This window comes from Hippichthys cyanospilos, chromosome 15, assembly GCF_059441005.1.
Source record: "Hippichthys cyanospilos isolate Australia breed blue-spotted pipefish chromosome 15, RoL_Hcya_1.0, whole genome shotgun sequence".
Lineage (NCBI taxonomy): Eukaryota > Metazoa > Chordata > Actinopteri > Syngnathiformes > Syngnathidae > Hippichthys > Hippichthys cyanospilos.
The window spans coordinates 12,815,001-12,875,152 of record NC_142383.1 but is presented as its reverse complement, the minus strand read 5'-3'; the positions used below and the strand labels follow the sequence as shown (position 1 = coordinate 12,875,152).

Below are 60,152 nucleotides of genomic sequence, written 5' to 3'. Positions count from 1 at the left end.
TTGGCCTTTATCTGCCCGTAGAGCTGCACCGGCTTTGATAAGGAGAGCTTTGCAGCTTCTTTTCAACTTGGCTAATTGTGTGCCACCTCGGAGGAATCCCTTAGTATGACACAACCGGAGTTTAATCAGAGATTTAGACATGGAGTTGAGAACTCTTTTTTTTTTTTTTTTTTTTAAGCGGCACAAATACAGCAGCTTCTTTTCAAATAAAAAGCATTAATTGTGTGCCATGATGGATAAATCCCTAAGTACCACAGCTGTTTACTAGAAAACCACATACACCCTTTAAGTATACAGTGTTTGTGGGATATTCGGCTTTTTTTTTTTCAGAAGTGGGCTTTCCGTTGGTACTGATGGGACGGGCCCAATAACAAACATTAACCTGTTACTTCTCACCTGTAATAATGGTTTGTGATGTCACCGAATTAGACTAACAGCAGAAGTGATGACGGAAATGGCGGAAGTGATAAAGGAAAGGCGTAGAATGCCATAAGTTATTAGGCAGATATTGTTCAATGAACAAACCGGGATGCGAGCGTCCTTCACTGTGAACGAAATGTTTATCTCCCCTGTAACTACTTTGGAGAGTCGCTTCCCTCCGCAAGGCCAATTCAGCCACTCTGCCTCCAGTGACTCACATGCACGCAATCTCCCTCCACGCCCGTGTAAGTTAATGAAGTTGCAAATGTCAGGCGCAATTGTATCCTGAGTTGCTTTGTGCAGATGCGATGGGATTGCTTTCATTACAAATAAAACAGTGAGTTAATATTTGGCCCAAGGTTTTACTGTCAAAGGGAGTTATGAACAGGTAAAGTATGAAGTGATTATTCGCATGACTCGTTATTGTGAGATTAGGATGCGTTAAAATACTAGCACACTACTGTTCTCGTGAAAGGTTTTCAAATGAAATCGATGTATTTTCATGTTTATATTTCGGGAAAATCTACATTTTGGAAGTCTCAGAGTTTTGAAAGATGAACTGCCCATGTAAGGTGATTTGTAGCTTGTCGTCCAGGTCATGAAGAAGCAAAGCAGGTCAAGAAGATCATTATGCCAACAACATTGGACATATTTTCATGTTTATTATCAGACAGGTTAGATTGTAATCATGTTATTTCCCAGTTGTTCTTGAATTTCTTTGGATCTTTACATCACATTTTTTTTTAACATATTATAGTCTTCTATCTACAAAGTGATTTTAAACGTGAGCAAATCGTGATTTCTAAAAACTGCGATTAATCAGTTGCCTCATGTTTATCAAGCGAGACAATTACTTTTCTCATCCAGTTAGTTTTCCTTGCTGACACTTAATAAATAGCACCGCCGTTTCGAAAGTTTGTTTATTTGCATATTTAACGAGGTTGTCTTTGTGAGAGTTTGTCATTATGATTCAAACCATTTCGGTGTGATAAATCAGTAAGGAAACAAATACATTTTCATGCCACTGGATGCAATTTTTCACAAGTATCAGATAGCGTTCAAGGATGGAGACCTTAAAAAAAAAGGTGGTCATAAGTTAAAGTTTGACGCTGCCATATATCTCATTTGAACGTGTGCGGTTTAAATAGTACTGCCCTCACAAAAGAAAGCAAAAAATATACAATGGCTTTACCTTTTATTTCCAAGTCCTTGGATATCTTTTTTTCTTTACCTTTTACCTCTTGTGAATGAGAACGAGAATGCCCAATGTCAGATTTTCTGAAGCGTGTTCACATTAAGCATGAAAAATGGCGATTTAATTGCTTACCTGAGCCAGTGAATACGCCGTGACAAAATGGAGTTAAGATGCTAAAGAACAACAGGGGATGTTTTTAAATTGCCTTGATCTTTCACTTTGCCTTCAAAACACAACCGTGTAGGTTGCTGCATCTTAATCATCCTCAGCTCCATTATTAGTTTCCATTATGCTGAACATGCCACTTACGTAAACGCAGAAGGGGAGATTATTGACATACCGTATACCATATGTTTGAATTCTCAAATAGAAGTAATAATAGCCAGAAGTGGGCATATTACCATATTTTTCCGCACTATAAGGCGCACCGGATTATAAGGCGCACCCTCAATTAATGACATATTTTAAAACTTTTTCCATATATATAAGGCGCACCCTCAATTAATGACATATTTTAAAACGTTTTCAATCACAATTTAAAAATACTCAAAATAATAACACTACTAACTCAAATAATAACTCTAAATTCTCAATAGCATAATAACTCTTGTCAATATGAGCAAATTGTTCAACTGTAAACACGCAAAAGAAACAGGTCAAGCTTACTTTCTCACTTCACTCCCCATCTACGTCAACACACCGCGACAAAAATCAACAAACTAGCCTGATTGCTTGCATAAATGTAACTGTACGACCAAGACACCAAAGTATCGCTCCAAACCCAGCTGGGTCATCCATAACTTTGTCGCTTCAGACTGTTAATCCATGATCATCTCTCCAGAACGGGCTACCATTTATCTTTGTCTGAAGATCACTGCTTTGAATTGCAGTACTCCGTCATTGTCTGTGCTCTATCGTGCTTCTTCCCGTAATGAAGGTCGTACGTATTTCGTTAGCCAATAGTCGCTTTGTTCGACGAAGAGGAGACGCTCACATTTCACGGCAGACGTTGACCCGGGTAATGCAGAATTCTCGCATCTTTTATGCTCTTTACATCATCAAGTTATTTTCGGCAGTTCAGACTTTTGAAACGGATCTGAGTTACGTTTGGTGGTGCGCGTCTGTTGAGAAAACCCAGTGGAAAATCTACTCTAAAAACCCGACTTTTGATGCCATTTATATATTTTAATCGTCTCCCGCTGCATGACAGCCTCTTGGGTCCAACAGATCTTTTATTTGGATGGAAGACTGAAAATAGACAGCAAATTATAATGTGTGCCAAGTCTCCATTCTTATCTTTGAGTAGGGGATTTGGAGGGCTTTCATCACTGGATTGTAAAGCGTTTATTACCTTAAATTGACTTGTGTCCTAAATCCTTAGATCTAATCTTGGCTCCATTGGGGACGTACAGTTAGCAGCCATTGTCAAACTTGTCAACTCCTTTACAGCTCACTCGTCTGACTCATCGGTCGGCTTGAACTCTCCCCAGCTGGGATTCGCTGCCAATGTTTTTGCTGCTATTTTAAACTAATGATATTTGACAGTGAGTTGTTTAGGTTAATGTGGATTGTGTAGCATCGTTCACAAACGGAATGATGTAAAGTTCTCTTTTAAATGTAATACAGTGGACCCCCGTGTTACAGCGTCCCTGGCTTACGTCTTTTTCGTGTTGTGATGTGGAATACTGATTTTTTTTTTTATCCCTTTTTAATGGTATTTTCCCGGTTTTGCGACAAACAACTGTCATGACCCTAGGGGCTTCACTGTATTTGTGTTGTTTTGGCACCATCTGCAGGCGTTTTTAGGTAATTGCGCTAATTTTCTGTTGCCGTCAATGCATCCATGCAAAACTATTTATTCAAATTTATGATGTATTTTGCCTAAATTTAGTCCCGAAATAGGTACTGTTATAGCCTAACCATTGTGGTCCAGTTTTTGTCAATAAATAATTGTTGAAAACTGCTTTACCCGTTCAATGCGGCCCAAATTTAGTCCCAAAATAGTCGTTGAAAATCTGTTGCTATGCCCTTTCTTTTGTGGTCAAATTTGAGTCTAAAAATAGTTGTGGAAAATGACATATTTTATCCACCCAATGTGGTTCAAATTTTCTCCCAAAATGGTCATTAAAAAATCGGCTATTGTTATAACCTTTCCATAATTGTCAAAATTTAATCCAAAAATATTTTTAAAAGGGGTGTATTTCGCCTAATTTAGTCCAAAGTTAATCATTGACAATCGCGTTGTGTTTAGCCCGTCCAGTAAAGTCTAAATTTAGCCCCAAAATACTGGTTGAGAATCGACTACCTTTGTGTTTTTTCGGGCAGAAACAACCGATGTCTTTTCATTGTATTCTCAACTAATTTTTGCCGGCTGGTGGAACGTTCGGCAATTATACGGGTGTGCACACAGTATTTGCATCTTGTTTGTGTCAAACTTTATAGTCCTCAGCCGACTTCTTTTTAGCCAGCTCCTTGTCTTGTCGGGCTTCAGCAGCGGGTGATCTTTATTAAAACACTAGCCCCAACATACAAGTCATGTTTGACCTTTTCACAACAACCCGCGCAAGATTGCAGCTCAATAGTTTGACACTTGAAGATACCTCATCCTTGAAATTGTTGGGTTTCAGGATCCAAGATGAATGTTCGATCTGTCTAGGGGGGAAAGTGCCCTGTTTCTACAACACTTGTTAGCAAAATCAATTGTATTCCAAGGTGGATGTGTATTGAGAGCACAAGGTTATTTAAAAAAGTTTTTAACCATATTGAGCCAAAGGAAAAATCCTTTTTTTTGTTGGATGCCGGCATGAAACTTGCTGCTTTATTTGTTGTGAGTGGGTTGGTTTGTATTTCTCTTCGTTTATCTTTTAATTGTAGTTTGGTGTGGTTTTTTTTTTTGGGTCAGTCTAATGTCGTGGAGATTATTTTCTCCCAAGCTCCTAAGGCAATGTTCATGCGGTCAAAATCAAATTGCAGCCGACTATATTAATTTGTGCCTCATTATTTAAAGCACTTAACGGGTGAACTCAAGGACTGCAATTGTTTCCTTAATACGCACAAATTTTAACTGTAATACGATATTTTTAAAAAATGTTGAAATAACAGGAAAGAATAATCAAACCTAAAGAACATATTAGCGCTGTAAAAATGTATTGTTCAATTGAGTCTGAAAAATCAAATGAATCAAACTATCGTAATAATTGAGTAATCGTTAAGAAATTTTAGCCTCTCAGCAGTAATTGATCTCTGATTTACATAGCCTGCCACAAAAGCAGACTGATTATTTATTGTTTAAAAAGTGTAAGACATTTGGGTAAGGAGCAATTGGACACGACCACTTGGTGAAAACGCAAATTTTACAGAGAATTGAGAAAAGGTCATTGCCACGGAGACACACGAAAAAGCGATATTGATTAATTGACTACGCTATTTTCTACAAAGTTAAGTTTTTTGCATGAGATACAGAATAAAACTGAATATTTTGCTGCAAAAGTTTTGCATTTTTCTCAAAATGGGAGTTCCATAAGAACAGTCGTAAAAAAAACAACCAAACGAGATTTCAACCTTTGTTTTTCGGCTCATAGTTTCTCTCTGCAAGAAATAAAAAATGCATAAAATTCACATTTCACAAGCCTTTTGCAAGCAATTTTGCAAGCCTCTGTTTTCCCGTTGAAAAACGATGACCAAACCTGGAAATGATTCTTGTACAAAAAGTTTGGTGAGTCAATCTATCCTTCTCACGTGGCATTTTTTTTTTCCTCACTAAGCAATACTAAATAAAAGATAACTAGTCAATAAACATCTTCTGGGGAAACGGGTTTGCAATAAACTTTGCTACGAAATGAAATTTTGATGATTCGACTAAATAATCGAGAGAAGAATCGACGACAGTGACAGTCCCAGAACATAATACAGTCCAATTCAACAGGATCTATCATGTAAAACTGATTCAGCAAAAATTCATTTAGTAGCATTCTTTTAACTCATTCACTGCCATTGACGGCTAGAGATGTTTAAAAAAAAAATGATATTTTTTGGCAACGAATAAGCTAACATTCAGTGTGGTGGACATTTGTCTTCAGTCTAGATCTTTTTACGCATCCAAGCTACCATACTAAGTCCTGGTGTCCTCAGTAGAGGACACCACGGCCTGTCCAAAGTTGGCTCATGTGTTTTGGTGGGATGCAATTACCATACTAAGTCCTGGTGTCCTCAGTAGAGGACACACCGGCCTGTCCAAAGTTGGCTCATGTGTTTTGGTGGTATGCAATTAACATTGCTGTTTTGCTGAGACCAAATGGACACAAAAGTGGACAGAAACGAGTAGGCTCGGTCCCAGAGGATATAAGACAAAAATCCATTTTAACTGAGCTGGCTGTAAATGAGTTTGAGTTTTATCGTGACCGAAGGACAAGGATGACTCATAACTGTATATTATGTTGTCAGCATCCATCCGAAATGTGAAGCAATTATGTAGGTTGAAAGTTGTTTAAGTGACATAACAGACTGGCGGAGCAGCAGCCCATCCTGATAAAAAGCAATATTCTTGTGGGTATGCTCTGGATAAATAAGGTGAAGATTATTGGTTCTTTTATTTAACCTACTTCCTCTGACCAAAGAGAACTGTGACTCCAATCAAACATCCTCATATTACACCGCTGGCCTTGGCCGTAATAATGACACTTATGGTCCCCAGATGATGTGGTTGTCCTCCGGTCCCTCTGCTGAGCTGCTCAATATCCTGGCTGGTATTAGTCTTATAAAACTGCTTGCACTCTAGGCATTGTGCGGGGTAATGGAGAAGACAGAATGAGACTTTTCAAGGGCCGAATTGAAAAGGACCAAGTAGGGAAACAGCTTTTATTTTGGCCAAATATCCATTTAAATGGGTTTGACAGATGCCTTTTAGTACCCACCCAGAGGCATCCAAGGCTGTCATTGCAGTCCACTATCGGGAAGCGCTTCGAACCTGTTTCCTGCTGTGGCGGGTGCGGGTTATATATATTACTGCGCGGATGTTTAAAATGCAGAAAAAATATTTTGCTTTTGAAAGCAAAGAAAGAAGAACCGTCAATGCGATTAAGATTTAGCGTGCTTGCATTTTTATCTTCATTTTGAAGTGTTTGCAAATCTTTTATTATTAATTGTTTGATTTTCCTTTTTTTTAAAACCAAAACAATTATTTTAGATCAAAATTATGCACATAGTTGAATCGCTATTCAGTGTTACCTCGCAGCTTTGCGCTTCATCATTTGAGGCTTCAGTCCTTCACTTTTATTTCCCCCCCCAAAAAGACCACACAGAAACACCCACACAATGTACTGAAATTACACTCCAACCCTCACGCAATCTTAATGATGAGTCTGAAACAGTCAAACAGCCTGTTAATACTTGGTCGAGTTAGCCGTGAATGAAGGCACTTTTGCTTGAAACTAAACCTCTGCTCGTCATTCTACATGGACGGAGTCATTGGATTACATAAGCGTGTTGCGCCTGTGGCTGTGAGTGAGAGAGCTGTGCAAAGATGATTATGTTGGGGGGTGTGAGCCGACGTATAAGGGATTAAAAAAGAAAATGAGTGACAGCACCGACTAAGTGAGTCTGGCCCATTAAGAAAACTTGCATTGTGAGTAATGGGAGGGAGTGACAGTACAGACAGCCTGGCTCTTTTAGAAAAGGTGCATTGTGGGTAATAGGACGAAGGGGGGGGTGCTTTGAGCTGCGGGCAGAGTTAGTGGCTGCTCACCGCACACTGTGTGCCATGTGTTGTAAAAGTAGAGTTTTATATATATATATATATATATATATATATATATATATATATATATATATATATATATATATATATATATATATATATATCCGTCTCCTGCAGGGTGACGTCACTCAGCGAGAATTTCAGAACTCCAACCACACACACACGGGGGGGAATGATTGCCATCCTTCCCTCCCACAGAGCTTTTCATTTCCCCAAAGCCACTGGCGGATAAGCTGGGAGCCGGCGGCTTTGCTTACCTGAAGCATGAAGCAATCCCCTGCGCTGCTGATGCCTTTAGTGGCCACCAAAGTGGGCTCCTTCCTTCCTGCTGCGAAGGCACAGTCGTTACTTCCTGAAGTGCCGATTGGCCGAGCAGGCGGCGTGCATCTGGTATCGGTGTCACTTGCTTTTTTAGAGACGTGCAGGATCATTTGGGTTGAGCTCGCCTGCTGATTTTATAGCGCTTGCCTATTTGCCAAAAGGCACCTGAATTTGAACTGGACTTATAATGAGCTCACTTGTGGAATTGCACCCTGGCTTTCTGGGATTGCTCTTGCATGAGTGTTATTCGTTTTCCACTTCACATTCTGAAATAACTCAATTTTGAGTCAAAAAAGGACCAGCTCCAATTTTTTGGTCAATTTCATCAAATTTTCTGAGGTGTTTTGCACAAAACAACCCCAAGTAATGGCTTGATTTTTACGTTTTTTGAGTTGAAAATGTGCCGAAAATGCCCCGTCCACTTTTTAATATAAAAAACAAAAAATAGTATTTATTTATTTATTTATTTATTTATTTATTTATTTATTTATTCATGTAAGAATTTAGTCAAGTCAAAGTTTATTTATAAAGTACGTTTTCAAAAGTGTGTGCTTTACTTACAGTTACTAAAATGCAAACAAATTATCAAGGGAAAATATAATTTAAAAAAAATAGTCATAAAATCAATATAAAACATGGTTAGAATAGAATAAAAGAGGAGGTAAAACAGACAGAGAAGTTTTTATTTATTTATTAGCCATTGTGAGAAACAGACAAATTCAGGGACAAAACAAAACAAAAACATGTTTTTGTTTTAAGTTTTGGTTTGATTAATTAGTTTGTTAACAGTTAGGTGTAGAAATCTTTGTTGTGCCTTGCAGTAGAAAATGGAGGAATGAAAAGACGAAATCAGTAAAATAAAACAAAAAATAGGTATCTGAAAGCTTCAATTTTTAAATTTCAGTACAAAATTTTACATAATATTCTGACCGCAATTTTTACAGCAATTATGATCTACCCCTGTGCTACGTATCACCATAATGTAAAAATACGTCAGTATTTTTTTAATTCCCGAAATATATATTTTAATACCATTGTAAATTCAATGCAACATTTTGCACAGTTAAAATAAAAACACATCATGATTCCATTCAAATGTAATGCACAAATGTTAGAAAAAAAAATGTATTGTGCATACAGTCAAAGTTAAAAACAACTGAACTCTACTTGACAAGGGAACTTTGCTGGATTCAAAAATAGAAAACGTTAAAGTGATCATTTTATTAGAAGAGAGTAATTAGAATCAAATGCACATTTATTAGCATTGATATTTTAAATGTAAACGTGTAAAACTTACCGCGCTTTGGATGATTTATTCTGTCAAACTAGAAAACAGGAAGTTTTTTTTTTTTTTCCCCAGGGCGGGCGGGGGGGGGGGGGGAGTTTCCACCCTTTGACTTTATATTCAGCCTTTGTGGAGCTTTTTGAACGAAGCTCTCCGTCTTATCATGCGCAATAGCTCTTCTGACTTTTGTCTCCTTTTTCTATTTGTTGACTCCCCCGCCCCCTTTTGTGATTATTTGTTTCTGTGCGGAACTTTGACTTCCCCGTACCGTCGCATCATTCACCCCCTTAGTCTCGCTCCTTTTGTATTCCAACAGCAGATGCGTTCCGATCCATCTCGCTGTGATTTATTGCTGCGGCGCTTTCTTTATCTTAAAGTTTCTTGTTACAGTCCCGGCCCCGATACCAACCTGCTGTGAATTTTTTTATGTCGTCGTTCTCCTTATCGCCCCCCCCCCTTCCCGGAGATGGACAATATGGGCCAATACAGAAAGAACGCTTGGGTTTTCGCCAAGGTGCAAACCCGGCAGCGAGATAAACAGCCGCCGTGGCGGTTTGAAGCCCGTGTCCATCCTCCGCCGGCTCGCTTGGCGTCTTCTCACAGGCAGTCGTCCCGGTTTCCACCGTGCTCCCCGCTCCGGGAAGGACATCCATTGTTTGCCAAAAGCGTAAAATCCCTCATATCCGTCCCCGTAGGCTCTAAACTCTGGAACGCGGCTCTCGAAACAAAAGCCGCTGGAATAACTGTGACATTGGGAAAGAAACGGGCAGCTCAGCTGTAATTGGTAAAGCCTCTAATGAGCGAGACTGAATGGCTGACCGCGGGCCTCGGAACCGAAAGCGCGCGAGTCGGTATTGTCTTTCTCCTCTGGGGGCTTTGGATCGGACCGGACTGGCGGGGTCTAGCGCGTCTGCGCTAATGTGCGAGGATATGGTCATTCCCGAAATACATGTTCAATTTATTGCTCTTGTTTGGTTCGTATTCACGTTAAAGCGGGCCACTGCAACTTAGGGCTGCACAATTCAACGAATTTAATTTCGATATTGGATGCCGTGGTTAATTAGGCTGATCCTTGGCGATATTAACATTTAAAAAGCTACCGCATGTACAGTATGTCAAATCGTGCACCAGGGGGCAATGTTTTGCTCATGTTTGCATCACAAAAGCTTTTGCTGTCTCACCTTATTTACCAGTGTGAAATGGCATTGAGTTTCCCACCTGATTCCTAATATATATAGTCCTAGCTTTCAATTGAGACCCATTTTGAAAAATCAGATTTGCAAAAAATTGGAATAAATTTGGTTTGGAGACCGAAAATGACATTCTGACTGCTAATTGATTAAAATGTACTCAAAAGTAAATCATGTACTTGGTTCTAAGGAGGATTAATTTTTTTCATTGGTTAGCACTCAGCAAGTAAGTTAGCTGTGATGCCAAGTTTTGGCCATGTCTTGGGTGAATTTGTTTGAATTATTACAGTTTTTTTTTTTAAATTTTGTTTTATTATTATGATTTGAAAGTATCAAGCCTTAAAGCATCGTTCATATTCTGCTTGTTTAAAAAAAAGGTCAATAAATCGACACGTTTGACCAAATATGATGAATAATCATGATTAATAATCATGATTTCAATATTTTGACGACAATGGCAGAAACCAGTGTTTTTTTTTTTCACTTTTGGTAAACTTTTAAATCCAACTTTTGAATCTGACTTCTCGTCTCATGGAATTCACGCCTCGTTGCATCCCTAGAAATTGTATCGTAAAATAAGCCTTTTGAGTTTCATTTTTCTGCTACGTTTTCACGATGACAAAATGATTGGCACTTCATCGAGATGTTGACACCTTACGGCCCCCACCTGTTGCTCCGGCATATACTTTTCGGCCTGTAAATGTGTTTTCATGTTGACAGAAATCATTTTCAAAACACCAGTCAAGTAGCTGGAAATTCATATCATTTGAAAAATTCTTGCAAAACGTCATCTTGTAGGCACGATGCGATGATGTCCGTGGTTGAACTATCGTTGTCGTAGCTCCTCGTGAGACATTCTCAGTGAGGCGAGGTCATATCAGTGCCCCGCAGCAAGATCAGTGTTTTTATATGAGCAAGCCTCGATTGCGCTTAATTAGTCCGCCAGACCAAAAAGAAGCGTCTCACGTTCCTTGTTTAACATGCCGAAGGGCGTTGGAACAACGTCTCTGAGGGTGGACAGGTCCCTGGCTGCTGCTGAAGCTTCCTGATCAAGTGTCTGCGGAATGTGTTTGCTTACATCACGTCTGCATATGCTTATCAAGAAGAACCCACGAGTGGGGACGTCAGGCGAGCGAACAATCGCTGCTTTGGAATGGAATTACATGGAAACAATTTTCAAAAAGAACAAATTTTTGATTCTTGATCTTTGGATTTTTTGATGAGAGTTAACCAGTTGGGAAAGAGTTTTCATACGTCCCATCTTTTAATGCTCTTATTTTGTTAAAAACTGTAAAATGCTCAGTCTGAAATTTTGAAGTGTCCGAGCATGTAGAAACCTAAAACAAACAAAAAATAATAACATTACTCTACCCTAACAACAATAATAAGTGAGTTGTGTATATGACATATAACACACATACACACACACATCTATTATATATATATATATATATATATATATATATATATATATATATATATATATATATATATATATATATATATATATATATATATATATATATATTAGGGCTGCACGATTATGGCCAAAATAATAGTCACAATTATTATTTTGGTCGATATTTAAATCACGCTTATTCATCATGTTTGTTTGTTTTTTTTAAACACGCAGTATATAAACAAGGCTTGACACTTGCAAATTATGATAATAAACAAAAATAAATAAAGTGAGTAAACCAATGAAAAAATTAAAGCCTAAACCTACTTAGAACCAAGCCACTTGTTTACTTTTCAGCAAATTTTAATCAATTAGCAGTCAAAATGTCATTTTCTGTCATTATAAACCATAATGTATGTATTATTAATATTATAATATTATTATTACTATTTAATATTATTTATTTATTGTTATTTATTTATTTATTTCCCAATTTTTCAAAATGGGTCTCAATTGACAACTAGCACTGTATAGATTCGGAATCAGGTGAGAAACTCAACGCCATTTCACTTTGGTAACTAACATATTAGGGTGAGAAAAGCAGAAGCTTTTGTCATGCAGCCGTGTGGGAAACATTGCCCCCTGGTGGTAGGATGACAAAGTTATTGATTTGATATGTAAAGTAGACGTATTTTTAAATGTTCTCGACGAGAATCATCTTAATTAATCATGTCAGCCAACTCTAATACTCTAATATATACATATATATATATATATATATATATATATATATATATATATATATATATATATATATATATATATATATATATATATATATATATATATATATATATATATATATATTGTTTTGCTCAGTATTTCACACAGCCCGTTAATTTTCCCTCAGTAATAAAGGTGATCCTGTCCATCAATAAATGACACGGCGCAGCCTCGACTATTCCATCAATGTGCCAGTCGCGGTACCGTGAAGCGAGAATAAACTGCCCAAATATATGCATTGCGATGTTAATATTTCACTTTTATCTGCATTTAGCTGGCGTAAGAGTTTGAAGCCCAATCATAAATCATAAATGGAGTAGTTCATTATTTAAACAGCACTCCTCTAGTGTAACCTCATGGTCCACAAGACTAATATTCTGTGTAATGAGTCACAGTTGTGTGAGCCTGACTGAACTAGCGCCGTCTTTTCGCCCGCAGTGTTTGACCAGCATGATGGAGTGCACAGTTCGGTCAGGTGAATGAACCAGACGCAGGCAAATCATTCGGAAAAAAATTGTCTGGGGTGAATCGTCTTCTTTTTTTTCTTCCGCGAGAGACTCTTTAATCTGGCCAAAATTGAATGATAACTCCATTTTCTGCTTCCCTATATGACATCCTTAATATTCCCCTGAGATTTGTTTGGACTTCTTTTTCTTTAATTCAACCTTTTTTATGCTGTTGTTAAATCTCGATTTATGCCCACACGCAGTTGTAAAGTATACATAGATTGTTTCCCCAAAATGTGTTGCTGGAATAGATATTGGTCATAATCACGTGATATTATCAACACATTAAGTCCAATGGCAGACTACCCTAAAAGTTAACATTAGAGCATTGCTCAAGTGCATTCTAGTTTTTCTAGGCTCACTTGTTCAGAATTCATCCATCTCGATGATGTTCATCTTCATTAGGGTCTCCAAGACTGTGGTTATCAAATGCGGGTGTATGAAAGAAATTTTAGCACGGTTTCTGCAGGCGCTAGCAAATCTAACTGCCTGCGTTTTAATGTTGTGAAATGAATAATATTTTTTCTTTTCAAATTAAGAGCAAATTGATTGGAACATGAAGCAACTTATGACTAAATTGTGCAGTGAATCATTTTTAATGTGTTTTATGCCTTTTCTTTTTGCTAAGGTTTGTTTGTATGAGCATTATAATTAGTGATGCAATTCTTTGGCAAATAATATGTTTTTCTTTTCAAACTAAGAGCAAATTGATTGGAACATGAAGCAACTTATGACTAAATTGTGCAGTGAATCATTTTTAATGTGTTTTGTGCCTTTTCTTTTTGCTAAGGTTTATTTGTATGAGCATTATAACTAGTGATGCAATTCTTTGACGAATAATATATTTTTCTTTTCAAACTAAGAGCAAATTGATTGGAACATGAAGCAACTTATGACTAAATTGTGTAGTGAATCATTTTCAATGTGTTTTATGCCGTTTTCTTTTTGCCAAGGTTTATTTGTATGAGCATTTCAATTAGTGACGCAGGTCTTTGATGAATAATATATTTTTCTTTTCAAATTAAGAGCAAATTGATTGGGACATAAAGCAACATGAATAAATTGTGTAGTGAATCGTTTTCAATGTGTTTTATGCCTTTTCCTTTTGCTAAGGTTTATTCGTATGAGCATTATAATTAGTGATGCAAGAAAAACATTATATAGAATGAAGTATCTTTTGGAGTTGCTGCAAAATATATTCCGAGAGAGACCACTACAAATGTATTTTCAACGCTTAATAGATCAAATGCAGACGGTGTAGCACTTTGTATTCAGTGTTTTTATTCCTCCAATCCGAGAATAGTTTGCGCTGATTTAGGGGACACAACCGGGTTTACATAGAGACTTTTTTTTGTCTATTCTAAATGAAGATCCTGGTCACCTGTTTGCATGTTACCCGATCCATCTATTTAATCGGGTCCATGTGACACCATGCGATAGATCACGTGATTTGTAAACCTCGCAACATCTAAATAGTGGTAATCATTCCAATTAGTCATTTCGATTGAATCTAATCGGGAATAGCGTATTTACAAACCTTTAATTTTCTCAAAAATCAACATTGTACCTTCCGTATATTTGAGCATGCACTTTTGAATATGGTGCACCCTAAGTACGGAAATACAGCCCATAACTGGGACCGTGCCTAATAATACGGCGCACGGTAGGGTGCAGAAAATACGGTACACGGCTGCATGCTTGAAACGAAAAAAGTTCGAGAATCGCTTCTATAATAAATCGGATCTTACCCGAGATGATTTGAAGTGGGATTTCACCCTGGACGGCTCGTCAGCCAATGGCAGCACTTACAAATAACTCCAAATCATTTAACCGTATAAGATCTGGCAATTTTGATTTCTTTCCGTAGATTATACAACTTTTCAGTCTTGTTCTCAAATTGCAGGCTGGAAATGGCCGCTGTGATTCAAGTAGTAAGCTGCCATCTCCGAAATTGAAGGCCGCTGATCACACAAAGAGCGAGAGGCCAATCACAAGTCGGGGGTGAGAGATCTCCATAGATTGCGCGATTGTGAATGCATGTCGGCGGCCCGTCTCAAACTCGACACGAGTGGCCGGTGAAGAAAGCTCGTACGTGCCAAGCGTTAAACGGAAGGTCTGCGAGGGTTCTTGAAGAAGTGATGGCGGTATAATACGATTGGAAACGAATTGTCTCGAAAGGGACACGGGGACACCATCCAGTAAGAATTTATTTGATGGTGTGGTGTGTAACATTTCCGTCTGTGATGGAAATTTCCAACACTTCGGGGAAACAATCCAGAGACTCGAACTCTAAAATTGGGTGCCCATCAAAGGGCAGCTGAAATTTCCATCAGATGATTAAACGTTTCTACGTGATTGCAGTATCTTGAAAACGAAAGGGCTACCCTGTTTTAGTGATGTGAAAATGAAGCCTCATGCACTTGTTACGGTTTTGCAACCACTCACAATCGAACAAAGCTTTACCGTTCCGCCATTTTGAAACGAGTGAGGCCGACCGATAGCAGACCACCATCTCCTTGCAGAATTGTCGAGACGTGTTGCAGGGACGGCAACTGAAAATTAGCAGATGGAGACGAAACAACACAAATACAGCCAAGCCCCTAGGGTCATGACAGTTGCAAAACCAGGAAAATGTCATATAAAGGGGATGAAAAACCACAATATAAATAACGTAAATCAGGGACGTTGTAACACTGGGGTCAACTGTACTTGCTATTTTATTTTGTTACTAATATGGATATAACATTGTGATGTATTTACCTGGGGTTTTGCACACATTAGCTAATTAGCAGTTTACTATTGCCCGCCGTACGACGAATTCGCCTTACGATCCCAACTCCGGAACGAATTAATTTAAATGTCGGGGGTCCACTCTAAAATGACAATGGTCAAATCCATCTTTTGCCCCAGGAGCAGCTTTTAAGTAAAACAATGTTTACCATGCACTTGTGCTACTTTTTAAAGACTCTATTGTATCCTAAATACTTTTAAATTTATCCTCAAAATCAAACGCACCACCTAGAGGAGTAAAAAAAAAAATCACAAGCGCTTCCTGCGGTTTATTTTCCCGTCGTTAATGTCCCGAAGTTATGACTGAAAACTGTCATGTGTGACCAAAAAGTAGTTCGCCAAAATGCCACCCCTAGCTAGCCATTAGTTGTCAGAAAAGAGAAAACATTAATCACAGGGTTGTCCTAGTTTATCCCAAAACGATATTTATCACTGCCAACCTTGTTGAAATTGCCGAAACTCACACCTGACTCACTTTGGACTTTACGTACATTTCTGGGACAAGTTAGGATCCCGCAAAAACAAAGTTAGCCAGCGTGTTAGCGATGAGTGCAGAGACAGACAGAAAGACACCTTTTTAGGAGGTTTAATTTGTACATTTTTCTTTTACACACACATATATAATTTTCCATTTTATTTTAATTGTTCAAGTTCAGCGAGAAGCTCTGTGTATTGACAGTATGTAAGCGTTCCAGACATGAATTTTAAAGAGTACTACAGGGTACCTATTAGATCATCACGGAGCCGAACAATTCCGAGCACAATCCTCCACGGAGAAGCGTGATGTGTTCATCTATTCCAGACACTCGTCGACCGTCATCTCAGTAGAATATCGAGCCAAGCGCTTCCGTTGTAATCTTGTATGGAGCTCAGGTATAAAGTTGAACCGTGGTCGACATTTTGGTTTGAACGCCCTATAGAACAAAGTTTTCTGTTTTGCGATAATTACCTCATTCAATGCCAAAGACGTTTTACAGTTTTTAAAGTGTGCCGACATTCAATCCCGCGTACTTTTTCATTTAAACACAAGGGAGCTGAAATTTCTATCAGATGATTACACATTTTTATGTAATTGCAGTTGGACGTGCGAGATTTTGTGGACAAAAATAATAATTGTCCAAATTTTGGACCATATAAAACCATTCAAAGTACACTTTTTGAGAAGCATTTTAATAGGATTTATTACATTGATTTTCCTGCCATTTTTGCAAAATTTCGTTGAGCAGCAATCAGAAAATTCTTTGTTGACTCGTTTTTCATCTCATGACAGTAGGTGGCAGTAGAGTCCAATTAACGGCTATGTCTTAAAATTGTCGTCACAGACTAAAGACATTTTTCAATGTTTTGTGGGTGTTAATAAAATTAACCTACAAATGTATGGATAGAACTGATGCCACTGAACAATCTGAGTAGTTGAAGTAAATAAATATGAATAAATACATTTAATTATTACACCTTTAAAAGCATTTGCAAAATTGGGCAAAAAAATGCAATGTGTATAGTTTGCAAAGTTTGTGCACAATGGGCAATATTCCACAAACGCAATATTAATTTGAATGCTGTGTTAAGTAAAGTCAGTGCCCATGGAACACGATTAAAAAAAAAAAAAAAACTTATGTATTCACTTCCTGTAAGTTCAGTGTGAAATTTGAAATAATTCACATTTGGGTCTAATTAAACGAAGCGGCAGGCAAAAGTTTGCACTCATTTTCACTTTTAAAAGCAAATCCAATCAAACCATGATGAACGCATTACAAACGCCGCGTTCAAGGTGAATCGCTTTAATAGCGCCGTCGTATAAATCGACTTATAAACAGTTTTATGAGAAGGCGAAGCTCTTCGAACTGAGCGTTAAATTAAGATTTTTTTTTTCTTTTTTTCAGGGGCCGGCTGTAGCGCTGACTGCGTTAGTTTTAATGTCGATCTTTTCACGTGTCGTCCTTAGAACGCCCTTACAAATGAGACTGCTTAATAGCCCGTATGACAACGGCTGTTATCCGCCGAGCGGCGGGGCCCGGCGTGCACAAGTCAGCTCCTAGCAGAACCCCAGAGCGCCCCAATCCTTTATGCTGATCCCATCGGTGCGTCTGAGCTTAACCCTAATTGACGATGTGCTCGGTTGCCCCTCCCCCTCCCCCTTCTATTACTCACTTAAGCAGCTCCCACTGAGCTGGAAATGATGCCTCTTACTCCCCGGTGTCCCGCAGTCATCTTTTAAAGGATCACTTTACAGGGAATAACCCTCAATGGCTTCTTCATTGATCAGCGCATTGGACTGGTGGGAGTGGACGGATCGATGCATTTTAGAAAATGAATAGGCGCTTGTTCTGTTTACTGCTGAGGTCAAATGAAACGCTCACACTTATTAACGATGGAGCACTTACTCACGGGCAAGCATGATGCCTTCGTGTCAGTAGGCCGAGCTTTTTATTGGGGGCCCAAGCACCAGGCGCTGCCCTGGTGGAATAGCTGAGCAATGATTCGCCTCAACGCTTTTTGCAGGCGTGGGGATTCAGAGGAAACTCTGCGGAAGGAAAAGTCCGTAGGACCGAGATATGTTCAAATCAATTGAGGAATCGTAAACTTAATCGACAAATGAAGCGGCATCTATTTCAATAATAGTCATTGTTAAGTTATTGTTACGCGAAGTTACCGTCGCTAAGGACTATGGCTCTAAATAGCTCAAGTCGCGCCACTCCAAAAGTATAATTTTTCATTTATATATTTTTAATTTATGATGTTATTAAATTATATACATGTATATTATATATAAGTAGTAGTGGGGCCCCGCGTGACGAGATTAATCCGTTCCGCGGTTGGGGTCGTAAAGCGAATTCGCCGTATGACGGGCAATCCAAACCTATGTTAAATAGCTAATGCGTTTAGAACCCCAGGTAAAAACATCAAAATTGTACATACATATTAAAAAATGGTACCAAAATAGTATAGTAAGTGCTACTTATATATAATGTACATGTATACAATCAGAAAACATCATAAATAAAAAATATAGAAAGGATTTATTTAGCTTTGAGTGCCGCTTGTTAAGTCCATATTCCCTAGTCAGGGTAGCTTAGGCTAGCTTCATATTTCTTGATTATCTCCAGCATCGTTTCCATACAAATCATCTTCTTACTTCTCTTTTTAACATCACTAGCAATCTTGGGACCCATGGCTAACCCTTTCAACTTTGAATTGAGCAGTAAAATATACTATAAAAATGGTTTTGTTCCGCCATTTTGAAACGAGTGAGGCCAACCAATAGCAGATGACCATCTCCATGCAGAATTGTAATGACGCGTTGCAGGGACGGCAACTGAAAATTATTGTAATTATCTGAAAACCCCTGCAGAGGAGAGGAAACAACACAAATACAGCCAAGCCCCTAGGGTCATGACAGTTGCAATACTTAGAAAATGTCATAAAAAGTGGATGAAAACACTCAGTGTTCCCCGTCGCATCATGAAAATAATGTAAGTCAGGGATGTTGTAACACGGGGGTCCAATATACATGCTATTCTATTTTGTTACTAATATGGATCATAATATGGATAATATGGATAACATTGTGATGTATTTACCTGGGGTGTTGCACACATTAGCTAATTAGCATAGTTTTCTATTGCCCGCCGTACGACGAATTCGCCTTACGATCACAACTCCGGAACGAATTCATTTTACATGTGGGGGTCCACTCTAAAATGACAATGGTCAAATCCATCTTTTGCTCCAGGAGCAGCGACGTTTTAAGTAAAACAATGTTTTTTTTTTTTCTGTTTGACAGCCCATTTTTATTAATTAGGCTAACGAACGTGACTTGTTTGTACGTAGAGGACCTTCTGGATTTATAACGTGGATTTGACTTCAGGAATGTTCCCCAGCAATGGAAGTGGGAGTAATATACTCCAAACACTGTAGATAAATGTTCATTAAGTAAGCTTCCAAATGAACTCGGATGCAAAAAACGAAAATGGTTTTAGCTTTTCCACTGACAAAGAAAACAAGCCGCATTTAGGACACGGTAACTGAAACATGAAGCCCCCGCACCCCACCGACTCGAGACGGAAGGTGAATTTGCGCGTGATTAAAAAAAGCCGGCGAAAATGATTTGCAGCGAGGAGTAAAATGAGTGCGCAGCATGTACAAAAGGACTTCATCAAGACTAGATTAGCGCAATATAGGGCGCTCGCCGTTGCTGCCAATATCGGGCATAATGTTCCGGGAGAGACGCAATCAGGGGCCGTCAGAGTCAAGTAGTTTACAAGCACGCCAACACATCACTGACACGTGCCACAAATCAAAGAAGCCGTCCGGTCTAGCAGGCTGCAACTCATCTCCGGATTAAAGGCTTAAGGGCTCAAAGGTTGTGTGTTTGCGCTTGATAGCATGTTTTTGACTACGTGCGCTCTCGTATCCCTGCGCGGCTGCCAAGCTTGCGCTCGTCAGATCTGACTATCACCTCCGTTTTTCATTGTCCGAGAAGATAAGGGAAGGCTGCTGGAGCATTTGTGGATGCTCCTCTTCTGCTTTGCGCTATTGTATCTGCGTGCCGCTGCTAAAACTGGTGCTGAGACCCTGCACATCTATTATTCACAAAAGTGTGTGCTGGCAGCTGTTTTGGAGCTTAGTACTTGGCAGTCAATGTCATACTAATTCAAAGGTGGTTTTTTAAATTTTTTTTTTAATTATAAGCAGAGTGGGTTAGGGGTTAGCATGTCTGCCTCACAGGTTTTCTTTTTTGTCTTTCCACATTCCAAACACTTGAGATTAGCTGAAGACATGCTGCATCACCGTTTTGTAAAACAAGCCGTCGTACATTTACATAACGTACACTTTGTTCATCTTCTGCAGATGAAAGTTCGTTTGAATTTGAAAGTCAAATACGTCTGATTATTTTCTAATGATATCTTCATTTAATGAGGAAATTGCTAATGGTATGTACATATATATGTACATATATACATACATATATAGATGCATGTAGCCAGCTAAATAGATGGCTAGCTAGTTAGCTAGGTAGCTAACTAGTTAAATGGATGGATAGATGGATATTGCCACCTAAATGGATGGATGATGGCTAGCTAGTTAGCTAGAGAGCTAGCTAGCTTGATGGATTTATGATAGCTAGCTAAATAGATGGATGGATGGCCTACAAGATAGCTGGACAGCTAGCTACTTAAATGGGTGGATGGATGATAGCTAGCTAGCTAAATGGATGGATGGTGGATGGAGCAAGGAAGGAAGCGTTTATCGATGACACTGAATGAAGAAAGGAGTGAAAGTTCGAAATTACAATGGAAGAATGGAACAAGCGAGGACACGCACTGACACTGAAATCAGCAAATAATGAGGAAAATAATTTACATATATATTAAGTTGACTAGCCGACGATGGCAAACACTTTCGACTAATTTTCCTAATCGATGTTGTTGACAAAAACGTGTTGGAAGTAATTGAAGGAAGCAAGGACAATATGGCTAGATGGATGGATGGTTGCAACTAGGCTCTGATTGGCAGTCATTGTGTTTGGCATAAACTGATAGGCTCCTGTTTTCGGCGGGAGGGCTGTAGGAAGACATGAAAACGGAAGATCACAGGAGAGCTCCTAGTCCGATGAATTGTAAATTTGACTTAAAAAAAAAACACCCCAATGGCACCTTTGATGCATTCTTTGTAAGAAGGAGCTTGCTTACCACAGAAACAGCTTGTGTTTAGACTACCACATAAATGTAAAGCACCAAAATGCGACTGCATCCGCAGTTAATTCTAACAACATAGATGCTAGTATAACCAGTTCTTTGCCAAACTAAACATGATAACACCCCACGTTTGACCAAGTCTGCAATGGGCAGGATGAAAGATGTTTTCTTCTCATGTTATATTATAATTATATGGCGTTAGACAAAAAAAAAACACCCTCTCTGTAATCCCCTTAATCCCAACCATCATACTCAAGTCCACAAGGGCTTGTGTGCTACATGTTTTTTTCCAAGTTCCAAATCTGACAATTAAGACACAGCTCCGAAGCTCCAATCCACCCCAAGGCAACTGTGAAAATCGCCTTGAAATGTCCAGACTAACCACGAATCAAACAAAGCATTTCCTATTTGCACGACTCCACCCCTTGAGCAAAGTAGCCCCCTCGTTATATATTCTTCACGTTACACATCGGCGGACTATCATGTCATTGAGTGACTTTCCTTATCCGCCGTGAGGGAGGGGGATCCCGTCTTACCTTTGCCATCACCCACTCATCTCTCCGCAGGGAATTTGACCCCAATTACCCAAAAATGCCTGCTGGGGTCAGCTTCACTGGGGCATACCAATCAGAAAAGAGCACCATCAAGAAGGTAGAGAGGGCAGTTCATGGAAAAAAATCTCTATTATGCCTTTTTATTTTTTTTTCCACTTGTTCTTGACACCCTTCACATCTGGTCACATGTCCTGTTTGTCAGCGCAATTAAGGAAAAAGCCCCAATCGTGCCCCTCGAGTCACTTGTGCTGCCCCCCGCCTCTTCCAGTTGGTGGTTACTATCCCAAGGCATTACATAATCAAATCAGCGGAGTCATAAATCAAACACTTCCTTCTCCTTTGGGGCGGCTCGACCAAGAGATAAAAGAAGGTCCAGTGAGAGGATGTGGCCGCTTCTGTTTGCGAATCGTTTTCTGCAAAGCTACTTTGGAATGCTAATACGTTTTTGTGTTTGTGCGCGGGGTGCATGTTAGCGGCTCGGTGCGTGTTCGTCTTTGACACGGCTGTGCAGAGGCCGGGCCCATTAACCAGATTAATTGTAGAGATTGGACGGCTGTGAAAGGATGGACGCACACAGAGAGGAAAGAGAGGAAGCGTCAAAGAGAAATCAAATGCAGACGGACTGAATCGAGAAATAAATAGGGTTTGCAAAGCACCCTGTCATGTTACTTGGTGACATTCAGAGACATTTTTGGGAAAATTGTTTCTTCAGCAGTCATTGGATTGGTATCAGTGTGGATATTTACAAAAGAATACCAATGGAGAGCTATCATCGTAAGATTTCATTTCATATATGTGTCCTTTTTTTTATTATTTTTAATCTAATTCGTCCTTGGGACACACAGAAAAATGGAAGGATTTTATTTCACACGTTGCAGTCTGTATATGCTTTAAAGTCAGCGATTATCTCAAGTATTTTTATACACATAACGCTATTTTCGGGGGGTTTCAGTCCCCTTTAACTGTTTGGGATCGTAAGGCGAAATTTTTATATGGCGGGCAATAGAAATCTATGCTAATTAGCTAAAACCCCGGGTAAAAACATCAAAACTGAATTTACATATTCAAAATTAGTAACAAAGTAGTATAGTAAGTACTACTTAAATATATAATATACATATACCGTATTTTCCGCACTATAAGGCGCACCGGATTAGAAGGCGCACCCTATATTAATGACATATTTTAAAACTTTTTCAATCATAATATAGTAATACTCAAAGTAATAACAATAACTCAAATAATAAGTATAAACTCTCAATAGCATAATAACTCAATGTCAATATGAGCAACCTTGTTCAAATGTAAACACTCAAAAGAAACAGGTAAATTATCACTTCATTCCCCATCTACGAATCTCAATATTGTTCCATATATAAGGTGCACCTGATTATAAGGCACACCATCAGCTTTTTAAAAAAATTAAGGCTTTTAGGTGCGCCTTATAGTGCGGAAAATACGGTAATCAAATAACATCATAAATAAAAAACATGACTTGAGCTAGTTACGGCCATATTCCCTAACAAGGGTAACGATGCGCATGCCTTCTTCGTATTTCTTGATTATCTCCTGCTTCGTTTGCATACTTATCTTCTTACTTCTCCCTTTAACATGACGAGCAATCTTGGGACCTATGGCTAACCAACTAAGCACTAAAACACACAATAAATACCGTATTGTGAGCACTCAAACATGATCCAGTCTTTAGCATAGCGGCATCTTAGTGACACTGACCAATAGCAGACCAGCATCTTAGGGATGCCATGACGCCGACCAATAGCAGACCAGCATCTTTGTGACGTATACTGTGACCCATGTCGTTATTTATATGAGCATGGTGCGAATCTCCGAGTCATATGTATGCATACTCACTGTCAAGTTTGAATTTTGTAATTGTTGTTGACACCATAATGCGGGAAAAATGTCGTAACAAGCTGATGAAAAATCTTAGTTTTCCACTTTGTAATGTAAGCTAGGGACGCTGTAACCCGGGGGTCCGATGTGTGTGTGTGTGTGTGTATCAAATTTACATGTCACAAACTTCTTTTCAAGATTTTATTCAATTTAAATCTTATATTTTTAATACGATATTTTTAAAACGCTTTTTGAGCACAGCCATTAATTCTCATCTCTTCATTTCTATTTCATAGGTATTACATAAATTCACACCTTGAACAGAGACACACATTTGCTTGAAAAACAAACAAGCAGCAGATAAGCCGCACTGGACCGCAGGGCTCAAATCGCGAGAAAAAAGTTGCGGCTTATCGTCCGAAAAATACGGTAAATAGCACTCATTTACATTAACCCTGTTAAAAATCTCCCATAAATCCCGAATTACCTTCACGTAACCCCAATTTTCGAACCCTAACCCTCTCCTTGTCCAAAGTCAGATAGAAATACATCGCACTTCGCCCCGATCCTAACGAGAGCGGGCCCTATAGAAAATGTCCGCTCGGATCGATGGACGCTATCTAGCCTTCGCTTGCACTTTGGTGAGATAAAAACACGTATAAGGGAATACTTACAGGTAGATGACAGCGGGAGATTAAAAAGGCAGACGGACGAGAGGCAGGCTAGCGAGCTGGATATGGATATGGATCTTCTTATGCAGGATAATGGCCCTCCTCTCCTCCGTTGCTCAGTGAAGGGCACATAAGTGTCTGTGGCCGCGCAGTCCAGGCGGCTCAGGCAATTTCATGGAGCTGAAGAAGACCATGATAATCCAGTTAAATTGAATAATGGGAATGTCTATGGATCCGCATTCATCCCGTAATTAATCCTTTCTTACATTGCTGTGCCCAGATACTTTATACGATTAGGATTGACTGGAAGTAATACTCGACTAGGGGCGGCTCCTTGATGGCTTCCTGCGACGCTAGCCTTTATTTTAAGCTCTGTTTGCGTTGCAGGTGCACTCCGGCGAAGCTCCCGCGCGAATAAATCAGCACTTTTCCAGACCCTCCGCTGTTAATGGAACACTTTGGTAGGACTGGTAAAACAGCACCTGAACTTGGATGAAATGAAGACGAGGTTTGATAAAGCAGAAACGCCGTAAAATATAGCCGTAAAGAAACGGCGTGCGCTTAATATTTTTCAATCGCGTTTGCTCTTAGCGTCGCACGAGAGGGTGTGAGCGAGGCGTATAATGGACATTCTGTTCATGGTTCAGCATTTTGGAAAATGTGCTTGTACGAGCGCCCGCGTCTCTCGCTGAGACGTAACGATCAATACCACTCAAACCAAAGTAAGGTTAGATGAACTTGCTTTCAGAACTCAAAGTAGGCAGAAAACGCCCGTGTTTTTCCCCCCTCTCGGCCTTGCAGGCAATATCTATGAAAGATGTCGTGACCTCTTAATCAATGGAACATTATGCTACAATTTTATTTTTTTTTTCACACCGTCCCTCCTTCTTTATTAATGCTTTATAATCATGGTAAATTGCAACAGGCAGGCATTGCACAGCTGGGGAATTCAATGCAAAACTCTATTTAATGAACTAACAATTGGACCCCTGTGGCTGGAGCCGAAGGGCGGCCATCTTGCAAAGTGCAGTGCCACTGTTTCTGGCAATCTCTATAATATCGCTGAAAATACAGTGCGGTTTTTATGCGAGGAGCTCCTCTATGGAGTAATGAAAGACATTCAAAGTCCGAACTTATGTTCGATTTGCATTGAATAATTCTGAATATACGCTCTAAAAACTGTTGGCTTAAAGCAGTGCTTCTCAAGTATAATTTGCAAAGCCCGTACCCCAGAAAAAATAAATGTTTCCCACTCCCCGCACCGGCTATTAATGACCTAATTATCGATCCAAAAAAATTGTTAAAGTACATCTAAAACTGTATCCTTTTTGACATTAACTCATTCAATGCCAGGGATGTGTTTTCACGTTTTTTTTAAGAGTCCAGATATTTAATTTCACATTTGAGAACATTTAATCCCAGATTCTTGAAAAAAAAAAAAAGAAAGAAAAAACGTGAAAACACGTCCCTGGGATTGAATGAATTAACTTTTTCAGTGCCAACTATTATTGGAAAAGGGAACCTCTAGAGGGCCAGTGTATTTAGTATTTTCGCTCACCTTTCAACAGAATATTGTGTGCTATGTCGATGTAAATATGGGTACTGTCATATGAAAGCTTGACTTCCATTCTTCAGTTAGATTTGATGTAGGTCATAGCTGTGTTGTAAGTGTGGAAACACTGCCATCTAATGGTCATAGTTAGCACTGCAGTGCTTAATTGCCTTATATTAGGTCAGCATTAGTCAAGGGTGTCAGCTCTTCTCCATAAAAAAACCTATTTCACCACAATTTTAATATTTGTTATTGTTATTACTATTTTAAAAGGTGAGAATTCTTGTTCATGGCACTGAATGAGTTAACAAAAGAAATAAGTAATATAGATTTCCAACAACTGTGAACTAGTTTTTTACGGGATTTCTACAGATTACAGGTTAGCTTAAAACGAAAAAAAAAAATATAACCAAGTGCATCAAAGTACCTGAAATTATGTATTTTTTCCCTTTGTTAATGTTTTAAAATGATACAGCTTTAGGTATACGATACAATTTTTATAGATAATAATCTTATTTGTATTCATTGCGTCGGGTCTGGGGGGGAAATGTTTTCTCTTTCCTGGGGGTCCTGGAAATATATAATTGAGAATCACTGCCTTATATATAATGTAGAATTTATTATCATATTGTTATGGATAAAATTTGCATGCATGTGCTTCCAGACTTATTTGTACAACCGTACGCTACGCACGGACAGACAGAACCGAACATAAAAATGCCGTGCAAAATAACTGTCGATGTATTCAAATTGGGTCACGAAGCTAATGGCAATCAAAGATGGCCGCCGGTGACTTCCCTTCTAAATAAATGAGTTATTTCATGTATTTGCTACTCCGGATCTCAAGTATATTTCAAGTAAAACCTCCCGACACCAAATTCAGACGTGTGGCACAAATCTTGGCAAGGTGGTGATCTAGACGAGAAAGCTTTGCTGGCTGGGACACACAATGCGTTTCGACATTCATTTAGCCCCGTAAAAAAAAAAAAGAGAAAAAAAGTGTTTTGTCGATTTACGAGGAAAAACAACTCCTTCACGCAGAAGCTGTTGGGATATCGCAGGTGGATTATGTTACACTAAATCCGAGTGGTGGCATTTTGAAGGTCTGGCCCTTTGGAGGGCTGTGTTTATCTTTCCGATGGCTTCTTGGGATGGCTGAGTGCTTGTCAGAGGATATTTGAAGCTCTCTGAAATGACATCTACTTCAAATGCCTGAATAAAGAATAAACAAAAAGGAAATTAATATGTACTTTTACTCTAAATTTCAGATTATAAACCTCAACTTTTTTCTCATGCTTTGAGCCCCGTGGTTCACAGTCCATTGCGAGTCGCTGCGTTTTTTTTTTTTTTACTAGCCACCAGAGGGCAATCTCTCGGTAAACAAAGCAAGGCAGAAAGAACACGCTTGACAAATTGATTTTGAGTATGAGCACTATTTTACTCGCCACCAGGGGGCAATCTCCACTGGTAAACACAACCATGCGTGTTACAGTTGTGTTGTTGCAGTATTCTAACAACCCAAGTATGCCAGTGTTGAAAATATGTTGGCGCTGATCCCGTTTCTAAACGTGCAATTATGTTCAATCTGTGTTTAAGGATTGATGTTGCTATAAGCAACAAATAAAACAAAATATTTAAAACCTCGCATTTACCATCTTTCTGCGTAAATACCCGATAATATAATCTGCTCCTTTTAATCCGGCGTGGCCTCTACATGACAAAAAATAATTTCTGTTATATCTTTGTTTTTGCATTTTATAAACACTGCACCTAAAAATACAACACGTACCAAAATATGACACAAAATGCACATTATATTGAAAACACAGTATACGCATGAAAACCATGCATTAACGTTGATTAATCTTCTTTTTCAGTAAAACTGCAGACTATGGAGACATCCAGGTAACCTTAATAAAAACATGAATAAAACATGAATATTCAAGTGCAATAATGAGCTTAATTTCTTAGTATAAACAGTCACAGTTGGCTGAGCACATGCGCGTTCAGACCTCTTGACTGCATGGAGATCGGCACAAAGGCGGGAAATAAACTCCTATGTTGCGGACCCTAAATTGTGCATGGCAGCTCAAGTGCAATTTGTTAGGCACTCAGGGACGTTGAGGCATGAGGAGAAGGATTTCTGGCTTCAATGCAAAGCTCCACAAAATGTCCCAATGCATGAATCACTAAAGCACGGTCACACATAAAGATAATTCCTCCTTCTGACCAAATTCAGCAAATTATCTGTTGGCTTTTAAAATGATCCTGACAGATCTTCTGGTGGTTTCCTTTGAGTAAAGAGTAATTTTACTTTTCATGATCTTCCCGGAGAGATATCAGGGTAAATATGTGATGAGCCTTCTAAATTAAAAAAAATTAGAGAGTTCTTTTGACAGCCCTGCCAAATCTGAATCATTAAGAATTTGCCAAATAAATAATATGAGTCTTCAAAATTGTGGAAAATCAAGCTGTTTTCGCCAAGCTCAGATGCTCTGTGCGTATTTCAGTCCTTCTCAAATAATGTGGCGTGAGGCGATGCTGGGGGGAGGAATTGGGGCGCGGGTGACCCTGAGAGACATGGTTATCAGTCTTAAAAGTTAACATTTGTTGAAATTTAATTTATAATGCATTTTTGTTAATGGTAAAATGAATTCAATTATAGGTATAAATAAACTTTTTTTTTTTTTTTTTAATAGATCATTATCTTATTTACTCATCGTTAAATGTGTGTATGTGGGGGTGGGGGGGGGGGGGGGGGGGGGGTTACTCTCCTGAGCAGAGCTTTGCAAAAAATAATTAAGAAGCACTGGCGTTTCTATTAAACGCATTGAGGTTAATTTTCAATCAAATATTAAAATTGATTGTGCGATTTTATTCCGATTCACAATCAAATTTTGATTTAATTAAAAATGATTTCTGCTTCAATCTTTAGATGAGCAAAGAATCATCACACTCTGATATGGAAGCAATATACATTTTTCCACAAAAACAGCATGTGGACAGCTGCTACTCTTAAATTCGCTATAAATGGTATTGCTTTTATAGTACAAAATAAGATCTTTAATAATAATAATAACATATTTACTGTAAAAAAATGTAGATCCAGATACATTGTCATTTCACAGGAAATGGCAGTACCAAAATATGTAAAAACTAAAAAAAACCTTGAACAAATGAACAAGATTATTGTTTCTACATTTATGTCCAGCAAGATATGAAAATATTTTGCTTCAAGTGAGCAGCTAAATTGAGAATATAGGCAAAGCATGAAACGTGTTCCGATTTGGCATCATTTGAAAATCATAGTAATACCACGCAATTAAATTCTTATTCTGTTCACAGACTACATTCCATAATCGAGCAAATAATAAGGCAGGCAATAAAACAAAAACAGTAATAGAGTAATAAGGGCAGTAATCATGAACCACTAATAAATTAATAGATTTGTACAAGAAAAGAAAAACAACAACATATTGAATCCCCGAGAAAAGTCTGACTTGTATTCCGCAACAATTAACTGAAACTTCCAAATATATTATTTTCCTGCTCTTCATTTATTCCCTCCAAGTGGCCCGGAACAGTTACATTCACTGAGCACAAACACATAAACAAGCGCAATTTATAAGCTTGGACCAAATCGAGACAAGAAAGAGCCATTTATCAAGCAAAATGGATTCAAGGCACGATGGCTGCTCGGAGTTTCGACAGGAGTTTCTGCGCTTTAATGTCCAACTTGTTAAATACTGTAGCTATGGGCTGCACAAAATAAATAAATAAATAAATGCACCATTTCATTCACTTAAATATGACATTATGACATCATTAAATAATTATGATATTCATCCTAACAAAACCTCTCCCCTCAATCAGATTTCTTTTAAAAACGACTTTGTTCATTTTCTGACACGGGAGCAGTAATCCTGTGTGATCAATGTTGTGCTTTGATATCTGACAGCAAGCCACGGAGGGGCAGATCAATTAAAACGTAAGAAAGAAGCCACGAGTGCAGGATGGAATTGAAAAATTGGCAAACGGAATGTTTTGACATCCTAAAAGGTGATATTGGGATTAATAATGCAGGACAGACATATTGAAAGACCCAAGGGTCGGCGCATACTTGTTTGGGTAGCACAGTAGGAAAAATGGCAGCGATTTTGTCTGAAAATCAAGTTCGGTTGCTAAATATGTTAATTTAGGATGCTTTTAAAAAAAAAATCAATCACACCCACAATGTATTATCCGGCACCCATTGTTAGCAGCAGCTCCAATGTTAGCAGATAGCATCGCTAGCTGTAGCAAGCAGCACTAGATGCTAGCAGCATTAGCAGTTAGCATCACTCGACCGCCCCATATCGGCCCTCGAGAGCTGTCAAATTTCAGTTTAATAGATGTTCTGTAAATGATTCTTCACCGTCATCGACAATAGCGTGTTGTAGTCGTTAGCCTAAAAACAAAAACTTATGTACGCTGCCTTTGTATTAAATGGTACATGTTGCCAGCTGTGGCTCCAACATTAGCAGCTAGCATAAGATGCAAGCACATCTTAAGCACAGTTGTCATTCCTACTGATCACTTTTTTACTCAATTAGGCTGTTTTAGCTAGCAATAATTTCTACTGTTGTATTGACTTCACCTTGTTTCATGAACCAAATTTGGAGATAATGGTCTAAAGTTTCAAGAGGGCAAAATAGTCAAATGTAATTTCTTGAGTGTAACTTTATGTATATATGTTTTTTAACATGCCAAAAACATGTACCAAAAATATAAATATGTATAGTGAAAGAAACAGAAAATGACAAAACATTTGACAATGCCCTCTCCGAATATTTAAAACTTCGAATCCATTGATTTCACTTCTTTCGGGTATTTTCAGCGGATAATGAATGCCCAAAGTATTCAAAATCTGAAGCTGAACACTTGTGCAGTATTTTGAACATTTTAGGTCATTTTCTTCCACGTTATTCTCATAATATTATAATTAGCCAAGGGATCGCACACTTCAGGTAGTGTCAGAACAAAATGTTCATGCCATGTTGAACTTTGACATGTTGTCACCATCTGGGTGAAATTTCAGCTCCCTCGTGTCTTCTTTCAATGATCAACGATCAAAGGATTGGACCAAATACCCCACAAGCCAAAATATTTAACTCCAAAAGGTAATTATTCATCTCGTGTTTTTTTTTTATGTTTTATCTCCATGTCACACATCTTAACCTCTGGGGCCACATAAATAGTAAATGTACTCGCGCATGACTCCTGTGGCACGCCGCTTTTACAATGACCATACCTCACTTATTTGTCGAATGGATGTATGCGTTCTCTCTCTTTTTTTTTTTTAACCCAACTCAACACTGCTGCTTTCCAAAGCATAACCTTCACCATCTGCCTGAAAACACGCAAATGTTACACAAGCGTCAAGCTGGCTTTATTCTCAACATATGCAAAGTTTAAAAAGTAATTCAAGTTTTTCAACTGATTTTGCAGCATATCATATATCCCTTGCTGCTTTGAGTGGGAGTGTTCCTTACCTCATCTCACCTTTCCTCAGCCTTCTATATGATGTTTATCCCTTCATGGCCCAAATGTTCTATTTCAATGCTTGTGGCTGAAAGGTGTTCACCACAGCCAAGATACTGTTGTGCAAGCGTCTTGACATTTCGGTGGGAGGTGCATGTTGAAGCCTGACAGCAAAAAGAAGCAACATGATGCTCACCCGTACTAACATTTCCCGCACACGTCCTTTAAAAGTGAAATTATCTTTTGAATGCAAATGTTCCCTCAAGATGGCCTCATTGTGAGTCCTTGGCTGTCTGTCAATTAGTCAGTAATTAACAGATATTCAGGTGGGGGCAACTAACCACGCATTAGATATGCATGAGCTTTGTTCTCAATTTCACTTGAGCTTCTTTTAATTGAATCGGATGACGATTGTACGTGCTACTGTAAGCAAGGCGCAAAAAAAAAGGATTAATTGCTAATGAATTATCCTCGTGATTACTGTATGTCAATTTTTAAAAACAGATCCAGCTTTTCATATTACAGCCGCGCGGATAAAAGTTCATTCTTTCTGATTCATAGTAAAAATCAAGGTGCTACGATCAGGCTAAGTGAACAGCAATAACCACACTTGACTTTCATAAATGTGTAAACAAAATTTGATTAAAATGTACAAAATGGTTAACTTTATCTTGCCTGGCCAGAAGATTGATATTAAATTATGATTATGATGTGACAATTAAAATTAAATTCACTAGAAGTATGTGTGTGTACATATATATATATATATATATATATATATATATATATATATATATATATATATATATATATATATATATATATATATATATATATATATATATTGTGAAAAACACAGTACACATGTTATTGTTCTTCCAAAAAATGCCACTGATTTTGAGGTGTAATAACAAGCCATTTATGAATATATTTTTAGTTTCTACCACTCAAAACGCTCAGCGGCATCAGACCTATCCATACATATCTCGTTAAAAAAGTAATAATAATACAGTTTTTCTTATTTATTGATATGCTGACTTTTCCACAAATGAGAGACTCAAGTTATTTATTCATTTATTTTATACTGTTTACTGTGATCTTACTTTTTTCCATCTTCATCACGCTTCATCACACACTTTCGACCAACATTTATCACCGGAGAACTAACAAACATAAAATCGACATGAGCTACAGCTAACATTGTACATACTCACATAAAAAAACATCAGTACCATTTTGGTCTGCTGTAAACAAACTACTGAACACTTCCTCTTGAATCGCTAGTTAACTAGCATATTAAAGCGTTATTGACGTTACTGACGTTAGCGTCATTAGCACATGTCGTTAGCATGTTAGCAAGAAAACTGAACAACACAACGCACAGGAAGTATAAATGTATATAAACGTACATGCTCAAAATTATCCCCAAAATAATAAATGTTAAAAGCACCTCTACTTAGAAAAAATTCATGTCACGAAATGACTTCTGTAAGAAATTAATTTCTGACGCGTACGTACCACAGTATTTCAAAAAAAGTCGGCCATCCAGATTTGGACGTTCTCTAGCATTTTCCGAACAACATAAGGAAGTCTCAACTTCTTCATTTTCTCGCCATCAGCTCCTGAGGTGCTGCCAAAGGACACATGAAGCCTTTAATGTCACTTGCAAAAGTGTCAAGAGTTTAAAACATTTAGCTTTGTAACATCATCTCCAAGTAAGTAATTGGCTGTGCCTTATGGGCACTCTTAAAAAAGTTCTCCCTCAGGTTCTGTTCTACTTTTGCTGTCGCTTTCATTTTCAGGGGATTTCGCTCAGTTTTATAGCGCTGTCACATTGGCTCAATCTTTTCTATTCTTCAAAAATTGTTTTAGAGTGGCACTGTAATATAGAGTATTATGGCCAGAGCAAATAAAAAAATAGAGATAAAAACAACAACAGCATAAGATCTAATGAAATGTGGTGTATTTTTCGATTCTTTTCAATAGCACTTTTCTTCATTGAGTTTGCAGGAAAGCTGGACTGTTTCCCAGCTACTTCTGGACATGAGGTACAACCTAGAGTAGTCTTAAGTCAATTTTATTTATTTATTTATTTATTTATTTACTTATTTATTCAAATTGAGTTTAACACTGCATATAATTACAATATTCCCCATCTGTTTTTAGAAATATATATATTTTAGACATCATAATAACCCCGTGAGACCCAGTCGATTCATTTTTGTCCACTGCTGCGTCCATTTTGTCTCAAGACAGCAAAGTTAACGGCATCCCACCACAACAAATGAGACATCATCGGATAGACCATGATGTCCTCTACTGTGGACACGAGGACTTAGTAGAGTGGCTCCAATGAGTCAAAATGTATAGACCAAAAGCACATGTCCACTAAAGTGGACACAAATGATTAGGCTGAGTCTAGAGCATATATATATATATATATATATATATATATATATATATATATATATATATATATATATATATATATATATAGTATCATAAAAAAAATTATACTTTGTCAATGTATATTCGAAACCTGCCTTAGCCTTCTGAGACCCAGCCCATTACCAGATTTACTTTTGATCTAAATCTTTTGAATCGTTGACACGACCCCACTAAATCCCAGTGTCCTCAATTGAGGACATCCTAGCCTTTCCGACGATGCCTTGTGTTTGAGTGACATGCAATTCACTTTAGTCTCTTGCTGAGACAAAACGGACACAAATGAGCAGGATCTACTAATTAATTACGATGAATATGATGAGTGTTTTCTCGCAAGATGACATTAGGACTTCATCCTTGGATTTTAAAATGTTCTTTGTTGATACGGTTCTAAAAGGTGTATGACTTTTGAATGTCTGATGGCAATGGCGTGCCATACAAACAAGTGAGTTGAGTGGGATACGTCAGCATGCTTATTAAGCGGGATGACGACGTATTAAACTCACTGCTTCATTGCTACTAGCTAATATTAAATCCTTTAATGGGACTCCTTGGGGTGCTTCCGTGGCCCAATTCTGTCGACTTCACGCAAAGCGTGGACTCTCTTTGGGTGTCGGGATCTGTGCGCTGAGAAATTTTTGACAAGACCGTCTTTAAGAGAACTACTTTACACACTTAGACTCACTGAAACCTTTTTTTACTCATTCAATCCCAATTCCATTTTTCATCGTGTTTTTAAAATGTTTGGCTAAAGAAGGGCCGAAATATGGCGGATACTAAATCAATCAATTGTTTAAGTACTCGATTACTTTAGTTAATTCAGTACAAAAGTACTTGATAGCTTTAGTAGCTTTAGAAGTGATTAATTAGTTTGGGTACTAAAGCAATCATAAAGTAATTTTACCTTAAGTACATAATTGATTAGTTTGGATACTCAATGAATCAATTTTTAAAGGGTTAGTATTTGAATAAATTCAGTACTAAGGTACTAAAAGTAATCATTTACTTTCCTACTTAATTATGGTACTCATAGTATTTATGACTAAAGTTATATCACAATGATATCACAATATTTACTTAAGTAATTAATAACCTTATTGGTTTACTTCATAAATAAGTCTGACCCTTAAGTAATTGATTGGTTTGAGTACGACAGTACTAATGTAAAATAATTTTATTAAAGTAATCTGACCCTTAAATGATTGATTAGATTGGGTACTAAAGTAAATCATTTTCATAGGGTTAGAAATTGATTAAATTCAGTACTGAGGTACTAAAAGTAATCATTTACTTGAGTACTTAGTTGCCTAACATAATTTTTGTCCTAAAGTAATTGATAACACTAGTAAGTAATTATCTATAGTACAGTGATGTGTGTACTAAGTACTAAAATTGATAACTTCAGGACATTAGGAAGTCTTACCCTTAATTAATTGATTACTTTGGGTACTAAAGTAATCTTTTTTTTCATACGGTTAGTAGGTGATTAAATTGGGTAGTACATAAGGTACTAAAAGTAATAAATTACCTTAGTACTTAGTTACCTAAACTGATTTATACATTGAAGTACTAAAGTAGTTGACAGCTTCATTGTTTAAGTACATAACGTAATCTAACCCTTTTATAATTGATTAGTTTGAGTACTAAAGTAAACATATTTTGTAGGGTTAATTATGTAATATGGTATGTAATAATTTACTTTTGGTTTTAAATTACATAAACTACATAAAGTAATTAATTACTTTACAAGGATCGAATAAGTTAATTTTGTTTTTGTAGCTGTGAAAATATCCATTTTGTATGTTGAAGCCATTGGTTTACTTTTTGAATAGACAAAGCCACTTGGTTTGTGAAGGTAATAACCTTTTAAGCCAACCTCCATTAAAAAACCAAAACAAAAAACACTCGTTTCCCAGAACTGCTACGTTTCTCAATAGTTCCACCTGTGCGACCCCATTTAACTGCAGCGTGCATCCACAATTAAAGCTTATTGACATGAGGTTAAAAACACTTTCCAATATGCAGCAAAGTTATTAACTGCAAATGTTGTCATTTAGTTGGCCCCTGTACACAAAATAAACAAAACACAGCCACTATTTTGCCATTCCACTATTATTTAGAAGGAAGTACTGAAATGACCTCATTGGACGTTACGAGACCTCCCAAAAGAATTCTGCACTGCACAAATGAAAGTGCAAAGGGCAAAGAAACTTGACCTCATAGCCATTGCTCTTTGCAGAGGATAAAGACTATATGCTTTACCTATGAGTATTATTTCATTATCTGTTGTCATTTGTGCTAAAAGGGTCATAAAACTGCAACAATGCTATTCGTTAGCATGTCTATATCATTTCCCCATCATGTGTTGGTCTTAGCTCGTAGATGTTAACACAGAGATATGCGAAGTTTTAAATATGCACTCTACATTTTAGGGCAGTCAAGTAATCAAAAAAATACAAATTGCAAAAAGTTTGCAAATTAAGTTTTCAGCGAGAGCTCCCATGGGAGCTAAACAGAACTGAGACAACTGATATTTTTATTTTTTCACACATTTTTATTCGTCTCTAAATTAAGCTGTAATATCTGTATATAATAATATATTAGTGTTATCAAGTAGCAAAAATTATGTAACTAATTGTTCCAAAATTTCCCCAAATTAATCCAAAAGATTGCAAAATTAGCAGAGGTAGCTGCCACAGGAATTAAACAGAACTGACATAACTGAGTTATTATTGCTGTATAAATCTGTATAAATTTATAAATCTGAAATTATTCTCCAAAGTTAATGCTTTAACCTTAAAAGCCCTAATATATATGTATATATATATATATATATATATATATATATATATATATATATATATATATATATATATATATATATATATATAATTTTACACATACACAACACACATATAATAAATATATAGTCAGTATATATACTAATACACTGCACATATATATATATATATATATATATATATATATATATATATATATATATATATATATATATATATATATATATATATATATATACACATTTATATTAGGGTTTTTAAGGTTAAAGCATTAACTTTGGTGATTTATTTATTTTTTTTTTGGGTAAGGGTTAGGGTTATGTATATATATTTGCAGTGTATTAGTATATATACTGACTATATATTTATTATATGTGTGTTGTGTGTGTGTAAAATAATATATATATGTATATATATATATATATATATATATATATATATATATATATTTTTTTTTTTTTTTTTTTTTTATAGTACATATGTGTGCTATAAATTATTGTAAAAATGTACAGTTTTTTAACAAAGCATTTTGTAAATTATACCCAATGCTTTCGTACGTATAAGTTACAGTTTATCCATCTGTTTTTGAATCGACAGATTTCTCCGAAGCAAGCAGAAGAAGCTTAGATTTTCCTCATTCCGCACGGTCCAAGCGGAATCCATCCGATCCCCGCTATCAAAAGACAAAATCCTTTTAATCACAGCTCATTAACTGCACTTTTCTCTTCCCCGCAGCTCACAAAAGGAGCGAGTGTGCCCGATTAGAAAAAAGGAGCAAAATCTGAAAAAAAATGAAGGCGCTCATCGAGGCGGAGTGAAAAGCGGTCACCTGTCGTCCCGCTGTGGGAAATCGGAGGAGAATTGAAAATGATTCTGCGGCGAATGATTGTGACTGCACACCCGCGGATCCTGCTCGGGCGTTGATCTGAATCATTGATGGCTCCGGCCGATACGACCGACGTTAAGGTCCCGCCGATGCCACCAGGTGAGCACGCTTTCCATTAAAGCAAGCCAGAAGTGTCTTTTACTTATGTAGCTGACAGCATGCCCAAAATTTCAGGGGCGCTAAACAAAGTTGCTGTTAAAGTGCCTGTAAAGTGAAAGTCTTGTAAATTTAACGCACCATATAAGAGTGTTGTTAACAAGACTGCCAAATTTGCATTCATAAAAAGAGCTTCTTTTTTTTTAGGGTTGCTCATGTGCCATTTAGAGCAAATGTACTTAAAGTCTAGTCTTGCCTTTTAAAAAATATTCATAATAATAATTCTCTTTTCTCCTCGGGGTTCGATTTTTTGGTTTGTTTTAGTTTTTAATGTCTTTTGTAACACAGAAGAAGACCCTTGTTTTCCTGTTTGTTTCTTTTTTTAACTGTTAGAGCGAAAGCCTAGTTTGGGATGAGGGGTCAGCAAAAAAGCACTAAAAAATACATAAATTCCATTGTCAGGAACTGAGATTCTTACAGGTGAAATAAATGTGTAAATAAATAAATTACTGAATATATAAATAAATAAATAAACCCTGCTGGCAGAAATTTGCGTCTGAGAGTAAAAAAAAAAGGCGTAAAATCACACTTTTTTATTCTAGTGACTTCCCCAACTGAAAATCAAAGATTAAATGAAGACATGACAGAAATAAGGCTCCTAAAAAGTTGATACATTAAAATAAATGAATGAATAAATAAGTAGACTAATCAATCAGACATGTTTTCATCCTATTGGCAGAAATGGGCTTAAGAGGGTTAAAGATAAGGCATTCAAATCACATTTTTTTTCTGATGCCAGTGACGTACTCAACTAAAAGGAAATAAATTATTTCCATTGTCTGAAACAGGGCTTGTGACAGTTAAATAAATAATAAAAAAAAAAAGATTTCCTCTCCCTGTTGGTGGGCTTCTGAGGGTAAAAAAAGGCATAGAAATTCAGGGTTTTTTTTGTATTTTTTGAAATGCGAGCGAGTTCTTGGGTTAAAAGTAAATAAACGAATTCCATTGTCAGAAAAAGGCCTTATGAGAGTTTAAATCAATAAATAAATATGTTTCCCCATCCACATTACTGACAGAATGGGCTCCTAAAAGCTAAAAATAATAAAAAAAAATCTTTTAGAATTTTTTTTTAAATTGCCAGTGACTTCCAGAACTAAAAATAAATAAATTCCATTGTCGGAAACAAGTAAGTAAAATTTTTTTCACGTTACTGGCCCGATTTCTGAGAGTTAAAAAAAAAAAAAAAAAGCATTAAAAACCACAATTTTATGACAGTCTAAACTAAGACAAACTAAAAAAAAATAAAAAATCCAATATCAGAAACATACCTTCTGGCTGATTAAGAAAATAATTAAATGTATTGCAATAAATAAATAAATAAATAAATAATACATTTCCCCATCCACCCTAGTGGCAGAAATGTGCTTCCGAGAGTTAAAAAAAATAAATAAATAACAATGAAATAAAAACAAAAACACATGGAAATCCTTTTTTTATGCCAGTGACTTCCCAAACTAAAACTAAATAAATAAAGATGTGATTTCTTTTTAGGAGGGGCGGAATGACTTAAATATACAACATGTTCAAAGTACGCTTTTGAAAGCAAGCGCGATTAGTTTCCAAAGATGTGTGATGTAAAATGCAGGCTCGCTTTTCGAAACGCCGACGTCAATATAATCCCCAAATCTATTTCCTCCATTTTAGCAGCGCAAATTGAAAACAACGGGGACGATTTGAAGCAATTCAGTCACAGAGAGGGAGCGGTAAAGAAAGGAAAAAAAAACACTCATCTTTTAGATTTGCTTAATCATTTGAATGCAGGCGGCAATTTAGTTGCCATCAAGCAAAAAGCACCTGCAAGAATACAAACTATGTGTTTTTTTTTTTTGCAACCTATACACGCCGCTCGACAGAATGCTGCAAAAATTGCAGGGAAATCAGATTCATAAATCCTATTAAAAGGCATCTCAAGAATTGTAATTATAATGGTTTTATATGGTCCAAAATTTGGACAATGATTATTTTTGTACATAAAATCTCGCACGTCCAGCTGCAATCACATAGAAGTGTCAGAATCGTTGCATTTTGAAGTTTTACTCATCTGCTGGAAATGTCAACTCCTGAGTGTTTTTTTTTCCTATTTATTCTTTTATCATCAAAAAAAAAATCAAAGAAATTTCAGTGTAACAATGCCACGAGGGGTAAACTCTTCTTATTCGTAGAGGCCAAAGAACGATCGTAAAAAAAAATTATAATCAAAGCATTTAACATTTTCCGAAGGAGACACGAGAATACAATCTAGCAATGAATTACCCCATGTTCCAATTAATTTTCTTCTAATTTGAAAAGAAACATGTACTGGTCCTGTGACGCAATTACTACAAGTACAATAATGACACAATAACATATAACATGGTAGGCAAAATTTTTCATTCATAAAAACAAACAAGAATTGTAGAAAAGCACAAAAGTGTCCTGTCCTGTTTTGTAATTGTAATTCAATCATTGATCTGCCAGAAAATCATGTCATTAATGACAATGCGCATTCGTATGAAACTTTACAAAATAAAAGATTACAACATTTTGCAAAGGAGACACTAGAACACAAATTTTCGATAAATTACCCCATGTTCCAATCAATTTGTTTGTAATTTGAAAAGAAAATGTACTGGTCCATTCACTGCATCTAATAGTTATGGTTTGAGAATCACTGTCATGTACGTTTTGGTAAATAAAATAGTCTGCATATTAACATGGTAGGAAAAATTCTCTATTTAAAAAAATAATAATAATAATTAAGCTCCAAAATGTCTTATTGTTTTATTTTGTAATTTAATATTGATATAAATGTATTGATATAAATTTGTGGCAGCAGATGGTCTTCATTTTTGTTTTCGGTATTTAATAAAATAGCGTTAATAAAGTGAAGAAAAAATTAACATAACCAAATTCTTTCTTTGTCACTCATTTCAAAAGGATATGTAACATTTTTTTATTTGAATGAATAGATGTTTTTTTTTCATAAAAAAATTCCAAAGAACCTTCCAAGGTTTTTTTTTTCTTTTTTTTAAAAAGGTTTTCGTGTATTTGAAAGAAGAAAATCTTAAACCTGGTCGCCATGTTTTTGATTCTGAAAGGTTTGCAAACTAACTGTTATGAGGAGTTTATCGACATGTTGTCATAATTCAACGAAATTCTCTTCAAGGTGAGTTAAACGGGCAAATTTTTCCATCAGCGTTGCAACGTGAAGCAACTATTGCGCTTCATTTGAAGGTTCTTACATCACTTGAGCTACTTTAATACATACACATTAATACACACTCCTCTCAATAAGTTTTTTTTTCGAAAAAACAAACCTGCAGTGGCGCGCTAGTGCACTTCAGAGCATCTTTTGAAATGGTTGGTAATGGAATGAAAAGTGCTGCACTCCAATGCGTCGCTATTTTATTCCACCTGTGTAATTTCATCCTCTTTGTATGGTAAAAGAAAAAACATAACAAGAGCCTGCATATATTTGATGTATTTTATGTGTTCTTCTGGCATAACAACAATATATACATGTGTAATCCTTTTAGATGAATGAAAACTGTTCAAAACTGGAGCTTGCAGCTGCTGGATTTGCATTTTTTCTTTTTTTTAACTGAATTTGTCTTGACCCATTAGAAGCCTTTTTTAATTTCTCCTGGGATTTATGTATTTCATTTTTTTCCTGACTGTTCCCCTTCACGGAAGAAAGGAGACCTCTTTTAATTTTAAAAACCCCAGCAGACTTTTCTTTAAATGAAAATATTATATTATATTATATTATATTATATTATATTATATTATATTATATTATATTATATTATATTATATTATATTATATTATATTATATTATATTATATTTACAGGGAGATGTATGTAACGAATAGTTTTTTTCATTATTGTAAGTATATTTTATTTTGAAATTTATGTAGGTTACGTGCATATGTATATACGTTACAGTTTATGTATACAGTGTGCATATTTATATGCGCATTTATGTTTGTATAGAGTAATTTTATATATATATATATATATATATATATATATATATATATATATATATATATATATATATATATATATATATATATACATACATACATACATGTATATAATTCTAAATATAATGTGACATAATATGACATATATATATATATATATATATATATATATATATATATATATATATATATATATATATATATATATATATATATATATATATATATATATATATATATATATATATATATATATATATATATATATATATATATATATATATATAATGTCATATTATGTCATATTATGTCACATTATATTTAGAATTATATACATGTATGTATGTATGTATGGAATAAGTATATTTTTATTGTTCTAAATAGAAGTTTATTTCGATATTTATGATATATATATATATATATATATATATATATATATATATATATATATATATATATATATATAGAGAGAGAGAGAGAGAGAGAGAGAGAGAGACGTTTGATTCGATATTTATGAAGTATATATATGGAATATATGCATATGTTTTTGTTTTTTGTTTTTTACAGAAGGTGTGACTACCATAAACACGCATGTGACTACCATAAACACGCATGTGTCTCAAAATCTGTCAAGATGTTTAGTCTTTGAATGTGCATGCTGTTGCCCAATCCCCCTCGCAAAGCACCAAAGTTGTGTTTAGAATTTTGGCTGTTTCTCATGAGATACTTTGCTCATTTCAACTACCACACATATCATCATGAATATACGCCAGAAAAAGTGTTCTCCTGATGTGTTGTCAAAACCTTTAATCTTCCAAACGGTCTTTGAGCCAAACGTAACATCTCGCCACCAACATTTAAATCCCAATTAAAATCCTTCTTTTGGTGCACAGTCGCTGAAGTTAACTAATATCTTGCTTCTAATTACTACCGTTTGTGCTTTATCCCCATATTTTCAAAAATTTCAAAGTGCTTTGTTGACAGTATTCATGTTACGGCTACAAACGTGGGAGGGACATGCAATAATAGTTGCGCATATGGGTTGTGTGGGAGTTGACTAAATGGTTTGCCATGGGTCATAAAGTTTACTGCAAATCTAAAAGTAATACACGGATCGGAACATGTTGGAGATGTTGATTCTATCTATCTATCTATCTATCTATCTATCTATCTATCTATCTATCTATCTATCTATCTATCTATCTATCTATCTATCTATCTATCTATCTATCTATCTATCTATCTATCTATCTATCTATCTATCTATCTATCTATCTATCTATCTATCTATCTATCTATGACAGGTTTGGCCCTTGATGTATCAGTTGCTATGCAGTTGTTCTGATGACTGTATATACTTTTAACCTTTTGACATTTTCATGTATTTATCACATTTGTCATATAGATTTTTGGATCTACTTTTGTGAGTGGTTTGCCCCGTGATGCATCAGTTGCTATGCAGTTGTTGTGATCATTTAGTTGTCAGCTTTTTCATCAAGGTCACGTGTTTGTCACTTTTGACATTTTTATGTATTTATCACCTTTGTCGTATAGGGTTTTTTATTTACTCTAGTGACTGGTTTGCTCCTTGATGAATCAGTTGCTATGCAGTTGTTGTGATCATTTAGTTGTCAGCTTTTTCATCAGGGTCATGTGTTTGTCTCTTTTGACATTTTTATGTATTTATCTCCTTTGTCATATCAGGTTTTGTTTTTACTGTTGCGACTGGTTTGCTTATTGATGAATCAGTTGCTATGCAGTTTTCATGATCATTTAGCTGTCACCTTTTTCATCGGGCTCATGTGTTTCCCACTTAAGATTTTCATGTATTTATCATCTTTTTCATATTGGTTTTTGTATTTACTTTTGTGACTGGTTTGCTACTAATTGTATCGGTTGCTATGCCGTTTTTATGATCATATACTGTAGTTGTCACCTTTTTATCGGATCATGCCTTTCTTACTTCTGACATTTTCATGTATTTATCACCTTTGTCATATAGGTTTTTGTATATACATTTGTGAGTGGTTTGCCCCGTGATGCATCAGTTGCTATGCAGTTGTTGTGATCATTTAGTTGTCAGCTTTTTCATCAGGGTCATGTTTTTGTCACTTTTGACATTTTTATGTATTTATCTCCTTTGTCATATCAGGTTTTGTATTTACTGTTTGCTTTTTGATGTATCAGTTGCTATGCATTTTTCGTGATCATTTAGCTGTCACCTTTTTCCTCGGGCTCATGTGTTTCCCACTTGAGATTTTCAGGTATTTATCATCTTTTTCATATTGGTTTTTGTATTTACTTTTGTGACTGGTTTGCTCCTCATTGTATCGGTTGCTATGCCGTTTTTATGATCATATAGTTGTCACCTTTTTATCGGGATCATGCCTTTCTTACTTCTGATATTTTCATGTATTTATCAGCTTTGTCATATAGGTTTTTGTATATACATTTGTGCGTGGTTTGCCCCTTGATGCATCAGTTGCTATGCAGTTGTGGTGATCATTCAACCGTCACCTTTTTCATCGGGGTCCAGTGTTTTTCACATTTGATATTTTCATGTATTTATCACCTTGTCATATAGGTTTTGTATATACATATGTGAGTGAGTGTGCTTTGCCCCTCGATGCATCAGTTGCTATGCAGTTGTTGTGTTCATTTAACTGTCACATTTTATGTGCTTGTCACTTTTGACATTTTATATCATACAGCGTCTTGTATTTATTTTTATGACTGGTTTGCTTCTTGATATTTCGATTGATATTCAGTTGCTTTGGTTCCTTGCTTTGCTTTGTCATATAGAATTGATGCCTGACTTTTCTTATTGACACATCAGGAACATCAAGCTCACAAGCTATCCTACTTTTTTTCCAAGTCTAGTTTTCCAGTTCTAAAATTCCAGCTTTACCTTCTTCTAGTCTAAGATTTCTGAATCTTCTTCTTTTTTGGTTTGATCTTACTTCTTTCATCTTCTAGTTCCAAATTCTGCTCCAGACATGACAAAAATGGCAACATGTTTTTACCCATTTATTTGCACTACAGTGACACAGTGCGGCGTAAATAAATAAAAAAAAAACACTAAAAAAAAATCACTAAAACAGTAACAAACATAATAATCTGATACAAGCATTAAATCCGAGCCGGGGATTGGGACCTGCAGAGTATATCTAGCCTAAGGCCCAGTGTGAGCCCAGTGCTGGCCAGCTTTCAAGCTGTGCGCAGCATCTGTATAAGAATTCATCATTTGAATGGATGAAGCGCAATCATGTTCCAAAGCAGCCAGCTAATTGTCTCAAATACCATGAGATTCTTTTTAGGAATTCCAACCATGAAGTGGCCTCTTTTTTTTTGTGCCCACACCCTGGAGCGTGCAGTACAGTGCTAGTGTTGAATTCTTATCTTCTGGTCAGCACCACTGAAACTAATAAGAATCCCAAGATTTTGTGAGATGGTATTTCCAGGGGTTGGATAATTGCCGCATTGAGGGCTTGAACTTCATTCTTCCACTTGACTGATTTTGTTTGCCATTAGGCTACGACAATGGCTTCCCTCTCAAATAAGGAAATGGAATGTAGGTACTTCTAACAATAGATTTTTAATGGATTCGAAAGTTCATTTCGCTTATTTTAATTGAGGAACAAAATACACGCGATCAGGCTTGTTTGTGAGAAGCGCACAACAAAATTCCAAGGAAGTTGTCGAATAATGAACTAAATTCTGGACCGTCGACGTAAGAGAAATCTTAAGTCCTTTATAATTCTAACAAACGGCGTGATTTTCGGAAATAAATAACATTTAATTATTTGCAATATAGAGAGTTGTTTATTAACATCGTAACATTTTGCACTCTATTTTTCATCAATCATTATTATAGCAGCCAGTCAGTAATGTTGACATGCTACGTTCTAATTCTTTTATTTTTTGACTAATGAAAGCTTGAACTAAAGGATGCCCTCAATTTCCAACTCTCGCAGCTGTTTAAGTAAAGTTCACTGCATTCAGTGGTGGCCAACAGGAAATGAAAGCAATGCACTTCAGAGTAAAAGCGTTTAATTGAAGTTGGATTTGATATGTGACAAAGATTTTGTTGCGGTTTTTTATTTACTGCCTTTTTGTTTAAGGTAAATGTTTCTTACTTGACACACGGTCTTTTTTTTAACTTTTTTTTATTTTTAGCTTTTTTTAACCTTCATTAGCTATACTTTGGCAGTTTTCACTTTTACATCATTGTATATTAAAATATTAGTCGATGAGGAGATTAATAACCAATATTTGGAGCTATTAATAATTTTCTGTGAAAATTAATAAAAAAAAAATACAAACTCCACCTCTTTGTTTAAATGTTAAAATGGTAATTGAACAACTTTTTCAACAGATTTTCAAAATGTAAACATTTCAGTTTTCATCTTAGACAATTGACAATAATATAGTCCCCCAATTACCCATTTTCAGTAGTAAGGTAATATTTTGTAGAATCATTATTTTTAATGGCCAATTAATATTTTTAAAAAGCACAGTTTTACACTTGGGACAACCAATCACAGGTCACCTGTTAGTCATGTGACATTCAATCGACGTGTTTGAGTTTTTAGCTGAGCCTTCAGAACATGCGATGCCGTTTTCAGTCAACAACATACATAATGTGTTTTTATAAGTATTTATTTTTCATAAACCATCATTTAGTCATTGCATTTGTGATAAAGAAAAGCAAAATTACTGTCATCTAGCAAAGTTCCATAATAATTCCATAATTTTTACCTTTTCAAGCCTTATGCGGTATTCCGTCCAATTATTTGATATATACGTCAAATTCTTATCAAATAGAAAGTATTGACAGAAGACAGTAGGGAGCTGAAATTTCACCGTGATGATGTCAACATGTCAAAGTTCATAATGACAGAACTATTTAGTTATCAGAGAAATATTGGAATAAAACGACCCAGATAAATTTCAAAATATTTCACAAGGGTTACACTGAAAACAAAAAAAAAAAAAACACTTTTACAGGTGCTATTTAACATTCCTGTTTTGTGTTAGAAAGGATAACTGCAATCTCTCAAACAGATGAAACATTTTATTGACTTAATGAGTCTTTTCATATTTATTTAATAGTTGTTTTTTTTTCATCTGGGCAGAACAGGCACCACTGATCCCGTTAAAACGTGAACTGAAGTAATATTCTACTAGGCGATTTTTATGCCAGTTTATAAACAACAGATTACCGGTACTGGAATTTTACTTCTTCCAAAAATTATTTTAGGATACTTGTACTGTATCCAAGTACCGCTTTCGAGTTACCTTGCGTTGTGTCGCGGCTTTATTTTGATAGTCCCTCCCGGAAGTAGATTATGCTGACGCTAACCGACTGTGTCCTGATCCGCGTGTACTGTGCAGCTGCTGACTTACTTGGAGCGGAGCTGCCTGCAGCCACTCCGATCATGAAAGGAGCACGACAGCACGTCGCTTGTTTGGATTTTTCTTCCTTGACCGGATTATCCTCTTCCTCCTTACATCATTAGCTCTTTTTTTCCGGTTTTTAAAGTGCCGAGTTGCACCAAACAAACAGGTGTGATGCGTGGCACCTGTTTAATATCTTCGACGTGTTTGCTCTCCACAGTGAGGTAGACTCTCTTTTTTTTTTTTGGACATTTTTACACTCTTGTTGAAGGACTTTTTTGAGGGGGGGTGGGGGGGTTATTATTATTTGTCATCTCACCGGATGCTGCTTCACGGGTTGTCGCCCGAGTCCTGCTGTGCCAGCCGGCTTTTAAGGGCGTAATTTTTTTTCTTTTTTTCCTGACGCTTTTATCAAGTGGAGGAGGAATATATGTGCGGAGATGCTGCTCCTGGTTCCTGTTCTGTTGCTGCTCCTGCCTCTGAGCCGAGCGGCTCCCCCGCAGACCGACAGGGAGGACACGGGGGTGGTAAGTTACTTGTTACGGAGCGCGCCCCCCCCCCCACACACACACACACACACACACACACACAGCATCCATTAACCCGCTAAACACCTCTCAAAAATATCTAAGGAATTCTTTTTCATACTTTGGGTGAGAGGCATCCCCGGATTGGTCGCCGGTCAATCGCAGGGCACAATTAAGTCACTTTGCAAACTATACACATTGCATTTTTTTTATTTATTTACTTTTACTAATTTTGTAAATGCTTTTAAAGGCATAATAATTAGAGTTATTTGTGTTTTTGTTTTCCCTCAACCACTCAAATCGTTCAGTGGCATCCGTTCTATCCTTACATACGTGGGTTCAATTTTTAACACCCACAAAAAAAAAATGGTATAGTCTGTCATTGTAACCTGTGAAGTGACACTTTAAGATATAGCCATTAACTGGTCTCTACCGCCACCTACTGTCATGAGGTGAAACTAAAGTCAACAAAGAACTTTCTGTTTGCTGACATAGTTTGACCGCCGCTCAACGGAATGTTGCAAAAATCACAGGAAAATCAATGGAATAAATCCTATTAGAATGCATCTCAAAAATTGTAATTATAATGGTTTTATATGGTCCAAAATTTGGACAACGATTTTTTAGGTACACAAAATCTCACACGTCTATCTGCAATCACATAGAAATGTCCGAATTGTTGCATTTTGAACATGTTTTTATCATCTGCTGGAAATTTCAGCTCCCTAGTGGTTTTTTTTTTGCATTGATTCTTTTATGATCTCATAAAAAACATAGAAATTTCCATACTTTGTAACATAATGCCACAACGGTTAAACAACCATTCATACCCCCCATTCAAATCTATGAACAAAAAATATTAATTGAACCAAACATAACCTGAGATTCAAACCCAGAACTTCAGAACCGAGAACATAAATAGATGCATAGGGATTTGTCCATCTTTTCCCGACAGCATCCGGTCCACATAACGAGAGCTGACTGTTAGCCCAGCAGGCATGGGAGATTATTACATCAAGGTTTTTCCTCACTCATGCAAATTTCAAAGGGAACTTCCCGTTTGACTGCTTGCGAAGATCAACGTCAAGCGGATGACTTATCCGCTGGAATGAAGCGTATTAATTGTCTTTTAAATCCCTAAATACTGACATAAGCGTCTTGCAGGTGTGTGCGGTCAAAGATTTCCACTTAATTGAGCGCGCTTAGCGAAGCGCATTTTATTCTTCAAGATTCGCATCCTTACTCATTTCTCGGTCCTGGAATTCAACTTGTACTTTCATGGAGTGTGTACGGATACTTCAGGTTCCCTCCATATTCCGGAAACATTTAAAGACACTAAATTGAATTTTCTTGTCTGCCCCCAGCGCAATTCATCCATCCATTCTCAGTGCTGTCCTTGAGAAGCAAGTCTTGCTCACGTTCACGTCAATGGACATTACGTTGACTTGTAAAGCGGATATTTACTCCCCTTTTCACTACTTATAGAAGGACACGAGTACGCTGCGGAGTTTGCCAGCATCCAGAAAAATATGAGAGCTGCAACTAGCGGTTCTTTTAACTCATTCACTGCCATTGACGGATTTAAACGTCAAAGGTCTGTTTTAACTAAACATGCAGTGAATGATTTAACCAGAACATTTTTGGGTCATTTTCTCCCACAGGGTTTTGCTAAGGGATGGCAAATTCCCGGTAGTTTGATAACTTAATGTTGAATTTCAACATCTGGGTGAAATTTCAGCTCCCTAGGGTTGGCAAACTCCTGGTAGTGTGATAATTAATGTTGAAATTTGACATGTTGTCACCATCAGGGTGAAATTTCAGCTCCCTTGTTTCTTCTTTCATCGTTTTCTCTTTGATGTGAAATCTTTGAAGTAAAGATCAAAGCATTGGACCAAATACTGATACTATAAAAAATTGACGATACTCCAAAAACGATACATTTTCTCAAATTGTCAGTGCAGAAAATAAAAGCTATAGCTGGTTTCATTCCTAGCATAAAAATACAAGCGAATAATAGACTTGAAATTGAAAATTTCGAGGATTTGCACAATTTTGGGATCGTAAACAATCGATTCTAAACAATATTCTCAATTTGATTGATTAGTTGTCTATTGATTGTTGCACATCTAATAATAATCAAGAATAGTCATGTTTAAATGTCCTGTCTGTAAAAAAAAGTAATAAAAAGCACATTTTTAGAATATTAGCCAATGGGAGGGGACCAGTTGATAAAAACGAAGAAAGGGTCATGGCCACGGAGAGCCACAATGAAACAATGTCAACAACTAATTTTTCACGTTGTTTTTCATAAAACTGAATATTATCCTGTTGAAGTTGTTTTGCGCCCCCCAAAAAATGTTTGATCTACCAAGTGATCCCATCCTACCCGCGGCCCCCTGTCATGACGAATGTGGGGCCGCAAACGGCCCGCGTGCCTCAGCTTGGACACCCTATCTTAAGCATCTTTAATTCACATGCTTGGTTTTGAAATATGGAAGTAAGCCGCCGTATAAAAGATGATATGAACTATTTTAACGGTATTTATCGTTTATATTGCCACTTAACGGAAGCCCTTTGGCATCATGTGTTACGATCCCAATTTGTGAACGAGCGCGCGTCTCCGCAGTGTACTGTACGTGCCCGTTAATGACCGTTGACAGCCTTTCGCCTGAAGTCAGCTGGCATAGACTCCGGAAAATGGAAGCATGGAGTTATTGATAATCTGTTATGAATGCCGTCCTGTGAAATTTTGTTGGCAGCGGTCGGATGATCTGTTAACACCTCATAGCTATAATCGGACACTTTTCTTTTTTGCTGTTTGTGTTTGACTGGAACGATCAGGATTGAAGCGCTTAAGTTTTAAATGGAATATTTCCAGAAATTGTATTTGAACTTTGAGGTCTTGGAATTTATTTTTTTTTGCAATTACTTCTTAAAAACGCAGAAGCTTCAGCCTCGGTTTAGTAGCTGAGTTGCCATTTTCTGCATTTTCTGCGCTGAAAAAATGATATTTCCTTTGAGTACTGAACTGAATTGCACCCTGATGGCTCCAACTGTAATTGTTCTTTTGTGCGTTCAACAGTGAGGCCTTGAGCTTTGAAAGAAAAGCTTTCAAAACGTTCTCATTGCGTACTACGTCACCCTACTTGAATTAACGTAGTTGATGTCAATTGTCGTGGAAGGCACCCATCCGTTTCCGTTGATGTCCTTTCAAGTCAAAATAAGGGTTAGGGAGGGGAGAGTATTGCTATCAAGTATCACTTGGTTATTTTGGTGGTTATTTCAAGGTTTTGGTACTTGTGATGGCAGCCGGTATTAGTACAGTTGACCTCCGGCGTCCCTGGTTTACGTTTTTTTTCACGTTACGAAATGGAATAGTAAGTTTTTTTCGTCCCCTCTTTACGACATTCATCCCACTATACAGCAACAACTGTCATGACCCTTGAGTTTGGCTATGTTTATGTTGTTTTGCCTCCCTCTTCAGGCGTTTTTAGTTAATTGCTCTTATTTTGCGTCATACTGCCTGCGCTGCAACCCGTCATTAAGATGCCGGTCTGCTCTTGGTCTGCTAAAGACTTGATCTCGTGTGAGTGCCTGCAATATCGTATTTGTTGCGCATTTTAGTGCTTAATTCAAGCTTTAATTGGTCAGCCATGGGTCCTAAGATTTCCTAGTGATGTTAAAGGTAGACATAGGAAGATGATTAGTATGGAAGCGAAGCTGGAGATAATCAAGAAATACGAAGAAGGCTAGGCTAGGCTAGGCTAGGCTAACCTCACCAGGGATTAGTGGCTAATTTAACATCACTCAAAGCTAAATGAAATTTCATTTTGTTGTCTAGGCTTTATAGTCTGAAAAGTTCAATAGAAAAATGGAAAACCGCCATTAATTTCACAAAGATTAAAGGAAAATACTGGATAATTAGAATAAATAGGTCTTTGCAGAAATGTTTTGTATCAGAAGTACAGTTAAATACAGTAGCTTCAAACACGCTAATATGTTCAGATGAGTCGCATGTCCGTTCGAACGAATTTTTCATTTCACATCGGCAGTTCCGCGCTCGCGTAGATTTCCAAATTGCGTGAGCGCAGTTTCTCTCATCTTTACAAGTTCCAGTATATTAGCCCGCGTTTAAGTCTGCTGTTCATTTCTCTCCCGGGCTTGTTTGCTCGGCAACTCCCTCTCTTTGCAATTTCAAGTTCATTAGCGATAGCGAACATCATTTAACAAGACACAAACAATCAGCGTGAGCAGTCTGGATGTTGATGAGTCGGTCACATGGTGTCACCACGCCGCACTGGGGAACGAGAGGCTAAAGCCATACTTTCCCATCGTACCACGTGATCAGATCGCAGCCCATGTTTTGGACGTGGGCGCAATGGCAGCCCGCCCGTCAAGCCAAGAATAGGAGAAACACTTCATCACAAAGTAATTATTCAATCATTTGTATCACGGCTCCCTTCTAATATGTTTGCGCACCCACGTTGGGTTCTTAGTGTCCATAACAACCACACGCCGCGCACATCGGCGGTATTATTGCTCCGCTCCTATCCCGCGTGATATACTGCGTAGCTGCAGCGTGCGCCCATGTGCCGTTTCGGCACTTGAGTCATAACGTGGAAAACACAATCGGCTTTTGCCTCGGCGCTCATCGGGTTATTTTCCCCAGGAGGACTTTTTTCTCCCACTCCCACTGAAGTATACAGTAACTGATGAGCTTCCCAAAGGGTGGCGTACACCTGAATGAGCAGCGCTTTCCTGTTGACACGCAAGAGGGACACAATAAGATTAGGGGGCCGAATGACATCTTTTATGCAGCTGCCTGTAGAAACGGATGAATTACCGTAATGGCATTCATACGCTTTTGTATAGTTTTCCGACAAGGCTTTCACATCTGAGTTTCAATCAATTCATTTAGTGGATTGTTATTTTTGATGCAATGGAAGAATCTCGCTCTGAGTGCTAATAAGGAGCAGATTTATGTTTCATGCTGTAACAAATCTTTATGTGGATTAAACGCAGGAGCGATTTTGGATTCTGACGGTGTGATAACCGTGGGCAAAAACAGTATAAAGGGATTAAAATTACAGCTTTTTTTTCTCCGTTGAACACAAGCTATTTTATTTTTAAGCAAATTTTAAAGTATGTTTTTATACCTTAAGATGTGTGTCGGGTTTAGTACAATTAAATATAACATTCGTATTGTTTTTAATTGTGTTTAGCAAGTTACAGTGTCCTATCATTGGTAAGCTATTTTCAAGACAAAGATTTCATCCTTGTCCTACATGCATGGCAAGAAGGTAAAGTAAAAAGCATTATAACATGAAAATCCCATGTAACCACAACCAAACATATGGCCCGCGGGCCGGTTGTGGCCCGCAAGAGGGTTTAATTCGGCCCGCCAGATGATTTTGTTAAGTATAAAAAAAATAAATACAAATACCGGAATTTTTTTCAATAAATGAAAACCTTAAAATGTTTTGTGATAATGACATGATAAAAGGAATGTGAATGTTATATGATTAATAGTGACATTGCGTGTGTACTATTGTGGACAATATTATAAAAAAAAAAAATCTGAAGTTGTTGTTTTAAAGTTATGTACATATATACCATGATTTTATTGGTCCGACCCACTATACAACTGATTTTCCTTCACTTGGCCCACAAGCTAAAACTAGTTTGACACTCCTGACTCAGAAACTAAAACTAAAACCAAACGCTCGACTCAGAAGAGCTAGAAACAGAAAGAAACTAGTATTAGACTTGTAAATTAGACTCGTAAACTGGACTCAGAATCAATACTTGTAAACTAGACTCGGAAACTAGACTCAGAAAGTTGGAAATGTCAAGAAACTAGGATTACCATGTGAGAGTTTGATTTTACGTTCCGACTTGTCAGTAGTTACTGCTCATTTTCAAACAATTGATTTTTAAAATGATAAATTAATCAATTTTTTCACAATGTAATTAAGTGAATGCCAAATAACTACCAATAAAAAATGAAATAACAGAATTAAAGTAGTATTAAGCAGTAAGTATTAAATAAATATCGTTTTTAATCGGTCTTAAAAATCGTTGTGCCCTCTTACTGGTTAGCTATTTTTAAGACCTCCTCCTTATCCTCCAATGCACGGCAAGAAGATAAAGTAAAAAGTCTTGATACATGAAGATCCAACGTAACCACAACATACTGGGAAAACTAGACTCCAAACACTAGACTCGGAAACTAGACTCAAACACAAAACTCAGAAAGTCGGAAACGTTTGGAGTCGGAAACTAGACTCAGAAACTAGACTCCGAAAAGAAAGATAGAAAGAAACCTATGGCGTTCTGACATTTTTAGCTAATTTCCAAATCATCAATTTTTCGAGATGACAAACGAATCAATTCGACTTATTGCCCGGTCCGAGTCGTGTGACGTTCACCAAATGAAATCGTCGCTTGATTAAACCTTATCCATCTCTCCGCGCTTGCAAACACAATCTTTTTGAGTGCTTTTTGGGTCTCCGTATCGCTGATGGCACCGCGAGACGAGCCGGACGCCTCGCTGCGAAGTTAGCATGCAGTCTGTCATGTGGAAGCTCTTCATCTAAAATCTCACAGTGCGCCTCTTTCTTCAATTATTCTCTGTCATGTTTCACGCTGTGGGAAAAAGAAGGACCTTAGTTTTGTTTGCCACTCGTCAGTCCTCTGTATTCTCCCCACCGAGACGTTCTGTTTCCTGTGGAAGCTTCTTAACGAAAGCCACTTGGTATTTTACGTGATTGTCAGGGTGCATCATTAGCAAGTTTTTGCTTTGAGCTGGAAAATAGCACTATTGCAGTTTGTATTCATTATTTTTTATTTTTTTTTGCTCTAGTCGCAAAGCCATGTCCCTATGGAGTTTACTTTTGCCGCCCTAATTGATTGCTACGTTTGAGAGAGTTCGTATTACGTGCCGTTTTGTTTAGGGTTGTAAAAAAACGTAGAATCTCCACGACAAATCAGGAATATCGTTTGACTTGGCAGTAAATCATATTATGTCGTCAGGGTTCGACAGTCTATATGGAAATGTTAGCTAGCGTGCTTATTATTAGTATTACCGAGAAATTATTTGTTATTGAGCCGCTGACATTTGTGTTTTAAAATTTCCGTCAATTTTGACATGTTGTCACCATTTGGATGAAATTTCAGCTCCCTGGTCTTTTTTCAATGTAATTTGATGTGAAATGCATTTTCTGTACAGATTAATTTACAGGACCCCTGGGTTATGGCGTCCCTAGCTTACAGTTTTTTTTCATGTTACGTCCCCTTGTTACAGCATTTTTCCCGCCTTACGGCATCGACAACAATTTGAAAATTCAAACTTGTGCGTGCGTACGTCAAGTTGCACAACGCTCATACGACACTATATGCGTCACAGCATATGTCACTCATATGCTAGTCTGCTATTGGTTGGCGTCTTGGCATGCTTAAAATGCTGGTCTGCTATTGGTTGGCGTAACGGTGTCACTAAGATGCAGATATGCTAAAGACTTGTTCTCGTGCGAGTGCTTACGATATCATATTGTGTTGAGCTTTTTAGTGCTTAATTCAAATTTTAATTGGTTAGCCATGGGTCCCAAGATTGCTAGTGATGGTAAAGGTAGAAGTAAAAAGATGATTACCATGGAAACAAAGGCGAAGATAATCAAGAAATGGGAAGAAGACATCGTTAGCTTACATCGTTAGCCTCGCTAGGGAATTTTGCCGTCACCAGCTCAAGTCACGTCATTCCAAAGGTAAATAACATTTCATTTTTCCTTTATATATTTATGCTGTTATTTATTTATATACATGTATATTATTTATTAGTACATACTATACTATCTTGTAATTTTTAACGTGTAAAATTTTGCACGCGGGGTTTTGCACGCATTAGGTAATTAGCATAGGTTTCTATTGCCCGCCATACGACGATTTCGCCTTACGATCCCAACTACGGAACGGATTAATGTCGTATGGCGGGGGTCCACTGTATTGGACTAAATACCGCACAAGGGTTAATGTAGATAATCAATTTTAATCAAGATGCATTTATCATCATAATGTCTTTTTATACTTTCTAATGTTTAACAAAGAGAGGTGGCAAAAACTTTATGTGAGAGCGGTGACTCATCGAGCGCTGGTAGAAAATGTACAACCTATCAATCTGTTTACCGCATTCAAAATAAACGGAGTTCTTGCTGGAATACAGATTGTATTTCCCCCATAAGAATCTTACCTTACAACTTGGCATTCCGGATGTGTTTTTTGGCAATTGATTATGATAAATTGGTTGAAAGTAAAATATCCCGTTCTCTAACACCACAACTATTTCATGCCATCATATGAATCATTTACACCGAAAGAGTCTTCAGATCCAATTAGTATGTCATATTCATAGCTTCAATGCCAGGTAAGACTTTATTTTTTTTTTCCACCCGTATTATAAGTCCATCACTCAGCCAGCGATGCTTCAACTCGATAAATAGAGCATAGTGCACAAAAAATATGTTGTTTTTGTTATTTTAGTGTTTGTTTCAGAATGGGACATCTGGGAAATAATTTCGTTTCTAAACTATTCTGACAAGCTGTTGTGCATATCACCGGTTTTATCGGGGTTTTTTTTTGAAAGAGTTCCACTCCTTCTACCTCCTCTTCACGAAGGAGGCTTTCTTATAGCAGCCCATCATGGTCTGTCTGATTACACCCAAAGGCCCGAGGATAGAGGGGGGCTCAGCGAGAAAATTGGATGCAGTGAAAGTCCAGGAGAAGTAGCGAGCAGGGATTGGTGTTCTGAAATAACAAAAGGGTCAAGCAAAAATGCCATATGCAAAATAAAGACGGCGAAAAAGGCTTCGGCCGAGCAGTGGCGAATACAAAATCGTCTCGACTTATCAGACTTTGTATGCTTCGTTTATTGGATGGTTCGTATGAATCGTAACGTGACAGGACTTCCTAAAAACGGCACTGGATCAAATTACCGACTTAACCGCTTCCAAATGAGTACAGCGCAGCAAGAACTTTGAAAACTGGATGATGTGTTCTATTTTAAGCACGCATTGACTGTTTAAAACATAGGTGTCGAACTCCAGTCCTCGAGGGCCGGTATCCTGCAGTTTTTGTGGTTTTCTGTCCTCAACACACTTGATTAAAATGATTAGCTCAGTAGACAGCTCTGGGGGAGCTTGAAAAGTATCCTAATTATTTCAATCAGGTGTGTTTAGGGGAGGAAACCGGAAAACCTGCAGGATACAGGCCCTCGAGGACTGGAGTACGACACCTGTGGTTTAAAATGAACGGCGTATCAGAATTTTCTGTTTGACTCAGTATATTGTCGTCAAGGGGATTTTTGTACTTTTTAGCCAGTTAATGAGCACTATATTAATTTTTAAAGTAATACATCAAAGAAGCATATCGAGACTGGTGATCTATGTCGTTATTCCTCCTAGTTCTGTCCCCAAAAAAATGTGCTAGGTTGAATGCAGGACCGTAGAATCCCTTCTTTGTTAGCCTAGCGCTAAGCTAGCTAGCGCGACATAGCTAGCTAGCAAGTTTAAGTGAAAAAAGTAGAGTAAATCATAGAAATGCAGTGACAAATGTAACTTTTTTCCATCGCTGCGTGCGTATATATATATATATATATATATATATATATATATATATATATATATATATATATATATATATTGTGGCGGACACTAGGACCATGTCTCTCACCCAGTAGGCATGTCGCTATGATCCTTTGATGCTTTGAACCTGTTGGCTTTGTCTTTGCTGTTTTGGACTTTGTTGTATCAGTTTTGTGATGGCATGCGAAGAGTAAAGATCTCCACTAGCACAGCAATGTGTGGTTTCTTCGCCTCGCCACTATATATATATATATATATATATATATATATATATATATATATATATATATATATATATATATATATATATATATATGTAAATATACATATGTAAATATATAAAAACATATTTAAAAAAATACATATATATATATATATATATATATATATATATATATATATATATATATATATATATATATATATATATATATATATATATATATATTTTATTATTATTTTTAGTTTTTTTTACATTGTGACAGTGTGATAACAATGAGCAAAAATATGGTGTCAAGGTATCGTCCCAGTAATGTTTTATTTACCGGTAATATTAATATTAAATGAATAAATACATTCACACTCTTCTTGTTTTCAAATTGTTCTTAGCTGGAAGGGTATTTTTAAGATCATGACCCAATTGTTATCCTCCATGCATGCCAAGAAGGTTAAATCAAAAATGATTGCCATCTAATTATTCTCAAATAGACAGCTTGTTAAGTCAAATCTGCAAGCACTAGTGATACCGTATCACTAAACTGCAGCATGCCTCCATGAATGCTCACGATGAGGCACAATAGAAAAAAAAAATCTCTAAAATAAGATGTCAATTAGAAACGCTTTGTCCAATCATCTCCCCACTGCTAGCTAGCTAGCTAGCTTGACATCTGCTGCACGAATTGATTCAAAACATTACCAAAAACGAAAAACCACACTGCGAGGCGTGGCGCAAGTCAAAGTACGTTAGTTTGTATTTTCAGACACACTTCATAACTGAAATCACATTCTTTGCTTCCTAGAGGAATGGAAATCATGCATTTAATCTTCACCTTGCTTGTTCGGTCACGTCCGATTTGTCCAAGTGTGACGTCCTCCAGAGACACGCTTGAGTGCGAAAGCGTTAATAAGATTTCAGATTTCCTTAAATTGATTCAGTAAGGGTCATTGCTAGGACTATGGGAAGTGACTTTTGTGTGATTGGCTGACACAGTTGAGAGAAATAGTGCATGTTGTCAAGTCATCACAATACATAAAGACGTGTTCAATTTTTGCCTGCGTTATAACAGGACTTGCCTGGACAATTTTATTGAGAGCACTGAGCAATGAATCGGAATTATTCACAAAAGCTGATCAGACTTTTTAAATTGCAGACCAGACCAAAAAGAAAAAAATACTTGTATTTGTTTTTTATTAAAAGCAAAGCAAGATTTAAAAAAAGGTGAACAAAAGCAGAAAAAAAATATATCGAACTTTTTTGTGGATTTTCATTGACATCACTTTATTGCAGGTTTATCTTGCTTTTTTCTTGATATTTTTCCTCCCCTTCTTTTGATTCAGACAAAAGAGATTTTATGGATTTCGTTTTTTAACAAACCAAACCAAGCAAACACAGAACAAAAACAAAAAAATAAATTCAACCTCTTTTTGTTAATGTTAGTTTCCTGCAGGTTTACTTCACTACCGTATTTTCCGCACTATAAAGCGCACCGGATTATAAGGCGCACCCTCAACTAATTACATATTTTCAAACTTTTTCCATATATAAGGCGCACCGGATTATAAGGCGCGCCCTCAATTAATGACATATTTTCAAACTTTTTCAATCACAATATAGTAATACTCAAAGTAATAACAATAATAACGCCAATAATAACTCTAAACTCTCAATAGCCTAATAACTCAATGTCAATATGAGCAACCTTGTTCAACTGTAAACAAACAAAAGAAACAGGTCAAGCTTACTTTATCACTTCATTTCCCATCTATGAATCCCAATATTGATCCATATATAAGGCGCACCTGATTATAAGGTGCACCATAAGCTTTTTTTTTTTTTTTTTTCCAAAAAAAAAGGCTTTTAGGTGCGCCTTATAGTGCGGAAAATACGGTATTTTGCTTGATATGTTTTTCTCCCAAGTTGGACCAGACAAAAAATTCAGGAACATAATCCCTGCAAGAAACATAAAAACACTATTGATGAATAAAACAACAAAAAGGAACGCTATGGAGCAGGAATAAGAGTCCGTCCCCTTTCAACTTCATCTGATTTCCCAATGGTCCCATTCATCCTTGGCCGTTTGGAGAATTATGGCGAGCGTGGCTCGGAAACAAGCTGGCACGCTCTCGGGCAGCCTCCCTAAGTAACAACCCCCAAATCAACTCCATGTGCTCATCCTATTTTAAGTGAGGCCCACCTCCCGTTGCCATTCGGAGAACCTGAGCTGGTAATTACACGTCGCTTGAGGTTGGCCGCCCGCGTATTCACGTTCGAGTCAAACGGTCCAAAGGACAACCGAATAAAACCGCAAAAGCGTCAGCGCGGCCCGGCTTCAAGTCCGCCTTTGAAGATCTTCCAAATTCAAAGCGTGTTTGTTTGCTTGTTAGGCTCAAGAAAAGGCGCTTTCGCCCGGAGTCACGCGCATAGCTGATTTCATCTCCGACGCCGTCGTAGGAGCGATGGGCGCCCGAGGCCTGCCGCTTCAACTCAAATTAAAAGACACACGCCCTTGCTTCCCCCGATCCAAAAGAAATATTTGAGGGTTCACTTTCAGACGCCGCACAACGCGAACACGTTTGTATTTCTAGCCCGGAAGGAGAGAAAGTCGTCGAAAAATAATTGACATTT

General features: G+C 37.0%; 1 protein-coding gene and 1 long non-coding RNA gene across 7 annotated transcripts in view; one reads left to right on the top strand and one right to left on the bottom strand.

Moving 5' to 3' along the window:
* Positions 1-9,085: 9,085 nt before the first annotated feature.
* Positions 9,086-33,266, bottom strand: LOC148411750 (uncharacterized). 4 transcript variants are annotated; one of them, XR_015868027.1, is made up of 5 exons: positions 33,013-33,266; positions 31,506-31,658; positions 31,265-31,363; positions 24,426-24,602; positions 9,086-9,719 (listed from the first exon to the last, which is right to left on the bottom strand). It is a non-coding gene; the product is annotated as an uncharacterized LOC148411750 (long non-coding RNA). The 4 variants fall into 4 exon arrangements; XR_015868029.1 differs by lacking the exon at positions 9,086-9,719 and adding an exon at positions 15,324-15,406; XR_015868030.1 differs by lacking the exon at positions 9,086-9,719 and adding an exon at positions 16,497-16,558.
* A 4,335-nt stretch (positions 33,267-37,601) lies between these two features.
* mmp17a (matrix metallopeptidase 17a) overlaps positions 37,602-60,152 on the top strand; it is a 100,276-nt gene continuing 77,725 nt past the window's right edge. The window contains exons 1-2 of one of the 3 annotated variants that reach the window (XM_088435680.1): positions 37,602-37,725; positions 47,562-47,672. In XM_088435680.1, the coding sequence (XP_088291806.1) occupies positions 47,586-47,672 (87 nt within the window). In that variant the 5' untranslated portion in view covers positions 37,602-37,725; positions 47,562-47,585. Of the gene's footprint in view, positions 37,726-47,198; positions 47,673-60,152 lie in introns of those variants that run through there. The other 2 variants (XM_088435681.1, XR_015868033.1) reach the window with 2 other exon arrangements.